At 45.1% G+C, this 62,317-nt stretch overlaps 7 protein-coding genes, 1 long non-coding RNA gene and 1 other non-coding gene across 15 annotated transcripts in view; 5 read left to right on the plus strand and 4 right to left on the minus strand.

Moving 5' to 3' along the window:
* LOC130212210 (serine protease FAM111A-like) overlaps positions 1-2,395 on the plus strand; it is a 4,999-nt gene extending 2,604 nt beyond the window's left edge. For 2 of the 4 annotated variants that reach the window (XM_056443376.1, XM_056443377.1), the window contains one exon: positions 1-2,395. This exon is cut by the window's left edge and continues 348 nt beyond it. In XM_056443376.1, coding sequence (XP_056299351.1) covers positions 1-1,431 — 1,431 coding nt within the window. In that variant the 3' untranslated portion in view covers positions 1,432-2,395. The other 2 variants (XM_056443374.1, XM_056443373.1) reach the window with 1 other exon arrangement.
* A 331-nt stretch (positions 2,396-2,726) lies between these two features.
* LOC130212270 (uncharacterized) lies at positions 2,727-3,858 on the minus strand. The gene is made up of 2 exons (XR_008835269.1): positions 3,689-3,858; positions 2,727-3,075 (listed from the first exon to the last, which is right to left on the minus strand). It is a non-coding gene; the product is annotated as an uncharacterized LOC130212270 (long non-coding RNA).
* LOC130212326 (small nucleolar RNA SNORD14) lies at positions 2,884-2,975 on the plus strand. The gene has a single exon (XR_008835290.1). It is a non-coding gene; the product is annotated as a small nucleolar RNA SNORD14 (small nucleolar RNA).
* A 4,286-nt stretch (positions 3,859-8,144) lies between the features above and the next one.
* Positions 8,145-11,620, plus strand: LOC130212242 (ladderlectin-like). The gene is made up of 6 exons (XM_056443435.1): positions 8,145-8,234; positions 8,894-9,251; positions 9,803-9,894; positions 10,208-10,342; positions 10,532-10,637; positions 10,970-11,620. The coding sequence occupies exons 2-6, from the start codon at positions 8,948-8,950 to the stop codon at positions 11,050-11,052; spliced, it is 720 nt and encodes a 239-aa protein (XP_056299410.1). The 5' UTR covers positions 8,145-8,234; positions 8,894-8,947; the 3' UTR covers positions 11,053-11,620.
* Positions 11,621-12,922: 1,302 nt separating this feature from the next.
* fgb (fibrinogen beta chain) lies at positions 12,923-19,831 on the plus strand. The gene is made up of 13 exons (XM_056443403.1): positions 12,923-13,058; positions 13,554-13,586; positions 14,266-14,372; positions 14,459-14,561; positions 15,560-15,628; positions 15,932-16,046; positions 16,290-16,396; positions 17,004-17,118; positions 17,213-17,332; positions 17,413-17,535; positions 18,093-18,187; positions 18,613-18,803; positions 19,467-19,831. Exons 1-13 carry the CDS (start codon positions 12,969-12,971, stop codon positions 19,705-19,707), a joined length of 1,509 nt encoding a protein of 502 aa, XP_056299378.1. The 5' UTR covers positions 12,923-12,968; the 3' UTR covers positions 19,708-19,831.
* On the minus strand, positions 19,689-21,826 carry LOC130212247 (uncharacterized). Of its 2 annotated transcripts, XM_056443444.1 has the most exons (3): positions 21,399-21,826; positions 20,903-21,091; positions 19,689-20,513 (listed from the first exon to the last, which is right to left on the minus strand). In XM_056443444.1, exons 1-3 carry the CDS (start codon positions 21,468-21,470, stop codon positions 20,217-20,219), a joined length of 558 nt encoding a protein of 185 aa, XP_056299419.1. In that variant the 5' UTR covers positions 21,471-21,826; the 3' UTR covers positions 19,689-20,216. The 2 variants fall into 2 exon arrangements, with proteins under 2 accessions (XP_056299419.1, XP_056299418.1); XM_056443443.1 differs by lacking the exon at positions 21,399-21,826 and having other exon boundaries at positions 20,903-21,380.
* A 4,219-nt stretch (positions 21,827-26,045) lies between these two features.
* On the minus strand, positions 26,046-32,078 carry fga (fibrinogen alpha chain). The gene is made up of 8 exons (XM_056443362.1): positions 31,971-32,078; positions 31,064-31,168; positions 30,266-30,449; positions 29,597-29,742; positions 28,770-28,868; positions 28,406-28,552; positions 27,544-28,114; positions 26,046-26,919 (listed from the first exon to the last, which is right to left on the minus strand). The coding sequence occupies exons 1-8, from the start codon at positions 32,061-32,063 to the stop codon at positions 26,222-26,224; spliced, it is 2,043 nt and encodes a 680-aa protein (XP_056299337.1). The 5' UTR covers positions 32,064-32,078; the 3' UTR covers positions 26,046-26,221.
* A 50-nt stretch (positions 32,079-32,128) lies between these two features.
* LOC130212245 (zinc finger protein 669-like) lies at positions 32,129-46,086 on the minus strand. Of its 3 annotated transcripts, none has more exons than XM_056443441.1 (3): positions 45,128-46,086; positions 34,306-34,383; positions 32,129-33,723 (listed from the first exon to the last, which is right to left on the minus strand). In XM_056443441.1, the coding sequence occupies exons 2-3, from the start codon at positions 34,352-34,354 to the stop codon at positions 33,179-33,181; spliced, it is 594 nt and encodes a 197-aa protein (XP_056299416.1). In that variant the 5' UTR covers positions 34,355-34,383; positions 45,128-46,086; the 3' UTR covers positions 32,129-33,178. The 3 variants fall into 3 exon arrangements, with proteins under 3 accessions (XP_056299416.1, XP_056299413.1, XP_056299415.1); XM_056443438.1 differs by lacking the exon at positions 45,128-46,086 and adding an exon at positions 35,763-35,926; XM_056443440.1 differs by lacking the exon at positions 45,128-46,086 and adding an exon at positions 35,763-35,926 and having other exon boundaries at positions 34,306-34,417.
* An 11,084-nt stretch (positions 46,087-57,170) lies between these two features.
* LOC130212100 (uncharacterized) lies at positions 57,171-60,708 on the plus strand. The gene is given in 3 exon segments (XM_056443236.1): positions 57,171-57,950; positions 58,030-59,830; positions 59,833-60,708. Coding segments are annotated over 3 exon segments (3,003 nt in total). The 3' UTR covers positions 60,255-60,708.
* Positions 60,709-62,317: the final 1,609 nt, after the last annotated feature.

Consider the following 62,317-nt stretch of genomic DNA (forward strand, 5'->3'; position numbering starts at 1 on the left):
ACAAAGCCGCTTTTCTTAAACAGCGCTCTCAAAAAGTTCAAGTACCTGTGTGTCTATGGGGAGAAGGGGATGACCGTGCAAGACGCTCTGCAAAGAGACGGTCGCTTCATTGATTTACTCGACAACTTCAAACTGTCTGATAATAAGAATCCAGAACGTCTCACCGAATGCTCTCAAATAGTTGACAAGCTAAATGGAAAAACGTTTAAGATATGTCTTCTAAAACGCAAACGGGACAAAACCAAGGGAGCATCAGATTCACACCGGAGGGACAAGAGTGACGCTCGTGTTCGTGCATCAAAGAGTAACGGTGACACAACCGCTGTGCTGGCTGTACTGAAGCAGAGAGCAACCAGCGTCGCAGAAGTATTGGCCAACAGAGACAACAGCGTCAACGTTGATGAGGTTTATGAAAAGCTGCGTAATCAGTTCCCAGATCTGAAAAAGCTGATGGATAGTAGATTCCCCGGTGATTCTTATCAGAGAGCACTGGAGCTGAGGAAGGAAGACTTTGTGAAGATCCAGAAGTCCTTCAGTGAAGTGCACAGAGTCAGGCAGCTGGTTAAACTCGGAGAATCAGTTTGCAAAGTGGTTGTTAAAGGATTTGGTGAGGGAACGGGTTTTGTGCTGTTTGACAACTTCATCCTGACTAACGCACACCTTTTCAAAGATTGTGTGGAAGAAGGAAGGCTGAAGAGCGAGACAAAGGTGTATGCTCTATTTAACTATGAGGAGCCTGAGCCGCACATAAAGTACATCTGCTATCCAGTGAATGTAACCTTGTGTCGCTACGACCCGGATGAGCTTGACTATGCCATACTTGAGATCGATCCTGAGGGCCAGGACCCAATGCCAACTCAGCAGATCAAGGTGCCACCAGGGCTCCTGAAGGTCTTTGGTCCAATGCCGTCGGACGGGGAAGCCTGTATTGTTGGTCACCCGGCAGGAAGTGTGAAACAAATGGATCCAACAATTATCATTGAGAAAGAGCAGCGGCAGCAGGCTGTCGATGATCAACTATCTCCATACAAAGACACTCTTTTCACTCTTATGTCAATCACTCACGTTTTAGGAGAGAAAGGCATCAACAAAGTAATGATGGGCGGAAAGCTAGTGGACAAAGTGGTGACGTACAACACGTTCATGTACCACGGAGCTTCTGGCTCTCCGGTGTTTGACGCTCGTTGTCGAGTGTTTGGTTTGCACACCGCAGGATTTGTTTTCTTTGAGTTCCCGACACAGAGTGTGTTAGAGTTAGCCCAACCTCTGCTGACCATATTTAAAGACTTTGTGAGGTGGCTGAAGGAACACAGAGAGGACGATATGTTGCAGAGAGTGAAGGAGGCAGCAGAGGAAAACTCATACTTACAGGAAGTACTCAACGCAATAGACACAGAAAGCCCGACTTTCAGAGACGAGCCAATGGAATAGGCGATTTCCCCCGGTAGAGGCCCGGTAGAGGCCCGGTAGAGGCCCGTTTGAGTCTGTTTCCTGTCATGTGATGAGCACTCGATTTTAGCCTTAAATTTCTGGTGGGGCGATTTTGTATGACGTCATGTTTTTCTTCTTCTTCTTAGTCACGGGGTACAGGTCTCGCGGTTTTTCCATTATTCCAGTCTAGTTGCCAGGCAGATTTCGTGGGGCGGATCTGAACGTTAACTTTGGCCTGTGTGTTGCGCTCATTGGTGTTTCCATGGTAACGGAGGGACAGCAGAGAGCAGCGTTTAACCAGCAAGAGTCGTGTTACTCCAAAACAAGACGATAACGCTCGTGAGTCGAGTTCATTCACGCATATTCACGCTACGTTGCATAAAAAAAAATATATATATATATATTTTGCCGCGAAGTACGAATGTTTTGATCTTTCTGCACAACATCCGGTGGCTCTGGTGGGGCAGTGCCCCCCCCCCCCCCCCCCCCCGGCCCCGAGTCGCTGTAACCATGGTAACATTAAAGCATGGTGGGAGGAGCAACTCGCTGCTTTAGTTCCTTTCACAGAACGACTGTATTTCAGCCGACTGCTGTTGTTTTCATGTGGTTTGGTTGTTTGTGTTGGTTAGAATTAGATTGTTCTCATATTCTGTGTTCCCCATGTGACCTTTAAAAGGAAACTTAAGGCAGCAATAATTGGAAAGGAAATTATAGTAGATTAGGTTATTATTTTAGGTATTGAAGGTATTTAGGTTTTATTATTTTACTTTTAATGTAAATGTTGTTTTCTAAGTGTTTTTGTGAAAATGTATCATGCTGTACTGCATTTTATGTATTTGTATTGTATTGACATGTTTTTTGCCTGGACCCCAGGAAGAATAGTCTCCACTACGGTGTAGACTAATGGGGATCCTTAATAAACTAAACTAAACTCAACAAAACCTTCAGCCTCCTGACGTATTTTCTGTTTACGTTATATTAAACATCACTCGATGGAATGTGTTTCCTGTCATTCTTTGTTATTATTGTTGTTCCCAACAACCCTAAGGTAAACTATAACGGTGCTCTGAAGGCTGCTCCTTTGGGTTTGCTTTCAGTGTTTTACTTTCACTTCCACTCACAGCGTCGCAAAGCGACAGCGCCCCCTAGTGGCCATCTCACCACATTACCAGCAAATGAAGCTGCAGTACATCTTCTGGACTTTTAATGCAAGTTTAAGGTCTATTTGAACTTTTAATTGATTTATATCATTATAAAAGGATGCTTGTTAAGGTGTACATTTACAGTTAAAGATCCAAGTTTTGAAAGATTTTATTATTTAAAAGAATGTATTCCTAAAAGGCAGACAATGTAATCTATGCGATACGTTATTATTGACACAAAGCCTTCAAATCTACAATCAGAGCCCTGAAGCGGTGAGTGTTTATTCATATTTCGTGTTTCCGTCTCTTTTCGCTGTGATGACGATTCTTCCTCCATTCGTAGTTTCCTCCAGAGGTCTCACGACCAAAGACGGCCCAATCCTTCCTTGGATGTCTGAGCGACCTCTGTTCTCCCTGTGACCTTTGACCCGTACTCCATCAGCTGACTTGTTTTTTTGTGTCCCGCAGGTCTGGAACCAGGAGCTCCACAGAGTTTCTCCTCCTGGAGGCAGAGGAGCTGATCAATACAGATCAATCAGCTGATCAATACAGATCAGATGATTGTTCTCAATAAATCTGAGTCACTGTAATCTGTGATTTGTTGTCGTTATTGAACCTATTACATCCTTGTGGAACGAATCCCGTTATATTATACAAAAGCTTCATTCACATTATGTTAAACTCCATGCCTGCGTGTCGATCCTCACCCACACGTCTTTGTATAAATGTCTTTCTCTCCTCTAAAGCCGTATAGAAGCTCTTCAGAATAAGACTTTAATACATCTGCTTATCGCATGACGGTATCTATATACTTGTGCATAGAAGGAAAAGGAAGTTTATCTACTTCATATATATAGTAGACATATTTCTTATCCTATGATATATATAGATAAGAACTTGTTTGTCTACTTCATACTTATAGGAGGCAAAGGAAGTATATTTTCCTTTGTGTTTTTGGTCCCTGCATTTTGACCCTCCTTGGCTTCCGTAGGCTTGACTCCTCCGAGCCGCCGTCGCAGGGTGCTAGCCCCGCTAGCTGCTGTTGACCGGGCGAGGGAACAACAATGGCCGGCGTGCACGCGCAGGTGAGTGGCGGCGCGCCCCCGCAGCCTCACCGGTGGAACTGTTCTCCTGCTGAGAGGCGGCCCGGTCGGCTGTGAACGTGGCACCGGCAGACCGGGAAAGCCTCGGTCCAGCCGGGTTGTGTAGTTGTGTTGTTGTGTAGTTGTTGTTGTTGTGGTCGTGACCCACACAGCTTGTGTTGCAGGACGACCTGCTGAAGATGAGCCACCGGGAGGACTGGAGGTGAGGAGGAGCTCTGACGTCACGCACAGGCGCGTCAGGGCTCCGTCTCACCAGACGCGCCGCTCACCCATTGGTTCCTCTTGAAATCCTTGGATTGGTCCTGATGAAGTCAAAATAATGATTAATAGTCAAAATAATAAGTCAAAATAATGATGATGACAGTCAAAATAATGATGTAAAGTCGAAATATTTATGAAAAGTCAAAATAATGATAAAAAGTCAAAATATTTGTCCTGCCTCCTGTGTCCTCTGTCCTGCGTGACGCCCTCCCCCTCGTCTTGCAGGCTGGTGTACAGGTGGTTCCTGTTGGTCTACAAGCTGAGCTATGCCGTGGGCGTGCTGGGCTACCTCGCCATCATGTGCACCATGTTCGGCTTCAATGTGTTCTTCAGGTGAGTCCCCGCGGGTCTCCACGGTTCTCCACGGTTCTCCACGGTTCTGGGGAGAACCCGAAGAACTACAAGCTTTAAACTCTCGACACCTTTTATAAAAAAGCCCAAAAAGAAACAGCACTAACGTCAGATGTTCATCTTTCTGACGGTCCTTGAACACACAGCGTGAGACGATTTAAAAATATCTATTTTTATGACTTTTTATAATTATTTTGACTTTTTATAATTATTTTGACTTATCATTATTTTGACTTTTTATCATTATTTTGACTTTTCATCATTATTTTGACTTTTCATCATTATTTTGACTTTTTGTAATTTGTATGACTTTTGATAATTATTTTGATTTTTTATAATTATTTGCATTTTTTATAATTATTTTGACTTTTCATCATTATTTTGACTTTTTATCATTATTTTGATTTTTCATCATTATTTTGACTTTTCATCATTATTTTGACTTTTTATAATTTTCATGACTTTTTATAATTATTTTGATTTTTCATCATTATTTTGATTTTTCATCATTATTTTGACTTTTCATCATTATTTTGACTTTTTATAATTTTCATGACTTTTTATAATTATTTTGATTTTTTATCATTATTAGGACTTTTTATCATTATCTTTCTGCTGAAAATGCAGAATTGAAGCCCTGTCAAACTTTGAGTAGTATAATGTGTTTCTCTGGTTTCTGAGCCGGTGAAGGGGCCACGGGGCTCCTGGAGGTCTTCGATCCGATGCCGTGGAGGGGGAGGACCCTGTGTTGTTGCTCACTAGCAGGAAGATAGATAGATAGATAGATAGATATATACTTTATTAATCCCCAAGGGGAAATTTGTCGAGTCAGTAGCAGCAACACACAAGAATAAAAAAAACAAAACACAAAATATAAGAAGGGTTAGGGTGATCTGGCAAGAGGTGAACTGTTGTAGAGCCTCATAGCCGTCGGCAGGAATGTTCTCCTGTATCTCTCCTTGTGGCAGCGGAGCGTGAGGAGACGTCTGGAGAAAGTACTCCTCTGTCCCTGTAGGAGGTGGTGGAGAGGGTGGTCCGGGTTGTCCAATATGGACACCAGTTTCTTCAACGTCCTCCTCTCCACCACCTGTTCCAGGAGCTCCAGCTGGCAGCCGATGATGGAGCCAGCCTTCCTAACCAGTTTGTTAAGGCGGCTGGTGTCTCCGGCTCGATGCTGCTCCCCAGCAGACAATGGCAAAGTGCAGCACACTGGCCACAACCGACTGGTAGAACAACTCCAACATCTTGCTGCACACGTTGAAGGATCGAAGCTTTCTCAGGAAAAAGAGTCGACTCATCCCCTTCTTGTACACAGCGTTGATGTTGGCCTTCCAGTTCAGTCGGCTGTCGATGGAGACGCCCAGGTACTTGTACTCCTCCACCATGTCCACGTCCACTCCCAGGACACTCAGAGGTGTAGGAGCTGTCGCCTTCCTCCTGAAGTCCACCACCATCTCTCTGGTCTTGGCCACGTTCAGCCGCAGGTGGTTCTCATCGGCCCACTTTACAAAGCGGGAACAAATGGATCCGACACGTGTCATTGACCCGTAGCTCACCTACCTGTCCCCAAACACTGTCCCCAAACACTGTCCCCAAACACCCCAAGGTAACCTGCCTGAATGACTGGAGACCCGTAGCCCTCACCTCGATTGTCAGTAAATGCTTCGAGAGGTTGGTCAAGGACTTCATTTGTTCCATGTTGCCTGCCACGCTGGACCCATGGCAATTTGCATATCGTCAAAACAGATCCACCGACGACGCAATTGCCATGGCACTTCACACCGCCCTTTCCCACCTGGAGGGGAGGAACTGTTGTGTGCGAATGCTGGTTGTGGACTACAGCTCAGCGTTCAACACTATTGTTCCCGCCAAGCTCGACACCAAGCTCAGAGGTCTAGGCCTGCACTCTACCATGTGCAGCTGGATACTGGACTTCCTGTCGGGCCGCCGCCAGGTGGTGAGGATGGGCGGTACCACCTCAGAGCCGCTGACCCTCAACACGGGAGCCCCTCAGGGATGCGTGTTGAGCGTCTCCTCTACTCCCTGTACACCCACGACTGCACGGCCATGCACAGCTCCAACGTCATCATCAAGTTTGCTGGCGACACAACAGTGTTGGGGCTGATCACCGACGACGACGAGACAGCCTACAGGGAGGAGGTTGGATCACTGGTACAGTGGGGCCAGGAGAACAGCCTCGTCCTCAACGTCAAGAAGACCAAGGAGCTGATCGTGGACTACAGGAAGCGGAGGAGAGCACACCCCATCTCCATAGACGGAGTTGCAGTAGAGAGGTCAGCAGCTTCAAGTTCCTCGGCGTGCACATCTCCGAGGACCTCACATGGACCACGCACACCACTCACGTGGTGAAAAGGGCCCAACAACGCCTGTATTTCCTTAGGCGACTGAGGAAATTCAACATGGCCCCCGCATCCTCAGAACATTCTACACCAGTACCATCGAGTGTTCTGACAGGTTGCATCACCGTCTGGTACGGGAACTGCACCGCCCTGGTGCGTAGGGCACTACAGAGGGTGGTGCGGTCGGCACAGTACATCGTTGGAGGTGAGCTTCCCTCCATCCTGGACATATACACCAAGCGGTGCGTGGCCAGGGCCAAGCGGATGCTGAAAGACAATAACCACCCCGGCCACAAACTGTTCACCCTTCTACCGTCAGGCAGGCGATACCGCAGTATCAAGTGCCGCACAAACAGACTGAGGGACAGCTTCTTTAGTCAGGCCATCAGGCTGCTGAACAAGGACTGAGACCCTCATTAACACTACACACCAGAACATATTCTGTGAATATCTATGGCCATGGTGTATATTTTATTACATTGTTTATATATATATATATTGTATATATATATTGTATGTATATACATATATATATATATAGTCTCAAAAAAGTGTATATTTTATTACATTGTTTTATATATATATATTGTCATGATGTATATTCTATTACACTGTTTTATATATATATTGTTAATACTTTCTTCTTTTTTGTGTGTGGATATTGTATAGTTTATTCTCATTCTTATTCTTTTTTTAGTCTGCTACTGCTGTCGGGTGTTTTGCACATAAGAATTTCACGAACCGATTATACTTGTATAAAAGGGGATGTGACAATAAAAAAACTTGAAACTTGAAACTTGAAACCTCTCCATCTCTCCACCGCTTCACCTCCCTGACCGGCATCGCGCTGCAGTACATTAAACTGGCCAGCCGGCGGCGCTAGAGCTCCAACAGAAAGAGCTCAAGTTGAGTTCAACGTCTTGAGCTCTAACAACTGGTTCTTAGTGGATGAATCTTTGTGTTTCTCTGGATCAGAAGCTCAGTGGGACCGGTTCTGATCCATAATTCTGAGCCCAGCTGTGTTGTTCTGAGCCGGTGAACCTTGAGTCCACTCCTTGACTCTCAAGAGTTTTGGGTTTCATGTCCCGGTTCTGACCCGGACGCCTCCCCTTGGAATTGAAACAGAACCACCTGAACGCCTCTATTGTCCTCCAGCCAGAGCCGCTCAGCGCCTCTTTGTTCTTCACACAGTCGACTCCTTGTGGAGGAAGCTGTCCGGGCCGCTGGCTCCGGTTACCGGGCGGAGATCCGGTGGCTCGTCGGGTCTGAGGTGTGACCGGCAGAACCAGACGACAACAACAACAACAACGACAACGATGACCCGTCTGCAACCCAGATCTGAGACAATGAGGAGCACCGAGAGACCACATCGGACCCGGAGGCTGAAAGGAGGAACCAGGAAACCCGAACCGGCGAGATAGCATCCTGAGACACGAGGAGGAGGAGGAGGAGGAGGAGGAGGAGGAGGAGGAGGAGGAGAGGAGGAGGCGGCTGACCTCGGAGCGGCGTGGGAAGCCGACGCCGTCTGCGGGCCAAGAGGATAAAAAGGCCGGAGCAGCCGAGGGGCCACGCGGCGGCTCCAACAGGTACAGGCTCCACTCACATTCATATTCATATTTATATTCACATTCATATTCACATTCATATTCACATTCATATTCACATTTATATTCATATTTATATTCACATTTATATTCACATTTATATTTATATTCACATTCACATTCATATTCACATTTATATTCATATTTATATTCACATTTATATTTATATTCACATTTATATTCATATTTATATTCACATTTATATTCACATTTATATTCACATTCATATTCACATTTATATTTATATTCACATTCATATTCAAAGATTTATTACAGCTGCTGTTCGACAATATCTACAACGTTACATCATATTTTATTTGTGAATCATTTGCAAAGTTGTGTGAATATGACTGGGGGGGGGTACTTTATTTATTATGCATTACAGTTCTGCAGTATTGATTTAAAAAAAATGTAAAACCTGATTATGTCATTTTATTTGATTTAAAACAAATGTAATATTTTTAAATTTAAAACCTAATTATGTAATTTTTTTACATTTTAGACCTGATTATGTGATTTTTTTATTTACTCACATATTTCATCTTTAAACGAAGCAGTAAATCCAGAGTGCGTCTCCGTGGCTCCAGACGAGTTAACAGACATTAATTCAATAGAAGTTTTATGTACATAATATTTTACAGTTGAACTCCCTCCTCCTCTTCATCGTCCTCCTCCTCCTCCTCCTCCCCACCACCATGAGGGCCCTCGGCGTGTCTCTGGTCCTCGGCTCCTTGCTGACCCTGAGCCGGGCCGCCCCGCTCTACCCCAACAACAACAACAACAACAACCTCTCGAGGAGCTCGGGTCTGTGCGAGTACGAGAGGGACCAGCGCCCCCACCTGGTGGGCTCCTTCCGGCCGCGCTGCGACGCCTACGGGAACTTCCTGCCGCAGCAGTGCTGGGCGTCCAGCGGCTACTGCTGGTGCGTCAACACGGTCACCGGAGAGGACGTCCCCGACAGCAGCAGGCCGATGGGCGGGGGGGCGCACAGCGACTGCGGTGAGGCGTTGACACGCGGCTCTGCACTCAGATAGCACTGCATGCATCTTAAGATGACATTACATTATCAGATCTTTTATTCAATCGCATTTCATTTAATCCTATTTTTAATTTTAAAAATAAATTTATTATTATTATATTTGTAATTTTTAAAAAAGTAATCGTATTTTTATATTAAATATATATTTTCATTATGTGATTTTATTATTTTTTATATTTAATTTTAATTAAATGTTCTATTTATTTTATTCAATCGTATTTCATTAAATTAAATGAATGTTCATTAAATTACATTGATCTTTTTATTAAATTAATAAAATTAATTAATTTTATTTCATTACATTTGTATTTTATTTTATTAAATTAAATACAATTTCATAAATTTTTTTAATTTCATAAATTTTATTAATTTCATGAATTTTATTAATTTCATTAAATTGTATTACATTTTATTTAATTATATTTTATCAAATTAAATAAAATGTAATGAACTTAAATGTGATTGTATTTCCGTCGTCCTCGTGTCAACTTGTTGACGTCGTGTTCTGCAGGCGATGAGTTCTCCTGCCCGGACCGCTGGGACCGCTTCGGTCACCAGTGCTTCGTCTTCATCGACAGCAGGAAGACGTGGACGGAGGCCGAGGTGAGCGCCGCCCACTGCCCCGCCCTTCTCTCGCCCCACTGCCCCGCCCCTCTCTCGCCCCACTGCCCCTCCCCTCTCTCACCCCACTGCCCCTCCCCTCTCTCGTCCCTCTCTCACCCCACTGCCCCTCCCCTCTCTCGCCCCACTGCCCCGCCCCTCTCTCACCCCACTGCCCCTCCCCTCTCTCGCCCCACTGCCCCTCTCCTCTCTCACTCCACTGCCCCTCCCCTCTCTCGCCCCACTGCCCCTCCCCTCTCTCGCCCCTCTCCCCCGCCCCCCCCCCCCCTGCCCCTCCCCTCTCTCGCCCCTGCAGGGCTACTGCCTGTTCGAGGACGCCAACCTGGCCACGGTCCACGGTCCCGAGGAGAACCGCTTCCTGCAGGCGCTGACCCGGGGGGAGAGCCACGAGTTCCCCGTGAGCTGGATCGGGGGCTACGACGCCATCCACGTGAGGAGCATGGACACCATGGACATGATGAAGAAGACGAAGACGAAGAAGAGTTGACTGTGTGTGTGTGTGTGTGTGTGTGTGTGTGTGTGTGTGTGTGTGTGTGTGTGTGTGTGTGTGTGTGTGTGTGTGTGTGTGTGTGTGTGTGTGTGTGTGTGTGTGTGTGTGTGTGTGTGTGTGTGTCCTCAGATGAACAACTGGATGTGGACCGACGGCTCCAGGTTCGACTATGAGAACTGGGCCGTGGACTACGAGCCCAGGAGAACCCAGAGCTGCCTGAAGATGAACTATGGCTGTAATGAACACACACACACCAACACACACAGACAGACACACACAGACACACACACACAGACACACACACACACACACACACACACAGACACACACACACAGACAGACACACACACAGACACACACACAGACACAGACAGACACACACACACACAGACACACACACACAGACACACAGACAGACACACACACACAGACAGACACACACACACACCAACACACACACACCAACACACACACACACACTCGTTTCTTCACATCCACTGAACAGGAAGTGACCGTATCTGGACCCTCCCTGACACCTGACCACATGGTTCTTCTTCTGCGTTCCAGACCAGAAGAAGTGGATCAACAGCCACTGCAACGACACGCTGCCCTTCATCTGCGCCAAGATGATGGACCCTCACCTGGCTTAGAAAGTCCTGGTCCACCTGTGAAGTCCTGGTCCTCCTGTGAAGTCCTGGTCCTCCTGTGAAGTCCTGGTCCTCCTGTGAAGTCCTGGTCCTCCTGTGAAGTCCTGGTCCTCCTGTGAAGTCCTGGTCCTCCTGTGAAGTCCTGGTCCTCCTGTGAAGTCCTGGTCCTCCTCTGAAGTCCTGGTCCTCCTCTGAAGTCCTGGTCCTCCTGTGAAGTCCTGGTCCTCCTCTGAAGTCCTGGTCCTCCTGTGAAGTCCTGGTCCTCCTCTGAAGTCCTGGTCCTCCTCTGAAGTCCTGGTCCTCCTGTGAAGTCCTGGTCCTCCTCTGAAGTCCTGGTCCTCCTCTGAAGTCCTGGTCCTCCTGTGAAGTCCTGGTCCTCCTGTGAAGTCCTGGTCCTCCTGTGAAGTCCTGGTCCAGGTCTTTCCAACATCTCACCTCCTTTTGGATTCAACACGACCCAGAATCACATTTCTGAGATCCTTAAAGCAGACGAGTGAATTATGTTTCAGTGTTAAAGCGCCAAATTACATCAAATAAAAATAAACATCTATAAATAGAATACAATAAAGTCTATGTTTGTATATTTATTTCTGTCTGAGAAAGAAGTTTAATTTATTTAATCTAGTATAATTTCATTTAATCTAGTTTAATTTAATCTAGATTAATTTACTTTAATCTAGTTTAATTTATTTAATCTAGATTAATTTACTTAAATCTAGTTTAATTTACTTTAATCTAGGTTAATTTATTTAATCTAGATTCATTTACTTTAATCTAGTTTAATTAATTTACTTTAGATTATTTTACTTTAATCTAGTTTAATTTATTTAATCTAGTTAAATTTATTAAATCTAGATTAATTTATTTAATCTAGATTAATTTACTTTAATCTAGATTAATTTATTTCCTCTAGTTTCTCTGCTGGTGTTTTTAATCAGGACAACTCAAAGTCCGTGGTGAACAGGAAGTCAACACAACGTGTTGCGCAACAGTTGCAGAACCGAGCTTTGACTGAGGAGAACCTTCACGGTTCTAGAGAGAACGTCACTCTATTAAAAACAATAACAACAATAACAAATTACTTCAGGGAACTAAAGTCTCCAGAATCCTGTTTTTACTCCTCAAATATATATAAATATATTTATTTATTCATATATTGAATCACGGCTCACTGGACTTTGATGTGTGCACACAGTGACACATGAGGTCTGGAAGTGGACCAGGTCTGGGGGTCTGGGGGGGTCTGGGGGGTCTGAAGTCTACTTGTTATCTATTCCTTTGGGCTGGAGCCTGTAATCATGAACTATTGAATCCACTTCAGGCAGAAGATTAAAATACAATCAAATAAAAAGATGAATGAATGTTAATAAAGACGGAGGACGAGACTTTGGGATTAAAGTCGTGTTGAGCTTTAAAATAATAAAACATAATAAAAATTAAGCAAACTGTTTGAACATTTAATTCAAATTAAATTCTGAACTTTTTTATGTCCAAGCAAACATTTTAAAATCCGTAATAAAACATTAAAAATAAGATAAATTGGCAAAATAAATGAACAATAACACGAGATAATGTCCAGAAAATGTTTCAGGACACGTTCTGAGGTACACACACACACACACACACACACACACACAGAGACAGACAGACAGACACACACACACAGCCCCCCCGCCCACACACACACAGACACACACAGCCCCCCCCCCCCCACACACACACACAGACAGACACACACACACACACAGCCCCCCCCCACACACACACACACACACACAGCGGTGACTCAGGTTGGTAAATATCGATCAATAACTTTCACCGCTGGATAAATATCGGCGGCGTCGCGCTGCCGGGACAGAGGAAGGAGGAAAGGACTCGGACGAGGAACCGAGGAGCGAACTCTACCGACGAAGAGGACGATGAAGACGATGAGGACGCTGCTGTGCCTGTGCCTGTGTGTGACGGCCTGCTGGGCTCAGGGCGACCTGGACTACGACGAGTACGACACGGTGAGGCCAACACAGCTAGCTTCACGTTAGCCGAGAGTGCTACCTCGATGTCTCTATTTAATCTAAATTAAAGAATACAATGTATTTATCATTTATCATTTGTTATTATTATTTTTTATTACGTATTATTTATTATTTATTGTTTATTATGTATTACATATTATTTATTGCATATTATTTATTACATATTATTTATTATTTATTACGTATTATTTTAAATAATACGTAATAAATAATAAATAATACATTTTAAATAATAAATAATTTATTTAGTATTTAAAATGTATTATTTATTATTAAAGGGATTTTTAAATGATATTTAGTGCATTCCTAAATCAGTCCACCATCTACACTTATTTTTATAATGTAATAAATATTTTTGTGATTCTTCTTCATGACAAACTGCATCAACACGTCCTCCAGTCACCACTCAGATCACGTGTAACATACAACATGTGTAACATACAACATGTGACACATGTGTTTCTCCTTCAGGACAAAAAGGGGCCCTCTGCAAAGAACCAGACGGTAAGTTCAAGGTGCTGTTAACTCCTGGATCATATATATACAGGACTGTCTCAGAAAATTAGAATATTGTGATGAAGTTCTTTATTTTCTGTAATGCAATTAAAAAAACAAAAATGTCATGCATTCTGGATTCATTACAAATCAACTGAAATATTGCAAGCCTTTTATTCTGATTTATTGCTGATTATGGCTTACAGCTTAAGAAAACTCAAATATCCTATCTCTAAATATTAGAATATCATGAAAAAGTATACTAGTAGGGTATTAAACAAATCACTTGAATTGTCTAATTAACTCGAAACACCTGCAAGGGTTTCCTGAGCCTTGACAAACACTCAGCTGTTATAAATCTTTTTTTACTTGGTCTGAGGAAATATAAAAATTTTATGAGATAGGATTTTAGAGTTTTCTTAAGCTGTAAGCCATAATCAGCAATATTAAAAGAATAAAAGGCTTGCAATATTTCAGTTGATTTGTAATGAATCCAGAATGCATGACATTTTTGTTTTTTTAATTGCATTACAGAAAATAAAGAACTTTATCACAATATTCTAATTTTCTGAGACAGTCCTGTATATATATATATATATACATACATATGTGTAAATATATATATATATATATTTACACATATGTATGTATATATATATATTAATCCCCGTGTCCCGTGTCCCCTCAGGAGAAAGCGGCGGTTGTCGATGCTCGTGGTCACCGCCCGACAACGAGTGGCGGGGACACCTACACGCATCGGCGCTATACCCCGCCCCCTATCAGTGGCGGCAGCAGGTACGATCAATAACAGACACCTGGCGATGACATCGTCTTTCTATAGAAGTGGATACATCTATATCTCCCCCCCCCCCCCCCTCCAGGTACCGCGGGCGGCCCACCCCGGCCCCGGTGGGGGGGCAGAAGCAGCAGGAGAAGGCCAAGCAACCGGACGAAGGAGGATGCACGCACGCCGCCGAGGAGATGGTAGGAAGCCCCGCCCCCTGACTCCACACGGTACACTGTAGAAGCCCCGCCCCCTGATTCCACTCGGTTTACTGTGGAAGCCCCGCCCCCTGATAATAATAATAATAATAATGACTTTCTGTCTCATAATTATGACTAACCTGAGGTTCTCATGGTTCTCTCGATTCTCTCTCGGTTCTCATGGTTCTCTCGGTTCTCTCTCGGTTCTCACGGGTCTCTCGATTCTCTCTCGGTTCTCACGGTTCTCTCGGTTCTCATGGTTCTCTCGGTTCTCATGGTTCTCTCGGTTCTCATGGTTCTCTCGGTTCTCTCCCGGTTCTCATGGTTCTCTCGGTTCTCATGGTTCTCTCGGTTCTCATGGTTCTCTCCCAGTTCTCATGGTTCTCTCGGTTCTCTCTCGGTTCTCATGGTTCTCTCGGTTCTCTCTCGGTTCTCATGGTTCTCTCGATTCTCTCTCGGTTCTCATGGTTCTCTCGGTTCTCTCCCAGTTCTCATGGTTCTCTCGGTTCTCATGGTTCTCTCCCGGTTCTCATGGTTCTCTCGGTTCTCTCTCGGTTCTCATGGTTCTCTCGGTTCTCTCCCGGTTCTCATGGTTCTCTCAGTTCTCTCTCGGTTCTCATTGTTCTCTCGGTTCTCTCCCGGTTCTCATGGTTCTCTCGGTTCTCTCTCAGTTCTCATGGTTCTCTCGGTTCTCTCCCGGTTCTCATTGTTCTCTCGGTTCTCTCCCGGTTCTCATGGTTCTCTCGGTTCTCTCCCGGTTCTCATGGTTCTCTCGGTTCTCTCCCGGTTCTCATGGTTCTCTCGGTTCTCTCTCGGTTCTCATTGTTCTCTCAGTTCTCTCTCGGTTCTCATTGTTCTCTCGGTTCTCTCCCGGTTCTCATGGTTCTCTCGGTTCTCTCTCAGTTCTCATGGTTCTCTCGGTTCTCTCCCGGTTCTCATGGTTCTCTCGGTTCTCTCTCGGTTCTCATTGTTCTCTCGGTTCTCTCTCGGTTCTCCAGGGTTTTCTGTGTCCCACGGGCTGCGAGCTGAAGACGATGATACAGAAGCAGGAGAGGAACGTCAAGACGGTGAGACATTAATTCTGGATACAGATCAAAATACATATCTATAAATATATATGTATATAAATATATAAATATTAATGTATATAAATATATGTGTATATAAATATACAAATATATATCTATATAAGTATATAAATATTTGTAAATACATAAATATACATAAATATATGTATTTATAAGTATATAAATATGAATGTATATAAATATATAAATATAAATGTATATAATATATGTGTATATAAATATACAAATATATATGTATGTAAATATCTAAATGTATATAAATATTTAAATATGTGTCCACAGAGCATCAATGCGCTGAAGCCCCAGGTGGATGACTTGACTCGCTCCTCCAACAACATCTACAACTACGTCCACAGCATCTCCTCCTCTCTGAGGGAGCGGCAGCGGGTCTTTGACGGTGAGCAGAACTTTAAGAAAACTACAATCAGAACTTTAAGAAAACTACAATCAGAACTTTAAGAAAACTACAATCAGAACTTTATGAATAACAATAAGTCTTCAGGATGCTTTTCACTCCGTTTAGTTCAAGACTTTTAAAACTGTAAATCTGTCAAACGCTTATTATACAGAACAAGAGCACCTCCTCTTCTGTTATTAATACAGAGTCGTTTGCTCCTCCTCCTCCTCCTCCTCCTCTCAGACAACAACCGGGTGGTGGGTCAGTACACCGACAGCGTGGAGGAGCAGCACGTCTACATCAAGCAGACGGTGGACAACGTCTTCCCCTCCAGCATCAGAGTGCTTCAGGTACTGGGAAGACCAGGAGCTGGTAGACCAGGAGCTGAAAGACCAGGAGATAGTAGACCAGGAGCTGGTAGACCAGGAGCTGGTAGACCAGGAGATAGTAGACCAGGAGCTGGTAGACCAGGAGCTGGTAGACCAGGAGCTGAAAGACCAGGAGCTGGTGGACCAGGAGCTGGTAGACCAGGAGCTGGTCGACCAGGAGCTGAAAGACCAGGAGCTGGTAGACCAGGAGCTGGTGGACCAGGAGATAGTGGACCAGGAACTGGTAGACCAGGAGCTGGTAGACCAGGAGCTGAAAGACCAGGAGCTGGTGGACCAGGAGCTGGTAGACCAGGAGCTGGTCGACCAGGAGCTGAAAGACCAGGAGCTGGTAGACCAGGAGCTGGTAGACCAGGAGATAGTGGACCAGGAACTGGTAGACCAGGAGCTGGTAGACCAGGAGTTGGTGGACCAGGAGCTGGTGGACCAGGAGCTGGTAGACCAGGAGCTGGTGGACCAGGAGCTGGTAGACCAGGAGCTGGTCGACCAGGAGCTGGTAGACCAGAACAAGATACCAATCCAGAGTTTAAAGACCACTAACACCAATGTACTGCCTGCTGTGGGCCTGCAGGGGGTTCTGGACCGGATCAGACTGAAGATCCAGAAGCTGGAGAAGGCCATCCAGGGCCAGAGGGAGGAGTGCAAGGAGCCCTGCAAGACCACATGCCCCATACCGGTGGTGTCCGGTAAGGGTGGTGACCCCCGAGGGGGCGACTCCTCTGGTTGTATAGAAGTCTATGCTTCATGTGTTGAAGCTGCATTCTCTCCCCTGACCACCAGGGAAGGAGTGTGAGGACATCTACCGCCGCGGGGGGAAGGACTCCCAGCTGTACCTCATCCAGCCCGACGCCTTCGCGCCCCCCTACAAGGTCTTCTGTGACCAGACCACCCAGAACGGAGGTGAGGGACCAGCGAGACCCCCTGGACCCGGTCCGGTCCGATCGCCTCATTAAAACCTGGTGTTCTCCGCCCCCCTTTAGGCTGGGTCGTGGTCCAGAACCGGCTGGACGGCAGCGTGGACTTCGGCCGGCGCTGGGACGAGTACCGGCGCGGCTTCGGCAACACGGCCTACGACGTCGGCAAAGGCCACTGCGAGACTGCGGGTAAGACTTCTAACGCTCGCCACTAGAGGGCGCCATCGGACCTCAGTACACCCACTGTACAACCACCGAGGTACTTGTACTTCACGGGACGATTTCATACGACTACTTCACGATATTTACCTTCGCATAGAAAATGCGGAAGGTTATGTTTTGATCGCCGTGTATTTATTTATTTGTTTATTTGTATGCGTGTTACTCACATAACTCAAAAAGTATTAAACCGAATCGCATGAAATTTGGTGGGATGATTGCTTATTATCCGGGGACCATTTCATTAGATTTTGGGATCGATCGGGTCAAGGTCAAGGTCAACATCTTTTTTTTACCATTGCGCGGTCAATTTCTATCCAATTGGCAACTAAAGCCAACATGTTCATAACTCAATGCCCAATCTTGTGATATGCGAAGGTATGCGCTCTACCGAGTGCCCGTTCTAGTTACATATATTATAGTACTTTTTACTCCAATGTGTGCATTTGACTTATACAAATACACGTTAGCTGCATGCTATGTAGCGGGCGGTTGATGGCGTTCCTTTCTCCTGTGTCATGTGACAGGGGAGCACTGGCTGGGCAACGAGCGCATGAGTCAGCTGACCAAGATGGGCCCCACCGAGGTCCTCATCGAGATGGAGGACTGGACCGGGGCCAAGGTGAGGCCTCGACACGCGGCTCACGTGGTTCTGAAATGTGGAGTTGGGTCCTTTTGTTCATTGATTCTGACAGTGAAGGGGAAATATTCTGGATCTGAATGGATAAAACAACGTTTCATCTGTTTTTTATGTGGCGCTGTTCTAATAAAGGTCAATAAAAAACTTAGTTCTGAAAAAAATCATTAAAAGATAAGAGTATAGCATGTTGAAAAAAGTTGAAAAAGTCATACTAAATGTATCATTGTGCCACATTCATGTGAAAATGGCCAAATGTTGAAAGAAATCTCACAGCAGAAGTAAGATTTCAAGTTTTAATAAGTTTTTATTTTATACAACAATTAAACAGAAATATCTGTCATCAATGGAAATGGAAGGTCGTCAGACTTCCTCTGAAGTCGGTCGATGACGGCGTTCCTCTCCCACAGGTCCACGCCCAGTACCGCCAGTTCACCGTCATGGCGGACTCGGCCAACTACCAGCTGGCGGTCAACGGTTACTCCGGCAACGCCGGCAACGGCCTCCTGGAGGGCTCCTCGGAACTGTTCGGGGTGAACCGCACCATGACGGTCCACAACGGCATGATGTTCAGCACCTACGACCGCGACAACGACAACTGGTGAGCCGCGCGCAGCGGCTAGTTAGCGGCTAGTTAATGGATGGTTAACGGCTATTTATCGGCTAATTAATCGCTATTTATAGTTTAATTAACTGCTTGTTAACGACTAGTTATCATTTTACGGCTAGTTAATGGCTATTTAACAGCTAGTTATCGACTATTTTGCGGTTGGTTAACAGCTTTTTAAAGGCTGGTTAACAGCTAGATAACGGCCAGTTGAAGACTAGTTAGTGGCTAGTTATCGTTTAATTAAAGGCTTGTTAATGGCTAGTTAATGGATAGTTAACGTCTATTTATCGGTGAGTTAACGGCTAGTTAACGGTTAGCTAGCGACTAGTTAATGGATAGTTAACGTCTATTTATCGGTGAGTTAACGGCTAGTTAACGGTTAGCTAGCGACTAGTTAATGGATAGTTAACGGCTAGTTATCGTTTAATTCACGGCTATTAAGCGGCTACTTAGCGGAAGGTTATTGTTAATTAACAGCTATTTAACTGCTAGTTAACGGCTAGTTATGGTTTCATTAACTGCTAGTTACCGGCTAGTTACCGGCTAGTTGTTGCTAACACGCTAGCCGGCGGTAGCCATAGCTCGTTGCTGATTGGACAATGAGCTTTCCTTTGGGCCGCACCGCCGTCCTCTGACCCTGTTCCCCTGCACCAGGACCCCCGGGGATCCCTCCAAGCAGTGCGCCCGGGAGGACGGCGGCGGCTGGTGGTACAACCGCTGCCACTCGGCCAATCCCAACGGCCGGTACTACGTGGGCGGAGCCTACACGCGCCACATGGCCAAGCACGGCACCGACGACGGCATGGTGTGGATGAACTGGAAGGGCAGCTGGTACTCGCTCAAGGCCATGAGCATGAAGGTCCGGCCCTACATCGCCCCCAACCCGTACGCCTGAGGCTCACAGGAACCCGCCAAAATAAAAGACACCAGAAAAGCTTCAAAACTCTTCTGATATTCAAGTGTGTGTCTTTATTTGAGCTGTTGTCCTCCACTACTCAATAAACTCATTGAGGAAACTACTTCCTGTCTCTCTTCCTGTTATTACACTGTGAGAGAGAAAACCTTCAAAGTAAAACATATGATGCAGAAGCACGTTTGTGATCGATGACTGGAGCAAGAGGACGGATGTGTTTAAGTCCCCAAGGAACTATTTAATAACAACAACAAACTACTTTTATTTAACAAGCTGTGAAAATACAAGTAAAACAAACATGTATTGATTTGTATTTAAATGTGTCTCTTTATTAAACAGCTTATTTAAGATAATATATTAATAGAAAATGTAATATAATTAAGGACAATAGCATTTAAGATGAGAATATATTTCTATATAATTCTATATATATTTCTATATATACATATATAATTATACAGAATACATATATTTATTGATATAAATATGCCTCAGCTCTCAGGGTGGAGAACCTCCACCAAAACCACCCGGTTTTGTTTGATGTCCTCGAACCGGGTCAGCAGCTCCCTCCGGACCGCCGGGATGGTCCGGTAGTCGGGGGGCGGAGCCTGGCCGACGACCACGTGCTGCAGCCTCACGCGGGGGACGCCTCCGGGAGGCGGAGCGGCCTTCCTCCTCCGGCTAAGCTCCTCCCACTCCTCCTCCTCGGTTCCAGGACGACCGACGCTGAACGGGAGCACCGACCGGCACGACCCGGAACAGGGTCGCATCGTCATGGCAACGTCCAGCTGGAGACGCACAAGCACATATAGTTATATATACATTTATATATATACATATAAATATATGTATACAAATATTTATATATATTTATATATATATGTATATATATATACAAATATTTATATATTATATATATAGAAATATTTGTATATATATATACATATATATATGAATATTTGTATACATATATTTATATGTATATATATAAATGTATATATATACATATAAATATATATATATGTATTTACATATAAATAGGGTTAGTATAGTAACCCTAAGTTAGTATTAGTAGTCGTATTCGTAGTAGTAGCAGTAATAGTAGTATTAGTAGTAGTAGTAGTAGTAGTAGTAGTAGTATAACTGGCTCGGTGACCTCTCGTCGGGTTTCTCTCACCTCGGTGCGGTCCACGTCCTCCATGAGTTTCTGGGCGTGTTCTCTCAGCTCCTCCAGCCGGGTCGTCAGTCGGGTCGTCGTCCTCCGGAGAACCGTGAGGTTCCTCCGCAGAACCTCGGCGCGTTCCGCGAGCTTCAGCTCCGACACGAGGAGCGCGTCAGTCGGCCGGCGACACTTCGGTCCGCCGGGCTGCGTGAAGGATAGGATGGTTGTATAGAAGTCTATATAGTGACTTCTCTCTTGATGTATTCCCTCAGTAAACATAGTACACATGAGTTATATCTCGTTTATATATATTAGTATATATTTATATGTAATGATAAACATCCTATAAACTCTTTTATCTCATATTAACGTTTAATAATTAACTTCTTGAACTCCACGACGTTGGACTTTAAGTTCTCAGCTTTCTGTTGCTTCATGTTTTTAGTAAATCAATAACTGAATGTTTGTGTACTTTGTGTACTCTGTGTACTTCCTGTGTGTGTGTGCTCACCCAGTCGCGGTCTGAACCCGCCGCCCCCCCACAGCGGCCGTGACCGGCGGGCCGGCGGCCATCTTGACTCATCCGCCGCGGCCTCGAACAAACTGCAAACAAACAGCAGATCTGAGGTCAGCCCGAACCGAGACGAGATGTTCGAGGTCGAAGGTCGACGGACGAGTTCCAAAAAACATCATGAAATACGATCTGGGCCGAAGATGAATCTCCTTAAATTTGTTATAAAGTGATTTCTTCTACTTATTTATGATATTTAAAGTCGGCGCTCAGAGTAACTACAACTCTCTGCTTTACAAACAATTAGTTTCAGATGATTTTATGACTAAATGTGTTGAATAATGTGCATTTAAATCAAATATATGAAGAGAAAAGCTGCTGGATGCATGAATATAAAGTCAAAATAAGTATTAAAAATGCACATTAATAGATAATACATTCTATACTATGACTTTTATTTTGACATATTTTGTCATACTATACTATGACTTTTATTTTGACATATTTTGTCATACTATACTATGACTTTTATTTTGACATATTTTGGCATACTGTACCATGACCTTTATTTTGACATATGTTGGCATACTATACTATGACCTTTATTTTGACATATTTTGGCATACTGTACTATGACTTTTATTTTGACATATTTTGGCATACTATACTATGACCTTTATTTTGACATATTTTGGCATACTATACTATGACTTAATTTTTTACATATTTTGGCATACTACAGGACTGTCTCAGAAAATTAGAATATTGTGATAAAGTTCTTTATTTTCTGTAATGCAATTAAAAAAACAAAAATGTCATGCATTCTGGATTCATTACAAATCAACTGAAATATTGCAAGCCTTTTATTCTTTTAATATTGCTGATTATGGTTTACAGCTTAAGAAAACTCTAAAATCCTATCTCATAAAATTTGAATATTTCCTCAGACCAAGTAAAAAAAAGGATTTATAACAGCAAAACAAAATCAAACATTTGAAAATGTGTTTCCAGGTGTTTCGAGTTAATTAGACAATTCAAGTGATTTGTTTAATACCCTACTAGTATACTTTTTCATGATATTCTAATATTTAGAGATAGGATATTTGAGTTTTCTTAAGCTGTAAGCCATAATCAGCAATATTAAAAGAATAAAAGGCTTGCAATATTTCAGTTGATTTGTAATGAATCCAGAATGCATGACATTTTTGTTTTTTTAATTGCATTACAGAAAATAAAGAACTTTATCACAATATTCTAATTTTCTGAGACAGTCCTGTATACTATGACTTTTATTTTGACATATTTGGGCATACTATACTATGACTTTAATTTTGACATATTTTGGCATACTATACGATGACTTTTACTTTGACATATTTTGGCATACTATACGATGACTTTTATTTTGACATATTTTGGCACATTATACTATAACTTTTATTTTGACATATTTTGGCATACTATACAATGACCTTTATTTTTTACATATTTTGGCATACTATACTATGACCTTTATTTTGACATATTTTGGCATACTATACTATGACTTTTATTTTTGACATATTTTGGCATACTATGCGATGACTTTTATTTTGACATATTTTGGCATATTATACTATAACTTTTATTTTGACATATTTTGGCATACTATACGATGACTTTTATTATGACTTTATTTTGGCATACTATACCATGACTTTATTTTTACATATTTTGGCATACTATACTATGACCTTTATTTTGACATATTTTGGCATACTATACTATGACCTTTATTTTTTACATATTTTGGCATACTATACTATGACCTTTATTTTGACATATTTTGGCATACTATACGATGACTTTTATTTTGACATATTTTGGCATATTATACTATGACCTTTATTTTGACATATTTTGGCATACTATACTATGACCTTTATTTTGACATATTTTGGCATACTATACTATGACTTAATTTTTTACATATTTTGGCATACTACAGGACTGTCTCAGAAAATTAGAATATTGTGATAAAGTTCTTTATTTTCTGTAATGCAATTAAAAAAACAAAAATGTCATGCATTCTGGATTCATTACAAATCAACTGAAATATTGCAAGCCTTTTATTCTTTTAATATTGCTGATTATGGCTTACAGCTTAAGAAAACTCTAAAATCCTATCTCATAAAATTTGAATATTTCCTCAGACCAAGTAAAAAAAAAGATTTATAACAGCAAAACAAAATCAAACATTTGAAAATGTGTTTCCAGGTGTTTCGAGTTAATTAGACGATTCAAGTGATTTGTTTAATACCCTACTAGTATACTTTTTCATGATATTCTAATATTTAGAGATAGGATATTTGAGTTTTCTTAAGCTGTAAGCCATAATCAGCAATATTAAAAGAATAAAAGGCTTGCAATATTTCAGTTGATTTGTAATGAATCCAGAATGCATGACATTTTTGTTTTTTTAATTGCATTACAGAAAATAAAGAACTTTATCACAATATTCTAATTTTCTGAGACAGTCCTGTATACCATGACTTTTATTTTGACATATTTTGGCATACTATACTATGACCTTTATTTTTACATATTTTGGCATACTATACTATGACCTTTATTTTTTTACATATTTTGGCATACTATACTATGACTTTAATTTTGACATATTTTGGCATACTATACGATGACTTTTATTTTGACATATTTTGGCATACTATACGATGACTTTTATTTTGACATATTTTGGCACATTATACTATAACTTTTATTTTGACATATTTTGGCATACTATACTATGACCTTTATTTTTTACATATTTTGGCATACTATACTATGACCTTTATTTTGACATATTTTGGCATACTATACTATGACTTTAATTTTGATATATTTTGGCATACTATACTATGACTTTTATTTTGACATATTTTGGCATACTATACTATGACTTTTATTTTGACATATTTTGGCATATTATACTATAACTTTTATTTTGACATATTTTGGCATACTATACTATGACTTTTATTTTGACATATTTTGGCATACTATACCATGACCTTTATTTTGACATATTTTGGCATACTATACTATGACCTTTATTTTTTACATATTTTGGCATACTATACTATGACCTTTATTTTGACATATTTTGGCATACTATACTATGACTTTTATTTTGACATATTTTGGCATACTATACTATGACCTTTATTTTGACATATTTTGGCATACTATACGATGACTTTTATTATGACTTTATTTTTTACATATTTTGGCATACTATACTATGACTTTTATTTTGACATATTTTGGCATACTATACGATGACTTTTATTTTGACATATTTTGGCATATTATACTATAACTTTTATTTTGACATATTTTGGCATACTATACGATGACTTTTATTATGACTTTATTTTTTACATATTTTGGCATACTATACGATGACTTTTATTTTGACATATTTTGGCATATTATACTATAACTTTTATTTTGACATATTTTGGCATACTATACTATGACTTTATTTGTACATATTTTGGCATACTATACTATGACCTTTATTTTTACATATTTGGGCATACTATACTATGACTTTTATTCTTACATATTTTGGCATACTATACTATGACTTTTATTTTGACATATTTTGGCATACTATACGATGACTTTTATTATGACTTTATTTTTTACATATTTTGGCATACTATACCATGACTTTATTTTTACATATTTTGGCATACTATACTATGACCTTTATTTTGACATATTTTGGCATGCTATACTATGACCTTTATTTTGACATATTTTGGCATATTATACTATAACTTTTATTTTGACATATTTTGGCATACTATACGATGACTTTTATTATGACTTTATTTTTTACATATTTTGGCATACTATACCATGACTTTATTTTTACATATTTTGGCATACTATACTATGACCTTTATTTTGACATATTTGGGCATACTATACTATGACTTTTATTCTTACATATTTTGGCATACTATACTATGACTTTTATTTTGACATATTTTGGCATACTATACGATGACTTTTATTTTGACATATTTTGGCATACTATACTATGACCTTTATTTTGACATATTTTGGCATACTATACTATGACTTTTATTTTGACATATTTTGGCATACTAGTACTGTCGCCTCACAGCAAGAGGGCCGTGGGTTCAATTCCCGGTCAGGGCGGTCCTTCTGTATTACACAACTTCCATCTGCTGATTATTTTAAAGTGATGATTTTAAATTATTTTGTGATTTCAGCCACAGAGGATAATTTATGCTACTGTTAAAAATAAATAAGAAATATCCTCATTTCTGTAAAAAATAACAAATTAAAAGTATTTAACGTTCCAGAATCGAGCAAATTTGGGAGATTTCGTCAATTTTAAAGGCTGAAAACATCGAATTACAATTCATGTATCTGTCATCAGAAGTTAAGTTACTTTTCCACAATATGAATATGAATGAATATTTTTAATGCATACAAAATAAAAATAAACTTCAAATTGGGGAATTAATACTTTATTTTAGTCACTTTATATTAAGTAAGTTTTACTCTCATATTATATAATATACAATGTTTTATAAAACACGTAAAGAAACGACAGAAACCACAAAATGAAGTGAACATGGGATCTTTATGAGAGTTCAGTGAGATGAACATGTACACACACACACATACACAGAGACACACACACACACACAGAGACACACACACACACACGGCGACGCTGTTTGACTTTTGAAACGATGAGTTGTTTTTGGGGGTTCAGACCCATAAGCCCCGCCCCCCGGCTAGAAGGCGGCGGGCCGGATGAACATGCGCGCGGCCTTCAGGCTGTAGCCGGCCGGTTTGTATGTCGGCCAGGCGACGCCGTTCCCCTCGCCGCCGCCGCGCGCCCCCTGGTGGTAGACGCCGTTGAGGTTGGCCGACTGGCAGCCGGGGCGGTGCCACCAGCCGCCGCCACCGCGCGCCGCGCAGCCACCCCCCCCCCCGGCGCCGCCCCTGTCGAAGGTGCTGAACCTCGTGCCGGCGTGGGCCGCCAGGGCGTCGCCGGCGTCGCCGGTGTACGCGGACACGCTCAGCGGGTACCCCTCCTCCTCCGGGCCGACCGCCACGGCGTACTCGGCTAAGGCCACGCCCCCTTCCCAATCCTCCAGCTCCACCTTCAGGATGCTCTCGCCGCCCCGATTGGTCAACAGGTGGAGGTTCTGGTTGCCGAGCCAGAACTCCCCCTCGCCGCCGGCGTCCACCGAGCCGAAGCCGCCGCGGTACTCGGCCCAGGAGCGGTTGAAGCCGAGCGCGCCGCCGCCGCCGCCGCCACCACCACCGCCGCCGCCGCCCCTCTGCTGCACTAGCAGCCACCCGCCCATTAGCCCCTCCTGCTGGCAGAACACCTGCACCACCTGAGCGGGGTCCGCGCCGCCGGGTCTGATCTTAAACAGGCCGTTGGCTTCCCCTTTCAGGTGGTTCTGGCGGGCCTCCACGCAATCTGCGGACAGAGGGGGGGGGGGGGGGGGTTAGCTTGGAGCGGCTAGCTTGAATGCTAATGCAGCGTGAAAAGCGCTAACGGTTAAAGTAGCTCGGTGCGAGTCGGATTCTGTTTGGGGGGTTTTGACCTTCAAGTTACTTTTATTAAAGGTTTGGACATAAATCTCTCATCAACATCCGCTGGTGTGGCTACGCTAATGCGTGCTAATGCGTGCTAATGCGTGCTAACGCGTACTAACTGTAACTTTAGCTGTCGTGCGTAACAATATTTTAACTTTTTAACGCAAAGACATTTTTACAAATCAGATCGCCGTCGTGCAGTTTTCACTTTTATCCATTTATTGAATTAAATGTGCGCTGATTCTGTTTACTTTGTGTTCACGCAGCAGCCGGCGTGCGACTCGCTAGAAACAGAGAATAACTCGGATATTAACGCAGCGCTAACGCTCTTCATCGTCTTTTTTCTACTCAATGACCCCCTGAAATATTCACACATCTAAATATTCGAGCTACAATCAACAAAGATCACCGAGTCCACTTCAGGTTTTTTTTCTTTTTGGGTACACGAGGCGAGCTAGCTGAAGCTAACGCTCGCCGTCGGCTGAGTGGTTCCGTCACTCGGTACCTTTTCCTATATAATCGGCGTGGCGCTCGGTGCGCGAGCTCTTCACGCTCCGGGCGTGGAAGTCGGGGAGGTCGTCCTCGACGGCGCCCGTCTTGAAGAGGCCGAGGTCGTCGCCGAACGGATCGCTCAGGTCGAAACCCTTGGTGCCGCCGGAGTGGACCGCCTTGGTCAGAGACGAAGACGAGGAGGAAGATGATGATGACGTGAAGCCGGGGAAGAAGGCGCCCATCCCTCCCTTGGTGAAGTCCGTCATGCTCCGGCACTCGGGTCCTCCCTCGATCACCTCCTCCGTCTTCTCCACCGGCCCGTCCTTGGAGTGGACGATGGTCTTCCTGATGCTCCGGGAGCAGCCGGCGGTTCTGGTGGACGTGTGACCTCCTGTGGCCGGCTGGCTGGGGGGGCCGGCGCCGCCGCCGCCGCCGAAGATATCGCCCCCGAACTCGGTGATGGATTTAGAGGAGGAGCCCGATGAGGGTTTGGACTGAGCGTACGTCGTACCTGAGAGCTTGGAGACGGTTGCCGGTGATGAGAAAGAGCCCTCCTGCTCGAGGATGAACTCAACAGTGTGCACCTGGAGAAGAAGAAGAAGAAGATGAAGAAGAAGAAGAAGAAGAAGAAGAACTTTAGCAAATGTGTGTTGTTCTAATTCATTCCATTTATGGTAAAGAGGAGTAGAGTTCTCTGGTTGTATAGAAGTCTATGCTTCATGTGTTAAAGCTGCATTCTCTCTCCTGACCACCAGGGGGCGACTCCTCTGGTTGTATAGAAGTCTATGCTTCATGTGTTGAAGCTGCATTCCCTCTCCTGACCACCAGGGGACGCCTCCTCTGGTTGTATAGAAGTCTACGTGGTACACCCTCACATCGGGGAACATGTCGGTGTGCTGGCCTCCGCCCAGGTCCTTGGACTTGTGCAGCGTGTTCACCGCGACGTCCTTCATCGGCCGGCTCTTCATCACGTGCAGCGTCCCCACGGACTCGATGTTTTGGGACGAGTCCAGCTGGTTGATCTGCAGACGGGGAGCAATGCATCATGGGAAAGATTTATAAAAACTCTGCGTGCGAGTGGGAGAAACCAGACAAAGCGCTTCTCAACAAACAAGGAGAGCAAAAGATGGTTTGGGCTTTTACACCAGGGTGTGTGTGTGTGTGTGTGTCTGTGTCTGTCTGTCTGTGTGTGTGTGTGTGTGTGTCTGTGTGTGTGTGTGTGTCTGTGTGTGTGCTCACCTGTTTCTCCAGGGCCGTGTAGCTCTCGTGGTCCACTTCGTACTTCGTGTAACTTTGACACGAACCTTTGCAGGAGCGGAGCTTAATGTCGATATCCACCTGACCAGAGGGGAAGATATGAAGTATATACATATATATATATGTATAAACGTGTATATATATATATATAAATATACATATATTTATATATATAAACGTGTATATATATAGGTATATATATATGTATATACATATATTTATACATATATAAATATGTGTATATACATATATATATACACGTGTATATATATACATACATATATATATATATACACGTTTATATATATATATGTATATACATTGTCTATATATGACATACTGTAGATATACGTGTTGTACACGTCTAATTGTGTTAAACTGTAAATAACTTATACATTATATGTAATTATTATAAATCATCTTCATATTTAATTCATCACATTTGATGGTTAATGGAAATTGTTTCTACATTTAATTAAATTAAATTAGATTTTTCTTTTTTGACGCAGCAGCAAAACATTTTTACAAATATAAAATAATTTAATTAAATAGTGGGCTGTATTACATTTATGAGTTTAAATAAAAAAATAAAAATGTAATTAATATAAAAGCATCCCATTTTAATCTGGTCTTTTCATCGGGAATAAAATCATAAAAAAATACAAGTAAAAATAAAGAATTATTTCCACGGAAAAAATTTAGACGTTGACCCGGTTGGGTCTGACCCTGTTGACCCGGTTGGCCCGGTTGACCCGGTTGGGTCTGACCCGGTTGACCCGGTTGGGTTTGACCCTGCCGGGCCTCCGTACCTCCAGCCTCTGCATCTCCACCACCTGGTCCTTGACCCGGTCCTTCAGGGCCCTCAGGATTATCATCTGACGGTCGATCCGGATCTTCATGTCCGTGATCCTCTTACGCAGATTCTGGGCCAGGTCGTAGTAGATGTTGCCGTTACCTGGATGGGGGGCAGGTGAGGGGAGGGGGGGGGGGGTGGAGGTATTAAGTTAACTCTGATAAAAATATTTGACATTTTTATCTCTGTTTCTTTGATTTTCTCTGTAATATAATAAACACATAAAAAAAATATGACATTAAAAATGTTTTATTTATTTAATTAATTATTTAAAAAATAATTGTCAAACAATATAATCTATATTTACAATTGTTGGATGTGTTAGAAAACTCTCCCTATAATATTTCTTAAACTATTTAACGTCCTCTCTGTTTCTATGATTTGTTGTCACGTGACTGTTGGTGTCATATGGTTCAATCATGACGTCATAGGTTCACTGAGGAGCTCAGCATTTTATGTTTTTAACACAATCTGATTAAAGTTAACGGATTATTTGTGGCGAGATTTTAAATGAGAACAAAAATAATAAAATCCCATTTTTTAAGATTCGTTTTTTGTGTTCAAACGATGAGTTCAGGGGCCGTCGGAAATGACGGTTATCTGTACTTTTGGGACTGTTACTGACCGGACTCCAGCGTGAGCTTTTCGGCCAGCTGGGTGTAGGTCTCCTTGGAGATCACGTCGGTGGACCGGTGCTGGGCCCGGTTCTGCTCCAGGAGCTGGCGGATCTTCTCGATCTTGGTCAGCGCGCCGTGGTCGTAGTGGTCCATCAGGCCCTGGATCCTGCAGCCCGACGGGCACTTGGGGCCCTGAAGGGGACCCGGAGACCCTCGTCAGTTGTTGTTATTATTAGTTATCAGTTAGTGTTATTATTATTATTAGTTATCAGTTATTGTTTATGATCGTTGTTTGTTTGTATAAATAAAATAAATGTAATAAATTAATATTTATTTATGTATATATATATTGATATATGTACATATATATATGTATATAATTGATACTACTAGTAATATAATTTCATATACATAATTCATACATAAATTATTATATACATAGTATAAATGAAATGAATAAATAAATGGAATAAAAATTAAAGAAACGTTAAAAGAATTAAAAATTAAATAAAATAGATAAAATAAATAAAATAAACAAAACAAAACAAATAAAATATTTAAAAAAAAGAAATTAACAAAAAAATATAAATGAATGTGAAAATGTAAAAGAAGATGAATGGGACAAAGGTAAATAAATAAGTACAATATTTATTTTCTAAATATATATTTTCATTGAGGTGTCATATAAGATATGAAAGGATAAATCATAGAGTAATATTACTTCATCTTCCTCTACGTGCCAAACAGGTACTTACTCAGACAGTTCTACTTATTCATGAACGTGATGATCGTGAAAGGAAGCTCACCCATTGGTCGTCCGTGCAGAAAGGCCACTCCTTCTCAGTGGCACACTTATCAGACCTGGTGCCTTGCTCAACGGGCCGAGATCCTCTGGGGTCCACGACGGTGGCCTAGAGACAAGAACCCTGAAGTCAGACTCCAACTCTTCGTATTATTCAATAATGATATAATAATCTCTTTTGCTGTGGAGCCCCGTGACAAAAGAGACTTGAGTCATAAGTGTGAATTAATTTATGGTTTTCATGCATTTAAATAAATTTATTGAAACACATTGTAATGACATTATAGTGATTATATATTAGTTTGTGAATCAAACACTTTAATTTTTATAAAACCTTTTGCCTTTTGTTGGTTTAGGATCATTCAAAGTCACCAAAGTTGTGAAATAATAATATATTTAAAATGATTTATAATATAGTAAAAACCAGGTTGAAAGGAAGTTGTGTGTAACACATTAAATTACAAATTACACATATTTCAATAACAATGTTGCATATGAATATAATACTTAAAAGAATATATACATATAATTAATTCTTTCTTTTAATTAAAAAAAAAGTATGGGAAAATAATTTTACAAATTACATAAACAAATGGTAAAATAAAGAAGTAAAATACTTTAAAATATATATTTTAACAATTATTTATAAGTTGTGCCTAATAAATTAAATTACAAATATTTGTATCAACAATATGGCATAGAATTTATTTTACTGAAAGAATATATCCATATAATAATTAATGAATGTTTATACTTAGTTTAAATATATGTACATTTTATGAATTAATAATGCTGACTTTAAAATATATATAATTTCTGATACATTTAATGGCATATTAATGAATGTTTTAGGTTTTAAAAAGAAGCAGCCAAACATTTAAAACTTAAACATAAATGAATTCTCTTCTCACCCGAGACGAAGCCAAACAAATCGCTGCGAGACACACGAGCACGTCGAGGCGCTGCATCTTGGTTCTGTGCAGAACCGTTCCACCGTGGCTCATTTGAAGCCTCCTGGGGGGGGGGGGGGGGGATGGTGAGTCAAAGGGTCAAAGGTCACGGGGTCAGAGGAGGTCACCTGTGTGGAGGCGGTTTGTTTCCTCAGAGCAAACAGCTGATGAGCAACTGGGACGTGGGCGGGAACGTCAAACAGGAACGTCACCGGTTCTCCGGGAAGAGGAACGCAAACACCAGATCACTGAAGGTCAAAGGTCGAGACACAGAGCAGAGTGAAGCAGCAGCGCCACCTAGTGGCCCCAAACCCATACTGGGACCTAAAAAACACAATTAAATATCCTTTGGGTTCTGTGCAGGTTTAATATTAATACACAAACGAGTTGAAAATGACAAGTTGACCTTCACAGAGGTGATTCATACAGGACCGTTGACCTTCAGACAGGACATGTGACCTTCAAACATGACATTTGACCTTCATACAGGACCTTTGACCTTCCAGGGGCTTTTGTTTTGGTGGCTTCATATTTAGGCGGAGATTCAGTGTCAGACCAATTCTGAAGTCAAAAAGATTTATTTTCTTTACACACACAATTATTCAGCGTAGTGACGAGTTGTATTGTTAATGCACCCCACAGCTTGAAGGCCGGTCCGCGGGTCACGGTTCAGAGGGTCTGGGTTCTGTGGTCTGGGTTCAGAGGGTGTGGGTTTAGGGGGTCTGGTGGGTCAGCCCGTGAGGTGCTGCAGCAGCCTGAAGCTCTTGTGGCAGCGCTCGAAGGGTTTCTCCCCCGTGTGAATGCGCGCGCGCGTGCTTGCTCTTGTCGTTGAACTGCTTCCCGGCCGTGGTGCAGCCGTAGGGTTTCTCCCCCGAGTGGACCATGCAGTACTTCTTCAGGTTCACGGCCTGGCTGAAGGACTTGCCGCACTGGGAGCAGCGGTGCGGTTTCTCCGGCGTCTCTGGGTCGCCCGGCGCCGCCCGTCCCCCGGTGCGTGGCGCGGTGCGTCTTCAGCGCCGACGGGTTGGTGTAACTTTTCCCGCAGGCGTACGGCCTCTCGCCCGTGTGGCCTCGCTCGTGGACGACCAGGTGCTGCAGCAACCGGCAGCCCTTACCGCAGTGAGAGCAGCGGTACGGTCTCTCCCCCGTGTGCGTCATCGTGTGCTTCTTCAAGTTGCTCCTGCCACTGAAGGTCTTGGGGCACACGTTGCACTTGAAGGGTTTCTCCCCGGTGTGCGTGAAGCCGTGCGCCGCCAGCGCCGCGTGGACCCCGAAGCTCTTGGGGCAGAGCGCGCACCGGTACGGCTTCTCCCCGTGTGGAGCTGCTCGTGCTGCTTCAGCTTCGCCGGCTGCTTGAAGGCCGCGCCGCAGCGGCCGCAGGCGTGAGGCCCCTCCCGGGAGTGGCTGAGCATGTGCGTCTTCAGGTCTCCTTTGCGGGCGCAGCTCTTGCCGCACCGCTCGCAGGTGACGGTCTTCTCCCCCGAGTGGGTCAGCCGGTGCTGCCGCAGCGTGTTCCACAGGTAGAAGCTCTTGTCGCAGCGAGCGCTGGCGTGGCTCCTCTCTCTCGTCCCGTCGCGGTGCTCGCTGCGCCCGTGCAGCCTCAGGCGGCGCTCGCTCCGGAACGCCTCCTCCTTTAACTCCACCTCGACGAGACCCGGAAATGTCATGCAGTCCACCAGGCAGACGGAGAGACGCCGCGGAGCCGAGAGGTCGTCTGGGGAGAAGAAACGTCAACCAATCAGGACAGGAGTTAGACTTCAATACAAATATGTAATAGAATTAATTAAATACATTTTTAAAAAGTAATTCAATAATTGATTAAATAAATTACATTTAAAAAACTATTATATAAAAAAATAAAAATAATTTGTACAAAATATTTGTACAAAATAAATAAATCGAAAAAAATATTAACATTTTTAAAAAACACAATAAACATAATTAAACAAAATTACAATTAAATACATTTTAAAAATCATAATAATAATACAATAAATATATATATATTTTACGTCCTAATCATATAAATTGTGCGTTTTCATAAGGAAATAAAATCATTAAAGAGAATAATAAGTAAAAGGAAAATGTTTACACGTTTTCTAACAACAACAACAACATCGGTCTGTATCTGACAACAGAATCCTTGTTGCTGATCGTGAGTTGCATTGAACAACATAATGTTAAATCTACTTCCTGTTAACTCATCAACGCTTTTCTTTGAGTTACTTGTTAACTCATCTCTTGAGCTCTGATCTGGTTACAGGTGGATGAACCATGTGGTGGTGTTGCTGCTCACCTTCCGGCCTCACAGCTGAGCTCGGGTCAGCCGGCGGGGGAGACGCCATAATGCTAGAGGTCAAAGGTCAGAGGTCGTCTACAGGACGACAGGAGACACATCACATCCTTTACTGCATTGAAAGTACAACAGAAAATACTCCATGACATCAATAGATATAAAGTGAAATAGATTACATATATCCATCCATCATCAATACCGCTTCATCCTCATTAGGGTCGCGGGGGCGCTGGAGCCGATCCCAGCTGACATAGAGCGAAGGCAGGGGCCACCCTGGACAGGTCACAGTCCATCTCAGGGCTCATATACAGGACTGTCTCAGAAAATTAGAATATTGTGATAAAGTTCTTTATTTTCTGTAATGCAATTTAAAAAACAAAAATGTCATGCATTCTGGATTCATTACAAATCAACTGAAATATTGCAAGCCTTTTATTCTTTTAATATTGCTGATTATGGCTTACAGCTTAAGAAAACTCAAATATCCTATTTCTAAATATTAGAATATCATGAAAAAGTATACTAGTAGGGTATTAAACAAATCACTTGAATCGTCTAATTAACTCGAAACACCTGGAAACACATTTTCAAATGTTTGATTTTGTTTTGCTGTTATAAATTTTTTTTTTACTTGGTCTGAGGAAATATTCACATTTTATGAGATAGGATTTTAGAGTTTTCTTAAGCTGTAAGCCATAATCAGCAATATTAAAAGAATAAAAGGCTTGCAATATTTCAGTTGATTTGTAATGAATCCAGAATGCATGACATTTTTGTTTTTTTAATTGCATTACAGAAAATAAAGAACTTTATCACAATATTTTAATTTTCTGAGACAGTCCTGTAGAGACACACAACCATTCACTCTCACACCTACGGGACATTTAGACATCAATTAACCTGACTGCATGTCTTTGGACTGTAAGAGGAAGCTAAAGAACCCGAAGGGAACCCACGCTGCCACGGGGAGAACATGCTCCACACAGAACGACCGCCCACACCGGGAATTGAACCCACAGCCCTCTTGCTGTGAGGCGACAGAGCTAGCCACTACACCACCGTGCAGCCCTATATAACATATATATGATCAAATAATATGACAGGATTATAATTATTGATGCATTAACTTGTTAATCACTTTAAAGGGTTCAGCTGAAAATTAAATAAATATATATATGGCATTTATTTTTATATGTATAAGATTTTTTTTTAAAGTGAATTAAAAAAAGTATATATGTATATATATTATCTATACTTTTTTTAAATGCATAATATATATATATATATTTGTATTTATATAAATAATGAATAAATTAATATATATATATATATATATATATAACCCCACACACACCTGTATATAACTGGATTTCACGCTTCTATCGGACACATTAAGATTCGGTTCAAGTTGTTCAGTGTTTATTAAAAATAAAACGTAAATCCACGAAAATATTTACCGTCTTTACCGGGCTCCACGTTGGAGCTAAGCAGCTGATGCGCGCGCAACTCCGCTCCCCGTGCCCTGTAATAAACGTCCCCTCGTGACTTCCGGTTCTCTCGTCTTTTCACAAACACAATAACATCCCAAAGTGAGAAGAAAAGAGTTGAACCGTTGAACAGAGGAGAGAGAGAGGAGCGGGTTCACTTCCGGGTTCCTGTGACGTTAAATGCTGCCCCCTCAACCAATGGGCGCCGAGGAAAACGGAGAGGGGAGCGGGCTGTTTTTTATCTTTCGCTCCAATCACTGAGCCGAGTGTAAACAAAGAGACGGCAGCTCGTTCAGGACAAACATAAGATAAAACGCGTTTTGCACTAAACTTCTTTTTTACTGCCACGAGTTTAAAATATTAAATCAGTGTCTAAATGTTGAATATTTTAGAGGTTTTATATTTTTAGAGTTTCAGTTTTAAGAAATATTTCATGAAAGAACTTCTACTGGAAGTTAAAATAGTTTTAATTCACATTTATCTGGAGGAAAGCAGCAGACAACAATTGGCGTTATAATTACCAGAACGTAAAAGTGGAATCTACAACATCAATAACACAAGATTTACATATAGGCCTTATTAAAATTAAATGTAAATTTAAAAAATTATAAAAAATGTAATTAAATGCAACATTTAAAAATGTAGAAATTAATTTTTATTACAAATTCAGAAATCTATAAATTTTAACATTTATAATTTCTTGTATTTAAATAAAATAAATATGTATATAATGATATTCAATATTGATATTATGTAATACAAACTTTGATTTTTTATTACATCATATTATTAAAATGTATGCATATGTCTCCAGAAATGTAAAGCTGCAGCCGGTTGAAGGTGGGGCTGCTTTTCAAAATGTTTCTTTAAAATATATAAATGAACCCAAAGTAAAAATGAGGAGCGTTGAGAAGCAAAGAGTCGGATTCACGATTAAATCTATTCCAACTAATTGCAACCAGATGAAGGACCGGAAGTGAAATAACCCACAACCACCACCAGAGGGGCGCCACGTGATCACTGTTACCAATGACAGGGGAAACAACATGGAGGCTGCTGCACATGCTCTTAATGTTCAAGTATTTACATTAAAGTATGTACATTAAAGTATTTACATGAAAGTATTTACATTAACGTATTTACATTGAAGTATTTAAATTAAAGTATTTATATTAAAGTATTTACATTAAAGTATTTACATTAAAGTATATAAATTAAAGTATTTATATTAAAGTATTTACATTAAAGTATTTACATTAAAGTATTTACATTAAAGTATTGACATTAAATTATTTACATTAAAGTATTTATATTAAAGTATTTATATTAAAGTATTTACATTAAAGTATTTACATTCAGTGGCGGTGCGTCCATAGGGGGCGCTAGGGCGCCGCCCCTCTTACAATTTTGAGATGAAAAAAAGAAAAAAAAGGAAGAAAAAAATACATCCTGTCAAAAAACATAATATGCCAAATCATTTAAATAGTAAATATACCGTGTTGACGTGCTAAATGTGTGTGGGAGACCGTCAGCCTGTCAACAACCACTTAAGTTAATGTGAAAAAATATAATATATCGCCACTCATCCTCACGGAGAGAAGCCCCGCCCCCTTTACGGGACACCGGCCCAATGTGTGTGTATGGGAGCGAGTAAACATTTCAGTCGTTTCGGTAAGGACGGCTTCTCATTGGAGGATGAAACGTGAATCTTGGGTCGCAAAAATGTGCGCTCATTGGCCAATGACATCGTTTTATTATTTCACGTGACTGGACTATTCGGCCAATCAGAGACCGGTATCGTTCCCTCAGCCAGAGAGCTCCACGGAGCTACGGGAGCAGGTAGCTAACGGAGCTGTCAGCTGGTGCTCAGTGAGTAATGCTGTTTAGTTTCCCCTGTCTGTTGTTCCAAAGGGACTGAAACTCTCTGGACTACAACGGGGGGAGGGGCCTAAAGAGCTGCAGACAAGTGGAAAGCACGAATCTTGCCGCAGTTATCTAGCTAAGAGCATGGAGCTAACGAGCTAACAGCATGAAGCTAACCCTGTTTGCAGAGCAGAGCAGCAGAAGGAGACAGAACTGCATCGAAACACAACGAAGAAGTTCTGAAAAACAGACACATTCCCTCAAGAATAATGGAAACAGGCTGGTTACAGACATGATGACTTTAACCAGAGTTATTGAGAAGTTTGACCACTTTAAAGAGAGGAGCTACTTGTCTTGACAGTAGTGGGTCTGCTCTGTCACCCAGGCACGTGCACAGATAGAGCCCTAGTGGTGCTCAAGCTCCGCCCCTTTGCCCTGGATGAGTAAAGTGCCCTTTCTGCTGGAGACACTTTTTTTTAATTCATCCGTATTTAAGAATAAAAGTTACTCTTTCTGTCATCAAGTCCCCCCAAATGTGATTTAATATCCGACGGGGCATTTATTTGAGTTCTTGTGAGAATTTCGCCTCGACATGCTCCGTGGCGCTCACGAGCCCCCCCCCCCCCCCCCCCCCGCCGCGCCCCTCCCTCCTCCACTTCCTCCTCCGCGCATGTGACTGACTCAGTCATGACGTCATAGTTTCACTGAGGAGCTCAGAACTTAAAGTTGTGAATCTGATGAAAGAACCCAGGGACGGACCGTCGCTGCCCGCGGCTGCCAGCTGGCTTCAGGGTTCAGAGGGTTTTTAAACTTTGTGATCGTTAAAAAAAGTAGTTTGACTTAAAAACACATAACAACAAATATATAAAAAACAATGTCAGGAAGTTGTGTTTGGATCCTCGTTCCTGTGGCGCGGCGATAAAGCGGCGCCACACATGTGTGTGTGGAGAGGAAAAAGAAGGAAATAGATTCTGAGCCTCGAAAGAAGAGAAACCCCGCGGGGCGTCAGGCTGATAGCAGATAAAGACTAGAACAATCAATGTATCACTCACTCACTCACTCTCACACTCTCACACTCTCACACACTCTCACACTCACACACACACACACACACACACACACACACAGGCTGGATGCTTTCATATTCTCTCTTTTGAAGGCAGATCTTTCTCGAGTCCCTTTGAAGTCGATGTCACTGAAGTTGTTGGTTTACGAGCTTCAAATTACGAAGATTTCCGTTTCTAATACTCGTGTTTTCTTATTGATCACGACGATCAGCGGTGTGATGCTGGAGAGTCTCATCAAGAGGTCTTTAACGCTGTTGGGATGCAGGTCCTCCGCCCTCCATCTTTTTTTAACGAGTGTATCGGTCACAAAAAAATCTTCTAAAACATGCCGTGGATTTAAAACCGAAGCTCAGGACTGAGATCAGAGGATCTGCAGAGAAAATGTAGTGCATTCTCTCTCCTGACCACCAGGGGGCTCCTCTGGTTGTATAGAAGTCTATGCTTCATGTGTTAAAGCTGCATTCTCTCTCCTGACCACCAGGGGGCTCCTCTGGTTGTATAGAATTCTATGCTTCATGTGTTAAAGCTGCATTCTCTCTCCTGACCACCAGGGGGCTCCTCTGGTTGTATAGAAGTCTATGCTTCATGTGTTAAAGCTGCATTCTTTCTCCTGACCACCAGGGGGCGACTCCTCTGGTTGTATAGAAGTCTATGCTTCATGTGTTAAAGCTGCATTCTCTCTCCTGACCACCAGGGGGCGACTCATCTGGTTGTATAGAAGTCTATGCTTCATGTGTGAAAGCTGCATTCTCTCTCCTGACCACCAGGGGGCTCCTCTGGTTGTATAGAAGTATATGCTTCATGTGTTAACGCTGCATTCTCTCTCCTGACCACCAGGGGGTGACTCCTCTGGTTGTATAGAAGTCTATGCTTCATGGGTTAAAGCTGCATTCTCTCTCCTGACCACCAGGGGGCGACTCCTCTGGTTGTATAGAAGTATATGCTTCATGTGATAAAGCTGCATTCTCTCTCCTGACCACCAGGGGGCGACTCCTCTGGTTGTATAGAAGTCTATGCTTCATGTGATAAAGCCGCATTCTCTCTCCTGACCACCAGGGGGCTCCTCTGGTTGTATAGAAGTATATGCTTCATGTCTTAAAGCTGCATTCTCTCTCCTGACCACCAGGGGGTTTAACAAAACTAAACTCGGTCTCAGCTGAGACGTAGACCAGCTGTTCTTTGAGCAACTTTTAAATGTTAATATTACGGAATATTTGCTGCTGTTTAGCTTTTCATTATTGTCCTATATTGTCATTTCCTCTCTCTCCTCCTCCCTCTCCTTCTTCTCCTCCTCCCTCTCCTTCTTCTCCTCCTTCTCCTCCTCCCTCTCCTCCTCCCTCTCCTTCTTCTCCTCCTCCTCCCCCTCCCTTTCGGCTCACGGGGCCTCAGATGGACGCTAATTGGCATCTGATGCATTTTTTATGTTCAGCCACCCAAATGACACTCTGCCTGCCACGGTGTGTGTGTGTGCGCGCGTGTGTGTGTGTGTGTGAGAGTGTGTGTGTGTGTGTGTGTGTGTGTGTGTGTGTGCGTGTGTGTGTCCGTGATCTTGTGATGCCATTAGAAGTAAATGTGTTGTGTTCTTCTTGTAATCTCGTGACAGGAAGTCAGTTTGTGCTCATCTTCAGTCCTCCCAGCAGACGCCTTAATGGCAGGGAGGGAGAGGGAGAGGGAGAGAGAGGAAGAGAGAGAGGGAGAGGGAGAGAGAGGAAGAGAGAGAGGGAGAGGGAGAGAGGAAGAGGGAGAGAGAGAGGGAGAGGAAGAGAGGAAGAGAGAGAGGGAGAGAGAGAGGAAGAGAGAGAGGGGGAGGGAGAGGAGAGATGGGTGGATGAAGGTTTTCCACATGTCATCATCACAGGTGTAAATAATCATCAAAAGGTAAACATATGAAGTGAGTATAATGTTTAAAAAACAACGAGAAAAACGACTGTGGCAGCTGGCTCTAATTTGGCCTCGGCTGCTGGTGATTTGCAATCAGTCAGCAGCCGAGGCCACGCTCATAAAAGCTCTCAGTGGAGAGTGGCGGGCGAGGAGTGAGCAGAGGCACCGTGCTGCGGTCTGCTCGGTGTGTGTTTTGCCAAATAAAAGCATGTCATTGAGCGAAACCTCTTGGTGCCTGGCTGGTCCTTGGTGCGGGAAACCTACGGGTAGCGGCATGGATCCTGCTACAACGACCAAGAGATTTACAAGGACTACAAAGAGACAGGACTACAAAGAGGCAGAACGGACTACAAAGAGACAGAATGGACTACAAAGAGACAGAAAGGACTACAAAGAGACAGAAAGGACTACAAAGAGACAGAACGGACTACAAAGAGGCAGAAAGGACTACAAAGAGACAGAACGGACTACAAAGAGACAGAAAGGACTACAAAGAGACAGAACGGACTACAAAGAGACAGAAAGGTCTACAAAGAGACACAACGGACTACAAAGAGGCAGAAAGGACTACAAAGAGACACAACGGACTACAAAGAGACAGAACGGACTACAAAGAGACACAACGGACTACAAAGAGACAGAACGGACTACAAAGAGACAGAACGGACTACAAAGAGACAGAAAGGACTACAAAGAGACAGAAAGGACTGCAAAGAGACAGAAAGGACTACAAAGAGACAGAACGGACTACAAAGTGACAGAACGGACTACAAAACGGACTACAAAGAGACAGAATGGACTACAAAGAGACAGAACGGACTACAAAGAGACAGAACGGACTACAAAGAGGCAGAAAGGACTACAAAGAGGCAGAAAGGACTACAAAGAAACAGAACGGACTACAAAGAGACAGAAAGGACTACAAAGAGGCAGGAAGGACTACAAAGAGACAGAAAGGACTACAAAGAGGCAGAAAGGACTACAAAGAGACAGAACGGACTACTAAGAGGCAGAAAGGACTACAAAGAGACAGAAAGGACTACAAAGAGGCAGAACGGACTACAAAGAGACAGAAAGGACTACAAAGAGACAGAAATGACTACAAAGAGACAGAACGGACTACAAAGAGACAGAACGGACTACAAAGAGACAGAAAGGACTACAAAGAGACAGAACGGACTACTAAGAGGCAGAAAGGACTACAAAGAGGCAGAAAGTGACTAGTGTAATAATCATATTCTCTATGCAAAAACAAAAACAACAACAACATTATGACTCGTGAATTAAGAGAAACCCGCAGCCAAAAGTCTGGAAACTAAAAAATGGGCAAAATCTATTTGTGTCTTTTCTAAACAAAAGGACTAAAAGTAGAAATTAAACAGAAGTTTACATCAACGTAACAATATGAAAGACAGAAAAGAGAGGAGCCCGAATGTATGACGCGGTGCACACAGCCGGTTGTCACGGTAACGCTCTGCCTTCACACGTCTGAGAGGAACCTGACTGAAGTTACCAGGAGCCTGCGAGTCGCTCCGGAGGGAATAATGAAAGATGAAAAGAATGTTTCAGTTAATCACAGAGAAACAGGAGGACGTGACCTCTGTGCTGACATTCTCTCTCTCACGGGTACTTATGTATAAACTGTGACATTTATGACACATTATGACACATTATAACACATTATAACACATTATGACACATTATGACACATTATAACACATTAAGACACATTATGACATTAAAACACATTATGACATTATGACACATTATAACACATTATGACACATTATAACACCACACACACAAACACACACACACACACACGCACACACACGCACACACAGCCCCGTGGTGTTGCGTTAGCTTAATGTCTGCAGCGGCAGATGGAGCGGCGTGTGTTCTGACATGAAACACAAGCAGCTCCGCGCGGTGGGCGGGAGATCCATAAACACACAATGCACACACACACACTTTAACACACACAAACCAACACACACACATACACACACAGCTAGGTTAAGTGCCAAACACATCAAGGACACAGTTCAGTGAGTATTGATCGCTGTTTGCAGAGCGCAGCGTGTCAACATCATCTCAATGCAATGTAGTGTGTGTGTGTTAAAGTGTGTGTGTATGTGTGCGTGTTAAAGTGTCTGTGTGTGTTAAAGTGTGTGTGTGTGTGTTAACGTGTCTGTGTGTGTTAAAGTGTGTGTGTATGTGTGTGTGTTAAAGTGTGTGTGTGTATGTGTATGTGTTAAAGTGTGTGTATGTGTGTGTGTGTCAAATTATGTGTGTGTATGTATGTGTGTGTTAAAGTATGTGTATGTGTGTTAAAGTGTGTGTATGTGTGTGTGTGTGTTAAAGTGTGTGTATGTGTGTGTGTTAAAGTGTGTGTGTGTGTGTTAAAGTGTGTGTGTGTGTGTGTGTGTGTGTTTTCTCGGCTGACTGACAACTGGCCCACTGAGCTGAGCCTGAGGGGAACGTTGCTCAGATCTGATGAACTCACATCAGCAGAACTCTGGAGCCTTTAAAGGAACCCGAACTAGTAGTTTAGATCAGATTAACCAACCTAACTAGTAGTTTAGATCAGTTTAAACTAGGGCTGTCAGCGTTAACGTGTTAATCTATGCGATTAATTTGGCCGCGTTAACGCACAAAAATATTTTAACGCAATTAACGCAACTTTGTTTACTTCCGGTGTTCGTTGAAGTTTTTACACTCAAACCGAGTGTCAAACCGCGGCAGTACGGTTTAACACTGTTTCCGTTTTTAAAACAATTATTTCTCCTTGAAAATAAGGATCATAAATGAGTTTAACTCGTGGATGAATCAGTCGGGTTTCCTCCTCCGCTCCTTCCTCCCGTCTCCCCCTCTGATACTCAGAGGAACGGAGTGGCGGGCCGTGCATTTTCTATCTAGGCCTTCAATGCCGTCTTACTACAGCTGAACAACCTAATGTAAGATATTAGTTCACCAGTGTTCCGGTGCGGGGCTTTTATTGTGAAGGAGCAGACGGAAAAAGATAAAGTTGTCGTGTTTCTTGTGTTATTAAGTAACGTAAAACCCTCAGTTACACTGAGAATTCAGAGAATCGTATCGTACATGTATATGTATATTTATATCGATGTATGTGTGTATTTATACACACATACATCGATATAAATATGATGAAGATGAAAGTTCCTGTTTACCCAAACACATGACACAATTAATGAGTCTTTTCAATATGTCCCTCTTGTTCTTCACCTGTTCGTTGTGCAGCTCCGTTGCCGCTTGTTCGTTGATCTGTAGATCCGCTCCGTGTCCCCAAAAGTTGTCAAAGCACCGATGCTTGTAGGTGCCGAGCCGTACTCTAGTGTCTCGTTGCTGCCTCGCTTAGACAACTCAAGTTTGCAAAGCCAGTGTGGCTCCCAACACCAAATCCATCACTTGCAACAGGCATCCCCAGCAGTCCAGTGTGCAGAGCTTCTCGGAGCCTGAGCCATCGGTAGCGCTCGTAGTTGGAACTTTGAAAGTGGCGAACGAACCCCTGTCCCGCCTGTGACGGGCTTTGTAGCGTCGGCGTCGGTCTTAAAGTTCGTTGAGAATGGCCTTATAATGATATCCTCGACCAAATCGATATCTTCTCCTCCTTCCGCCATTGGGGTTGAACAAACAGCTTAGTAGTACGCAAATTATTTCGTTTATCAAATTCAGTTTCCTAGTTCTGAGGTTCTGCATCTACCTGCCCATAGACCCCACCTCTCAATATTGGTAATCCAATCAAAAGACGTGCAGCCCTCCGCCTGCTAGCTGGCTCCTGTGCCGGTTCCGGGGCCTTCGAGAAGGCCTAGAGGAGCCAACTCTAAAGCTGATTGGTTGACACAACATCGTCATTCCCATTCACTTGAAGCTACCAGCGCCTTCAATGTTGATTCTGAAGGCCTAAGGGCAGATTTTAGCCCCCTGGCAACACGCATGGCTGAATATGATTGGATAAAAGATCTAACATAAAGACCAGCCCTCCAAATCTCAACCTGGCGCTGGCAGCAGCGCAACCAAGAGGAACGCTATGAAATTAAGAGAATAACTCTTACTCTGGGAAATAATTGAATACATATTTGTGGGCAAATATATTTAGAAAAAAATATATATTCTGATGATGTTTAGGCCAGCAGAGAAGGCCTTGCTGGCCCTGACGGCCCGCCACTGGAGGAATGGAGGGGCGACGTGTCGGGGGACGCGGCGCGGAGAGAACTCGTCACACGAAACCTTCACCGTGATTGGTCAATCCGTTTGTCTGTCAACATTTTGGGGAAAAAACAACCAATGAACACTCAGTAAATCACAAAGGACCTCCCACCTCACAGGTGAGGCTCATTAGCAGCCTGTCAGTCAGAGAACCAGAGAACACGGCGCGAGGACAATGTGCCTCATTGAATAGAGCTGAGATTGTTCTGGAATGTTTGATGTAGAACACGTGGGGATGTGTCACATGCAAAAGACTTTAAAAGGGGAATTTACATGTTTTTGTAAAATGTATACCTGGTGACCTGGTGCAGCCAGAACAACCTGGAGCTCAACGCTCTAAAGACAGTGGAGATGGTTGTGGATTTCAGGAGGAATGCAGCCCCACCCCCCCTCTCATCCTGTGGGACTCCCCCGTCGACGCTGTGGAGTCCTTCCGCTTCCTGGGCTCCATCATCACCCAGGACCTCAAGTGGGAGCTGAACATCGGCTCCATCACCAAGAAGGCCCAGCAGAGGATGTTCTTCCTGAGGCAGCTGAGGAAATTCAACCTGCCAGGGAGAATGATGGTACAATTCTACACGGCCATCGTTGAGTCCATCATCTGCTCCTCCATCACCGTCTGGCACCCTGCAGCCACAGCCAAAGACAAGCGCAGCTGCAGAGCATCATCCGCTCGGCCGAGAGGGTTATCGGTTGCAATCTGCCTTCCCTCCAGGTCCTGTTCACTTCCAGGTCACTGAAGCGGGCCGGAAAGATTGTCGCTGACCCCTCCCACCCTGGACACTCCCTGTTCGAGTCCCTCCCCTCGGGGAGGAGGCTGCGGTCCATCAGGACAAAGACCACCCGCCACACCAAAAGCTTTTTCCCGTCGGCAGTCGGGCTCATCAATGGAACCCGGGACTGACTGACTGTCACCCCCAGGACTACCACCTCTTCTTCCACCTTCCTCTCTCCGCCTTCTTCCCGCTCCTTCCTCTTCCTCCTCCTCCTTCTTCCTCCCACTCCTCCTCCCTCCTCCTTCTTCTTCCCTCCTGGAGGCCTCCTCTACACACGCCACATGTAACATACACTTTTAACTAAAACACACCACTTGAAGCACACACCCAAACACTTTCACATTATTTGTTGTCTTTCTGTCGTGTTGATTGTTGTTTGTTTGTCATGTCCAAATGTTGCACCTTCCGCCAAAAAAAATTCCTCGTTTGTGTAAACATTCCTGGCAATAAAACTGTTTCTGATTCTGATTCTGATTCTGATAAAATGAGCCCAGCCTCCAGAGGGTTAACGTGACACATGTGAATGTCAGTCAGTCACCAAGGCCACTGGTTCTGCTGTTCAGTGGTAAAGATGACAGGACCAATGGGGTCTCAATATACTTCTTTTTTTTTCCTGATGTTTCACTGAAGAAACAATTTATCATCCACAATATTAAATACCTCGCTGGCACTTTATAGGTAGGAGCCTCTTTGAAAACACAGCTCTGTGTGAAGTTTGGTCTTTAAAAATAATGAACTTTTAACTTTTAACTTTTAATTGTGATTAATGAATTTCAAAATGTGCGATTAATTAGTTACTTTTTTTTAATCGATTGACAGCCCTAGTTTAAACCTAACCAGTCGTTTAGATCAGATTAACCAACCAAACTAGTAGTTTAGATCAGTTTAACCCTAACTAGTAGTTTAGATCAGTTTAACCCTAACTAGTAGTTTAGAGTAGTTTAAACTTGTTTTTATTTCTTGACCCTTCAGGTCTGGCCTCTGCAGGTCTGGCCTCTGCAGGTCTGGCCTCTGCAGGTCTGGCCTCTGCAGGTCTGGCCTCATGCTTGATTATAATATTTAAGGAACAGTCTAATTCGTCACCAAATACAGAGCGTGGTGTTTGTTGGGGTCCACGTAATGTGGAGTGAAGTGAAGTCACCTTCCTCATCACTCTTCGACTTTAAGGTCATCAGGTCGTCCTTCAACACGACGGAAGTCGATCGGACTCGTTTAGTGGGAGGAGCCTGTAAATCTAAAACGGACAGAAATGACAAATTCAAGCAAAAAAACTGCAAAAACGGTCAACTTTGGCAAATCACTGCAGCGCCCCCTACTGGTCAGATCACACACGACTTTATGAGCAGCTTCCAGGATGCAATGAGCAACAAGACACGCCCCTAAGAGTTCCATTGGTCCATATAACATCAACAGCTTCATGGTCCACAGACGGGTCAGAGTCCAGGGGAACCTCTTCTGAGGGGTCAGGGTCCAGGAGAACCTCGTCTGAGGGGTCAGAGTCCAGGAGAACCTCTTCTGAGGGGTCAGGGTCCAGGAGAACCTCTTCTGAGGGGTCAGGGTCCAGGAGAAACTCTTCTGGGGGGTCAGGGTCCAGGAGAACCTCTTCTGAGGGGTCAGAGTCCAGGAGAACCTCTTCTGGGGGGTCAGAGTCCAGGAGAACCTCTTCTGAGGGGTCAGGGTCCAGGAGAACCTCTTCTGAGGAGACCGTACAACAAGAGCCCGGAACATAAACGTTTATTTCAATATATCATATACTTTAGAGAGGGAGAGAGAGACAGAGAGATTTATTTTTATTTTTGAAAAACACTTTATTTACATTTTTTCCATAACAACATTTCTTTAAAAATAAAGTGTTTAAAAAAATCTAATTGTTTAAAATAAAAGCAAACAAACAAAAACAAAACATTAAAAAAAAGAAAACATGTTTTACCTAATAAAAAGTGGTGCAAACTCCAGCTCCTCCTCTACCACAGAACAAACAATGTCTTTAAAACACCAGCGTTGTTTAAAAGCATCCAGGTCTCCAATGTGTTTGTAAAACCTGAACTCCAGCCAGAGTCTGGCTCTGATGTTACAGAGCCACACTGCCCCTTGCCTCCTGCCCCTCTCTGTTTTCCACCCGGGACTTCCTTGTTAAATAAATGGCCATTTTGGCTTCGCCGGATAAAAAATTAAGGAGCTGCCATTTTTCTTTTTCCGTTTTTTTGTAGGCAGCTCCCATGATAAAAACCTTCTCTGTAAAAACCACATTAAAAAGACTAAAAACCAGTGTTAGAAGAGCGAAGAAACTCAAAAGTCTCTTACACTCGTTAAAAACATGGTAAATAGTCTCCCGGAGGTCACAGAAGGGGCACTGGCTCAGGACAGCGGGATTGATTACCGAAATAAAAGCGTTGGACGCGACAGCACCGTGTAAAATCCGCCACTGGAGGTCAGCGGTCCTTTTCTTCAGGGGAGGCTTGTATAGGACCCCCCACTGCGGGCCAGGGCCTCCATGCCCAAGTCTCTCTGACCACACAGTGGGCGGTCTGTTGCACAGTCTGGACCTGTTGATACTCTTCACGAGGTTAAAATACAGTGTTTTCTTGTCTGCTTTTCTCACTGTAAATGTTTCTGGGTGGCTCGTTCTTAGCAGGGGGCCGGTGAGTCCCCCTAGCCCCGGGCTGAGGGAGATGTTTGGGAAGGGGTCTGCAGGGTCCGGCTCTGTTCTCTTCTGTCTGTAGTCGTTGAGGAGGCTCCTCTCCAACCCGGTCAGCCTCTGCCTCCACAGCTCCAGGAGCCTCCTCGCCACCCGGTCGGAATGCAGCCCCAGCAGGGAGCCCAGGGCCGGGGGGGTCGCTCAGCGTCGGCCCCACTGCATCCACCAACTGCTGCAGGGAAAGTGTCTTTGTTCGCAGCAGCGCCCCGTTAGTCCAGGGGTGATGCTGCTGCTAATGTTCATTCTTGTTTTTATAAATTAATGGTTCTCTCAACAACCAGAACAGAGTCAGACTGTGGACACCTTTCGTGTTTAAAAAGGGCCCACGACTTAAAAACACCCTGATAAAAAGGAGGCAGCCCACTTAATTTTAAAAACTGGAGTCTATTAAAAACAGAGCAGTATCCAGCCCCAGGTTGTCAGCACGTCTGAGGATGCAGCTGGCCACGTCTCGCCACACTAAAAACCCCGGACTCGTTAAAAACTTCTGAACAAACTGTAATCTAAAAGTGGCTGTCCGGCTGGCCAGGTGGACGAGGCCCTGTCCCCCCTCCTCTCTGGTTAAACACAGCACCCCCTGTGGCACCCAGTGTAGACCCTCCCAAAAGAAATCCACCATCTTCTTTTGTATGTTGGCTAAGAAGCCCGAGGGAGGGTCTAAAACTGTCAACCTGTGCCACAGTTGGGATGCAATAAGATTGTTTAAAACCAGTACTCTACCTTTAAAAGACATCTGGGGGAGCAGCCACTTCCACTTGGAAAGTTTCCCCTCTATCTTCTCTGTGACGCCCTCCCAGTTCTTCTGGACCATGCTCGGCTTCCCCAGGTATATCCCTAAATATTTAAAACCGTCCTTTTTCCATATGAGCTTTTGTGGAAGAACCGGGAGGCCGCCACGCCACTCCCCCACAGCGAGGGCTTCGCTTTTCTTCCAGTTCACCCTCGCTGACGATGCTGTGCTAAAATCCTGTACAATTTGATTTAAAAGGTCTACATCTCTTTGGTCTTTAATAAAAACAACGACGTCGTCGGCATACGCCGATAAAATCACTTTCTTATTAAAACCAGGTAAAACCAAACCATGAAGGCTAGAGCGTATTTTAATGAGGAGGGGCTCGAGGGAGAGTGCGTAGAGCATCCCGGACAGAGCACAGCCCTGCCGGACCCCTCTACCCACTCTAAAAGGAGCACACAGCCTGCCGTTTATCTTCAGCACACTCTCAATATTACTGTACAACACCTTGATCTTAGCTATGAAACCAGCGCTGAACCCAAACTTCCCCAGAACTTTCCAGAGGAAGCCGTGTTCAACGCGGTCAAAAGCCTTTTCCTGATCTAGAGAAATCAGACCAGTATCCATACCCAACGAGCTGGAGACCTCCAAAACGTCCCGAATGAGGTGGACGTTGTCCACCATGGACCTGCCGGGCACGCAGTAGGTCTGGTCCCGATGGAGGACCTGCTCCATAGCTCCCCTCAGCCTGGAGGCGAGGACCCTGGACAGAAGCTTGTAATCCACACACAGCAGAGACACAGGGCGCCAGTTACCGATGTCCTGCGGGTTTCCTTTTTTTGGCAGCAGGGTTAGCACTGCCCTCCGGCAGGACATCGGCATGGAACCAGAGGCCAGACTCTCGTTGAAGACTTCTAGGATGTCCCCTCCGAGGACATCCCAGTATTTTTTGTAAAATTCAGCGGGGAGGCCGTCGATCCCGGGGGCGCGCCCTCCCTGCATTCCCTGCAGGGCAGCTTTCAGCTCTTGGGGGGTTATGGGTCTGTTGAGCTCCTCATTAGTCTCCTCGGAGACCTGAGGCAGCTCCCCACAGAGCCCCTCCGTCGACTCTCCCTCCTCCCTATACTCAGTGGCATAAAGGGAGGAGTAAAACCCCACCGCTCGCTTCCGGATCTGGCTTGGCTCCACAACCGGCTGCCCTGAGTCCGTCAGCAGTGAGTGGATCACTCGCCCCTGCCCACTCCTCTTCTCCAGGCCGAAGAAGAAGCCAGAGGGAGTGTCCATCTCCGCGATGGTCTGGAATCGGGACCTGACCAGTGCGCCTTGCACTTTTACTTCGAACAGGTCGGCGAGAGCCGCCTTTTTACTTTTGAAGACTTCAATATGTCCTCGATCTCCTGTGGACTCGCTCAAACTTTCTAGGTCCACTATCTCAGTCTCCAGGTCCTTCATAGATCTGGTGACGTCTCTAGTGACGTTGAAAGTGTGCTGCTGACAAAGGAGCTTAATTTCTACCTTACCACGGTCCCACCACTGCCTAAGATTATTAAAATCACTCTTCCTCAGCCTAAAAACGCTCAAAAAATAAAACAACACCTCTCTAAAACTCCTATCGAAAGTTAAAACTGTATTAAAATGCCAATACGCGCTCCTGGGTAAAAAGTTCCTAATAAAAACATGACATAAAACCAAAGAGTGATCAGTAAAACCAGCCGGAACAATGCTGCACATTTTTTAAATATTAAAATGGTGCTTAAAAACATAAATACGGTCTAACCTGGCTGAGGAGATCCTTCCCTCCCTAACGTGGGACCATGTGTACTGTCGGCAGTCCGGATGCATCCTTCTCCACACGTCCACCAGGCCATGAGAATGGACCAGCCTCCTCAGGACCTGCTGTGAAGCTGGATGTGGCTCTGTGTGGTTTCTGTCTTTAAAATCATCCTCTGTGCAGTTAAAATCCCCCCCAAGAATAAAAAAATCCTCCGAGGCACAATCATTTAAAACATCATTAACTTTGGATAAAAACAGCTTCCTCTCTGCCCCGGTTGTTGGAGCATAGACATTAATTAAAACGACATTAAAAAGGTCGAACCGTGCTTTCACAAAGAACAGCCTCCCCTCCACGATGTGTTTGACCTCCAGTGACCGCGGGCTGAAGGCCCTGGAGAAGAGGAAGCCCACTCCTCCGCTGAGGTTGGTGTTGTGGCTCAGGAGGACTTCCCCCCCCCACTCCCTCCTCCAGTCCGCCTCGTTGGTGCTGTCGCTGTGCGTCTCTTGTAAGAAGAGAACATCGTTGGCCTTCATCTTGTTAAATTCATAAATAGATGTTCTCTTCTTACTGTCCCTCGCTCCATTTACGTTTAAAACTCAGACTCTGAATGTGTTCATTAAAAGAAAAGAGTTTAAAAAACAAATAAAACTTAAAAACAACAAATCAATTAAAACACACATTGGAGCTCTCCACCTCCCCCTGCTGGATGCACTCCTTTACTTTGAGTAAAATCTTTCTAATTCTAAAAACCTCCTGCATATCTAATTTCTTCTTCGCCATGTGATAGCGGCAGGAGTGCTCAAATGCCACGAGGTCAGGGAAGTGATCCCTGACCTCTACCTTTTTTTTGTTTTTCGTTTTATATAAAAACAAGCTTATTTCATCCGCCGTATACAGTTTTTGAGTCTGACTGTTTGTTAAAATCAGAGGAGAGTCGCTGTCCTCTGACCCCTCCTCATCACTGCTGTCCTCCACCGGCCCCGCCCCCTGACTCCTCACCTCCACCCTGCTGGCTTTGGCCTCGCTGCCGGCGCTCTGGCCACTCTTCTTTCTTTTTGGGGCCCCTTTCTGCCCCCCTGCTTCCTCCTCGTCCATCTCCACCTGTTCATCCCCCTCCTCCCCTACACCTTCTTCCTCCGCCCCTTCAACTCCACCCACCTGTCCTACCACCTCCATGGGCTTCCCCCCAGCATTCTCTTTGTCCTTCCTTCCTTTTTCTTCCTCCTTTTTTCCTTCGTCATCACTTCCTACCTCAACCACAGCCTCCCCCCCACTGCTCTGGGTGATTTCAACACCTTTGCCACCATCACCCTTGCCAGCCGTAGCCCCATCAGCAATATTTCTCTTGTTTTTCTTACTTTCCCCTCCTTTATCCTCATCACTTCTCACCTCACCCACCTCCTCCCCCCCACTGCTCTTGGCAGCTTTAGCCCCGTCACCACCATCACCACCATTTTGTGAGTCTATTTTTCCTTTTTTTCCTTCACTCTTATCCCTTCCTACCCCACCCACAGCCTGCCTTTCACTGCCCTGCCTAGCCTCACCACCATCGCCACCATCACTCACGCTCTCATTCATACCCACCACATGTGTGTCGGGGACAGCAGTAGTGACGCCGCTCGCCGCGCTCTCCGCTGGAATCGGAGCCGCCGCCGCAGCTGCCGCGCCGGTCGCCGCGCCAGCGGCGCCTCCTCTCAGAGACGCCGCGGTCGCGAGCCCCGCCGCCCGGACCAGCTGACGCCGGGTCGCCTCGCTTCGAGCAGACCCTCGCGGTGTGCCCCTCCTCCCCGCAATGAAAGCACTTCATCGCCGATGAAGACGCGTAGACGTTATAGTTAACATCATCTACTCTGACGCTGAAGCGCAGGTTTAACTCCGCGCTCCGGTCGTTGAGTATCATATAAACCGATCTACGGTAACTCATGATGTGCTTCATCGAGCTCTCCTTGAACCCCGATGAGATCTCTCTCATCGGGGAGACCAGTTTCCCGTGCCGGGAGAGCTCTCTGCTGAGGAACTCATCGGAGATGAGCGGAGGGACGTTTGGCACGAGGACTCTGGTGGACGGCTGATCCAGCGGAAACACCTCCACAAACAAATCTCCCACCGAGAGACCCTCCTCTACCACGCGGCTCACCTTCCCCACCTGATCCAGGAAGATCACGACCGAGCCGTTCATCTTGGCGGCGGACTTCACGCTGCTGAACCCGACCTTCTTCCCGACTGCCCGAGCCAATTCCTCCACGCTGCACGAGGAGTCACCGGAGATCTTCATCCCGTGTCTCCTCGTGAGCAGCGGGGGGGGAATCGGTGCAAACATTTCTGCCACGCACCGAGCCCGGTGAGGCACCGGCAGCGGGAAGACACCCAGAGAAAAACCCAAATAACCACCAAACAAATTAAACTACTGTGAAACCAACTAATACACCACATATTTATTTTATTTATTTATTTATTTATTTAGAGAATAAGGGACAGTGCATATTGATTGACAGTACAATGTACATGTAAATATGCCAGATTATAGCCGGGAGGCTAGTTTCCATCTGTAGTCCCTTGGCAGGTTGATGTAATTTAAGAATGCAAGCAGAGTGAAATGGAAAGCACACATCACTTCACACATGACAGTACAGTAATACAAAAGAAGAAAAAAAGATTAATAAAAAGGTGCATGCAAGACATTTGGATACCGTGCGGATTAACTCTAATGGTCACAGGGCTGATGAAGTCTGAGCCATGCCTTCAGGTGGCCTTTGAAGGTGACCAGGCTGGGGCTTTCCCTTATAGAAGGAGGTCGGCTGTTCCACACCATGCATCCTTTGAAGGTGACCAGGCTGGGGCTTTCCCTTATAGAAGGAGGTAGGCTGTTCCACATCATGCATCCTTTGAAGGACAGCACATTTTGCCCAAACAGGGTTTTTCTAAATGGGACCTCACAGTCCCTGTTTGTGACAGCTCTGGTGGACAGAGTGGAGTTAATAGATCGATGTTTGATAAAGGTTTTAAGGGGGGGTGGCGCTAGGCCATTTAGTATTTTGAAAATCAAACAGGCCGAAGTGAATTTTCTAAAATTATTAAAACTTAACATTTTGTATTTGGTTAAAATATAGCAATGATGATACTTAAATGGTTTTTTATCCAGTATTTTCAATGCTTTTTTATAGAGTAGTTCGACCGGTTTAATAACTATTGAGCTTGTCATAGACCAACTGGTTAAGCAGTAACTCACACGTGAGAGTATCATAGAATGTAAAAACAGCAAAGCGGCATTAGTCGATAGAGAGTTTCTTATTTGTTTAAAATTATGTATATGGAAGTTTATGGTTTTCGACATCATTTTAACATGGCTCCTAAAGGAGAGTGTGGAATCAAGCATAATGCCTAAGTATTTGAACTTATTAACAACATTCAGTTTCTCAGTTCCCAAAAACACATTAGAATGTGCAACAGTTGAGGATTGCTTAGAAAAGAACATACACACTGTTTTTTTCGTGTTCAATGAGAGACAGGACCTGGTGAGCCAGCCTTGAATATGACTCAGAGCAGTAGAGAGCACTCGTGCTGCCTCCTCACTATTTTTGGCCTCCGTAAAAATGACCGTGTCATCAGCATACAGCTGAACATCCACATTGAAGCAAGAGTCAGGTAAGTCATTAATATAAAGAGAATAAAATGGGCGCCAGTATGGATCCTTGGGGGACCCCTACTGGACAGCCCAGGTAAAAGGAGCTGACACCATCAACCACAGTACATTGTTCTCTATGGGATAAATAAGATCCAAACCATTTGATGGCTTGATCAGAGAAGTTGAAGCCTAACAGTTTGCTTAGTAGCACATCATGGTTAACTGTATCGAACGCTCTTTTTAAATCTAAAAATACAGCACCTACGCAGCTCTTCTTATCTAATAAACTTTTTAATTTCTCCATGAGCGTAACCAGTGCAGTTTCCGTGGAATGATGCGGTCGAAAACCAAACTGCATGGGGTGCAGGGGGGTTTGACCATTATTAAGGAATTCTATTATTTGTTTAGCGATCCATTTTTCTATAATTTTAGAGATGCTAGGCAAAATACTAATTGGTCTGTAGTTGTTCATATCGGAGCTATCCCCCGATTTGAACACAGGGATAACTGAGGCCATCTTCCATGCTCCAGGAACCATCGAGTGTCTAATAGATAGGTTCACTAGGTGCATGATTGGGGGTGCCAGCGCCTCCTTGTGTGATTTAAAAAAGCTGGTGTCGAGACCATGGATATCCTTGGCTTTAGAGTTGTTCAGAGCATTAATAATATTAATGACTTCTGTCACAGTGATTTCTTGAATACAAAATGTTATCAGTGAATTGTCTGCAGCTCTATTTACCGGACTATCAGAGCACACGGGTGAAATGAACTGTTTAGATATATCTTCAATAGATTTAATAAAAAAGGAGTTTAATTCCTGTGCCAGAATAACGGGGTCCCGCACCAGCTGATTGTCAACTCTTAGTTCTATGCCTTTATTATCCTGCTTATGTTGTTTCCCTGTTAGCTTGTTTATATTCTGCCAGATTGTTTTACTGTTCCCCCTAGCATTTTCAATAATTTTTATGAAAAAATCTGCTTTGGCCTTTCGCAGCTCCATCGTAACTTTGTTTCTGGTAGCTGTGAAAATATGTCTGTCTGTACTTAACCCTGATTTTATGGATTTTTTGAGAGCCATATCCCTTCGCTTCATTAAGTGTACACAATCTGGGTTGAGCCAGGAAGGGTGGTTTTATTCCTCCTCGGCTCCCTTGTCTGGAGAAGGGAAAATTACCCCCTTGATTTGAGAGAGGAAAGAGTCGCTGCAGATATCTGCATTTTCACATTTATGAAGATCATCCCAATTGATGTCTTTTAAGGCTTTTTCTAGATTTTGTTGTTGGTTTTTGGGGATTATTCTAGTATTAGGTCGATTACTAGGGGTACTAGAAAAAGAGTTTTCAAAACGTTTTTTGTTAAGTTTTCTAGAAAAAAAATTTGCATTATGATCCGAGAGTCCCGTCAATAAGTTATGGGTTCTATTTCATCCTTCCTGACCGCCAGAGGCGGTGCTTAGCACTGGATTTCTTCCGTCTCGAGCATACGCAGGTCGAGTCTTAATGACAACAAAGTCACATGTGACCTCGGATGACCCGCCCACTGGGTATAAGTTCCGGTGTCATTCCGAGATCAGTCCTTTTTCATCTTCTCGCAAACGCAGGCTAACGGAATCTCTAAACTAGCATCAGCTGAAAGCTGAAGTTATACAGAGGTTTGTCTAAAGCTCGTCGCGTGAAGCCTTGCGACCAACCGGTCGGAGTTGCGATCCCTCGCCCTCCAGAGGCTGCGACAAGCTTCCCCCCGGGGGGGAAGACGGCGCGTTTTTCCTACGGCTGACTATCGAGTCAGGCCGGGGAACGCAGCAGGTCTACCTTCGTTCCTCACCAGGACCTCCATCGCGAAGCGTCAATCGGGTGAGAGCGTTCCAATTATTATCAATGATTGCAGTTCACAGTAGCAGAGCGCGCTCGCTGTTGCTAACTGTGGGCTAAACGGGAGTGTCTCCGCTCGGCGTCGCAGGCTGCGACGCGGGCGTGACCAGCTCTCTGTAGCGACTTGGATAGCGTGCGCTGACGCCGGTGGCATCACCGCCGGGCAGAGTTAGCAGGGTGCCTAAGTAGGCAACTCGGGCTAACGGAAGCCACGCTAATCCCAACAGCTGCTCCGGTCCTACAGGACCCGGGTCACAGTAGCGGAGTGCTACTGTTGCGACCCCCAGCAGCCACAGCTACCGCTGGTGAGGCCAGCGTCCGCGCTCTACCCTCGCTAGACGGGCTGTCTCCGTCCTGTCCTACAGGACCTGGGCCACAGTAGCGGAGTACTACTGTTGTGACCCCCGGCCGCTATAGCGACCGTGCTGGTGAGGCCAGCGTCCGCGCCCTACCCTCACTAGACGGACTGTCTTTAACCCGTTCAGCGGGACCCGGGCCACAGTAGCGGAAGACAGGGTCCCTCCAGAGCCATGGCTAAATTTGGCCCTGCTGACTGTAGTACCTGCATGACCCCTCTCCAGCTCGAGGATGGCCATGACCTTTGCCCCTCTTGCCTTGGCCTCGAGCACCTGAGGGAGGGCCTCTCAGAGAATGCGTGCATGAACTGCGGCATTATGCCATACGCAGTAAGGGCCGCAAGACTGGCAGAATTGGAACACCTGAGCGGCAGGCTTGACCTCTCTCCGTCAGGCCAGCCAGGCCCATCCCAACCGAACCATTGCAAGCGCCGGCTTTCGGTCTCTGCGGGCGCTTCCCCCAAGAGGGCTAAGACCGCCACGCTAGTCTCTAGCGTAGAGCTGATGGCGGCGGAGCTGGCGCAGATGAAGTCCCTTCTCCGGGCCCTCCACCCGAGTGCGGTGGAAACTGAAGTATCAGATCCACCCGCGGCCGAGCAGTTCTCGGATGAGGACGTTATCTCGGTGACGGCATCCGCCAACCTCTTCACAGAGTACAGCGACGGGCAAGACACCCAGGCTTCCAGGCCGGGTTCCCACCTCTCAGTCCAGAGTCGGTCGGAGGGGGGAGAGGAGGGCTCCATCGGGTCTGTCATGCGCATGGCCCTGGCACGCCTTCAGCTGGATATACAGCAGCCCAAAACCCCACAGGTTAGTGCGTTCTTCAGGCGCACTTCCGTCCCCGCCACCTTCTCTGTCCCTCCCTCCGAAGATTACCTAAGGGAGTTACACGCATGCTGGAGAGACACCCGTGCTCATTCCCGGCCTTCGACCGAGGGACGAACCCTGGCGTCCATGCAGGACGCGGCCAAGTATGGTCTTGAGCGCATGCCAGCCATTGAGCCAACTATTGCATCCCTCATAGTTTCCCCAGAGGAGACTCTAAGACCGGAGGCCAGGTGCCCTCGGCCCCAGTGTCGGGCCACGGACGAACTGCTTTCCCAGGCCTACAACACGGCAGCCCGCATGGGCCGTATCGGTAACTCCCTCTCCCATCTCATGCTTGCCCTCTCGGAGTCTCTACAGCAGGATACTCCCGACGCCTCCTCTATCAGCCTCAGTGATGCGTCACTGCAGGCGTTTGGCCTCATGTCGAGGGAGCTCGGGCGCCTGATGTCCACCCTGGTACAGACCCGCCGCCAGGTTTGGCTATCACAGTCACACCTATCGGAGACCTGTAGAAGGACCCTCCGCGCTGTCCCAGTCGAGCCCGGGGAGATGTTCGGATCGGCCGCGCTCCAGGCGCTCCAGCGAACTGTGCAAGCCAGTCAGGCCAGGCAGCAGTTCGCTGATCTTCGCCGTGCCATGCCCCCACCCCGACGGGCATCCAGGGGCCCCACGCCGGCCCCCAGAGACCATTTGCAGCCCCGCGCTCGCCTTAATAGTCAGCGCAGGCCTCAGCACCCCGCTGGGAGGCCAACCCACTCACAACGTGCGGTTTCTGGCGGACTCCCCAGACAGTTTCCAAACCCTGGGATTACCAGCCGCCCCCCCACAGCCACTAGAGGCAGGGGGGGCAGGAGATGAAGTCTCCGGGCCGGCCGTTGGGTTTTTCTCCCAGCAGCAGATCCGCTACTGGGCAGCTCATGCCCCAGACCCATGGGTGGTGTCCACCCTAGCTCAGGGCTACAAGCTCCAATTCCGACGCCGGCCCCCAGCCTCCGGCCGGGTCAGGATAACTACCATCGCCGACCCGGCAAAAGCCTTAGCCTTGAGCCAGGAACTTGCCAAACTCCTGGCCAAGGGCGCAATCGAGGCGGTAGACCCCCTGTCAGAGCCCAGGGGGTTTTATTCAACCTACTTCCTCGTAAGGAAGAAAGAGGGCGGACTCCGCCCAATCCTAGATCTGAGGGGACTCAACAAGTTCCTGAAGGTCTTGCCATTCCACATGCTCAGCACGGCAGACGTCCTTCGTACCATCTCCAGAGGGGACTGGTTCACGTCGGTCGACTTGAAGGATGCCTATTTTCATGTCCCCATTGTGCCTCGTCACAGACAGTTCCTTCGTTTCGCCTTTCAAGGCCGTTGTTTTCAGTTCAGGGTGCTTCCATTCGGACTCTCCCTTTCCCCACGTGTGTTCACAAGATGTGTTGCGGCTGCCCTTTCCCCCCTGCAGTTGCAGGGCATGACGGTAATGCCGTATTTGGACGATTGGCTGATCTGTGCACCATCCCAAACTCAGGCTGCACAAGACACCACCCGCCTTCTCTCCCATGTGGCCCTATTGGGCCTCAGGGTGAACATGCAGAAATGCTCTCTGCGCCCGTCCCAGAGCATAACCTTCATCGGTGTAGCTCTGGACTCAGCCGCTATGAGAGCCCGTCCGTCACGCCGGCGTGTCGACGACATCCTCCGCAACCTGCCCCTCTTCCGAGGGGGCAGGCGGTTGCCCTACATTCTCTTCCTTCGCCTGTTGGGCAAATTGACAGCCGCCTCAGCTGTCATTCCCTTGGGTTTGCTGTCACTGCGGCCTCTACAGAGATGGCTGAACAGCCTCCATTTGGAGGTCACGTGCCACAGGCACAGGAGAGTGGAGGTATCACAGCAGTGCCTTCGAGCCCTATCACCATGGAGGGAGAGGGCGTACCTGTCGGGGGGTGTCCCCATGGGTATGGTCCCGTCCCGGCGGGAGGTCGTCACAACGGACGCCTCCCTCTCAGGGTGGGGCGCAGTGTGGCAGAACAGGACTGCTCAGGGGCAGTGGTCCGCTCAGGACCACACCGAGCATATCAATGTCCTGGAGCTGCGGGCTGTGCACCTAGCACTCAAGCAGTTCCTGCCATTCCTGGCTGGGAAACACGTACTCGTTCGGTCGGACAACACCCCGACCGTTTTCCACATAAACCATCAGGGTGGCACCAGGTCGGCAAAGCTGCTACACGCGGCTTGCGCCCTTCTGACTTGGGCAGCCCCTCACCTGACCAGCCTTCGGGCGATGTATATTCCAGGGAAACAGAACCAGATTGCAGATTCCCTCTCCCGCCACAGACCCCCACCGGAGTGGCGCTCCACCAAGTGGTGCAGAGCATCTGGGGTCTCTTCGGCAGGGCGAGGGTAGATCTTTTTGCCTCGGAGACGTCAACCCACTGCTCCCACTGGTTCTCCCTGAGGGATAGGACCAGCCCTCTGGGGCAAGATGCCCTGGCGCACACATGGCCAGGGGGCCTTCTTTATGCTTTCCCCCCAATTCCCCTGATCTTACCAACGCTTCTCAGGGTACTTCAACAGGGCCACAGTCTCCTACTGGTGGCCCCGCGATGGCCAGCCAGGACTTGGTTCCCCCTACTGCACAGGCTCTGCTCCGGGACGCCATGGTGCCTCCCGGACAGGAGGGATCTCCTTTCACAGCTAGGAGGCCAGATCTGGCACCCCAACCCCAGCCGCCTGCAGCTATGGGCCTGGCCACTGCAGGGTCCGACCTGCTGCTGAGCAGCTGCACAGACCTAGTCAAGGGGACTATTCGGCATGCCAGAGCACCATCTACCCGTCTACAGTACGAGTGTAGATGGAGGCTGTTCTCTGATTGGTGCGTGGGCCGCAACACCGACCCGGTGCAGTGCCCCGTGCCGGTTATATTAGAGTTTCTACAGTCCCTCCTGGATAGGGGCCGGTCTCCCTCTACCCTGAAGGTGTACGTAGCTGCTATCTCAGCACAGCACGCCGGGACTAACAAGGGCACGGTGGGGAGCCATAGGTTGGTCTCCCTCTTCTTAAAGGGAGCTCGGCGACTGCGTCCTCCGAGCGCCCCCAGGGCTCCCCCATGGGACCTACCCATGGTACTGGACACACTATGCTCGCCTCCTTTCGAACCCATGTCAGGGTCAGAGCTAAAATGGCTGTCGGCAAAGACCGTTTTTCTCCTTGCCATCACTTCAGCAAAGAGGGTAGGCGAGCTGCACGCCCTATCTGTGAGTGAATCCTGTCTCAGGTGGAACTCTGATGGCTCAGGTGTCACATTATGGCCCAACGCAGCGTTTCTCCCTAAAGTGCTGACACGCTCATATGTCAACCAGCCTGTCCGGCTGGCACAGTTCGACCCCCCATCGGGAGAGGAGCGGTCAAAGCTCCTGTGCCCAGTACGGGCCCTCAGAGCCTATGTCGAAGCTACCACAGGCATACGACAATCGGAGCAGCTCTTCATCTGCTATGGCGGGCCGAGGAGGGGTTTGGCCCTTTCAAAGCAGCGCCTATCCCACTGGATTGTGGAGGCCATTGCCTGTGCATACAGAGCGAGGGGCCGTGCCCTGCCATGCGGCACGAGGGGCCATTCTACCAGGAGTGTTTCCACATCATGGGCAACCCTGAGAGGGGTCCCAGTGGAGGATATATGTGCCGCAGCCTCCTGGGCGTCACCAAGCACATTCACCAGGTTCTACAGGGTGAACGTTGCCACCCCTCACCCACTGGGGGTGGTTCTTCGTCCAGAGTCCTCTGCCTGATCCATACACGGTAGGCTCCCTGGTTTTCCTCGTGACTCTGTTGGTACAAGTCATCCAGTGCTAAGCACCGCCTCTGGCGGTCAGGAAGGATGAAATAGAACGCAAGTTACGTATGTAACTATGGTTCTATGAATCCTGGATGACCGCCAGAGTTCTTGGTCACTCGGAATCTCGTGAGTTCGCGAGAAGACTCCGTAGGACTGATCTCGGAATGACACCGGAACTTATACCCAGTGGGCGGGTCATCCGAGGTCACATGTGACTTTGTTGTCATTAAGACTCGACCTGCGTATGCTCGAGACGGAAGAAATCCAGTGCTAAGCACCGCCTCTGGCGGTCATCCAGGATTCATAGAACCATAGTTACATACGTAACTTGCGTTTTGGTGACTCTCTCGGGTTTGTTAGTGAAGACTAGGTCAATTCTAGTTTGTGAGCGGTGTGTGATTCTGGTGGGTCGCTCTATTATCTGGGTGAAGTTGAAATACTCAGTTATAAGTTTAAGATTTTATCTCTCCTTTTTATCGTCCCAGTTTACATTAAAATCTCCAAACAGAATTTCTTTTTTATGATTACACGAATTAAGAAGTGCTTTAAGGTGATCATAAAATTCAGCTTTAGCTGAGGGAGCACGATAGATGCAGATAGCAGTAAGAGACATTTCATTTGAGAGAAAGATGTTAACACCAATACCTTCCAATATGTTGCCATCAGGCCACACCATCTGGTTACATCTCAGGTTATTTTTTACATAGAACAAAACCCCCCCTCCTTTCCCATGAACCCTATCTTTCCTGAAGGTCTTGTATTCTGGGAGTGTTATCGCAGCTTCGGGTGAGGAGCTGGATAACCACGTTTCGGATAGTCCCATAAAATCAATGTTCGAATTATTTAAAAGATGTTCCAGCTGCTCCCGTTTTGGGACCATGCTGCGGACATTTAAATGGCCCCCAAGTAAGCCTCTTTTACACAATGGGTCCCAGATTGATCTTGCATGATTTAAGGTCTGGAAAATATGCAGAGATCGGTGTCTTTTTAATATGGGGTTTCTGAC

Source organism: Pseudoliparis swirei, chromosome 21 (assembly GCF_029220125.1).
Source record: "Pseudoliparis swirei isolate HS2019 ecotype Mariana Trench chromosome 21, NWPU_hadal_v1, whole genome shotgun sequence".
In the NCBI taxonomy this organism is placed as follows: domain Eukaryota; kingdom Metazoa; phylum Chordata; class Actinopteri; order Perciformes; family Liparidae; genus Pseudoliparis; species Pseudoliparis swirei.

What these genes read in the sequence shown, in the direction of transcription:
- LOC130212247 (XM_056443443.1), bottom strand. Translation starts at nt 21,175, where the DNA reads ATGTGTACTATGTTTACTGAGGGAATACATCAAGAGAGAAGTCACTAT. An exon ending in AGGACGTGGACCGCACCGAG is followed by an intron (nt 20,514 to 20,902) that starts GTGAGAGAAACC and finishes GTGCGTCTCCAG; the next exon opens with CTGGACGTTGCCATGACGAT.
- LOC130212245 (XM_056443441.1), bottom strand. Translation starts at nt 34,354, where the DNA reads ATGGCGTCTCCCCCGCCGGCTGACCCGAGCTCAGCTGTGAGGCCGGAA. An exon ending in CTCAGCTGTGAGGCCGGAAG is followed by an intron (nt 33,724 to 34,305) that starts GTGAGCAGCAAC and finishes TCTTCTCCCCAG; the next exon opens with ACGACCTCTCGGCTCCGCGG.
- fgb (XM_056443403.1), top strand. Translation starts at nt 12,969, where the DNA reads ATGAAGACGATGAGGACGCTGCTGTGCCTGTGCCTGTGTGTGACGGCC. An exon ending in AGGAGAGGAACGTCAAGACG is followed by an intron (nt 15,629 to 15,931) that starts GTGAGACATTAA and finishes ATGTGTCCACAG; the next exon opens with AGCATCAATGCGCTGAAGCC. An exon ending in CCAGACCACCCAGAACGGAG is followed by an intron (nt 17,333 to 17,412) that starts GTGAGGGACCAG and finishes GCCCCCCTTTAG; the next exon opens with GCTGGGTCGTGGTCCAGAAC.
- fga (XM_056443362.1), bottom strand. Translation starts at nt 32,063, where the DNA reads ATGAGCCACGGTGGAACGGTTCTGCACAGAACCAAGATGCAGCGCCTC. An exon ending in TGGAGATGCAGAGGCTGGAG is followed by an intron (nt 28,869 to 29,596) that starts GTACGGAGGCCC and finishes CCCTCTGGTCAG; the next exon opens with GTGGATATCGACATTAAGCT. An exon ending in ACACCGACATGTTCCCCGAT is followed by an intron (nt 28,115 to 28,405) that starts GTGAGGGTGTAC and finishes CTTCTTCTCCAG; the next exon opens with GTGCACACTGTTGAGTTCAT.
- LOC130212242 (XM_056443435.1), top strand. Translation starts at nt 8,948, where the DNA reads ATGAGGGCCCTCGGCGTGTCTCTGGTCCTCGGCTCCTTGCTGACCCTG. An exon ending in GGGGCTACGACGCCATCCAC is followed by an intron (nt 10,343 to 10,531) that starts GTGAGGAGCATG and finishes GTGTGTCCTCAG; the next exon opens with ATGAACAACTGGATGTGGAC. An exon ending in CCTGAAGATGAACTATGGCT is followed by an intron (nt 10,638 to 10,969) that starts GTAATGAACACA and finishes TCTGCGTTCCAG; the next exon opens with ACCAGAAGAAGTGGATCAAC.